Below are 69,628 nucleotides of genomic sequence, written 5' to 3' on the forward strand. Positions count from 1 at the left end.
TGTCTGCCCTCAGCTGAAGGGTCTCTAACCTAAACAGCTTCAGTGTTTTTCTGTCTTTCCTCCAAGGTCAGGTTTTCCATACCTTGGATCAGTCATACTGGCCTCCTCTTCACTCTCTCCAACTGACCTATACCTTTCCAGACATGCTGAAAACTGCCTGTGTTACTCCATTGAAGATATCGAGTAGAGCAATCTTTCTCTTTATTCATCCCTTGAAAATGTATTCCTTTTCTACAACAATACACCCTAGTTATCTCCCTTCCCTCTTTTTCTGCAACTGCTGTCTGACTACTGGTTCCCTGGTGTTTGTTACCACAGTCCAGGTGAAACACTTCACTTTTTGTCTCTCAAATTTCACCCTGTAAATTAATTTTGAATTTTGTTCTTCTCTTCAAATGCACATGCAGCCTCTCCTAGCTTTATGCCATCTATACATTTAATGAGCATATTCTCCCATTACCAATGCTATTAAGGAAAACACCAGCTATAGTAGACCCAGTACAGATCACAGTATGGTCTCGCTCCCTGGGTCCTTCCACGCTGCAGTGAACTGCTGTTTCTTGACTGTTGGCCTGCCCGGCTGCTAATGGTTTCATCAAACCAAGCTCTCCAGCTTGCATAAGAAAATATGACATTGGACAGTACCAGAAGCCTCACAAAACTTGAGCAACATGGTTATCTACAGCTTCTCTTTTATCTACAAGACCTATTACTCTGCTATGGAAGGAAACTGGATGGTTTGACACAAGTCATCCAAGGCTATCAAAAGTCGTGAGTGCTTATTTTCCAGCTGTCATTCACATGCCATTAAGGCAGATCCAGGTTTCCCCTGAGCTGGGAGAACACTTGTTTAATGGTGCTGCCTCACAAGGCCCTGGATTGGCAAAGGTAGCAGCTCTTCAATGGGATGTCTTCTGTAAAGAGGATACACATCACAACTACTTAGAGCAGTTACCCATCAGCAAGGGAGACCAGGTGGGATTTTGTTTGGGACAGCACATCAGAACCAAAGGTGAGTGAGATGGTTTTAGCTTTACTTTTAAAAAAAGGAACAAGGAAGAGGTTGATAAACAAATGTAGGGTGTCTGTGAAATGCCTTGGCTTGTGAAGATGAATGTTAAATATGAAAGAAGAGTCATCTGCAATGAAAGCTGAAGAAGGCAGAAATATATAGCTAAAAGGAAGGGGCTGGGAAGAAGGCACCTCGTTCCTACTGTTGTGCCCATCACTCTGTGGGATATGTATGTTTTCCTCCCCCTTTATTCCAGTTGAACTGGAAAGAACTGGGCAGGAACTATGCATTCTCACCTGTGTGTTATGCATAAGTAATACAGAGCTGTGATTGCAACTAGGACACCCAAGTAACTTCATCACAAAGATATCAAAGAAATTAGTATGTGATGGTAAAGTCAAGCATATGAAAAAGGAGAGAGAAAACACCATCCGGGTTTGCAAAACTCAAGACACACACTGATGTGGGCAGGTCATATTTAAGCATGGGTCAGATGCTATAAAAATAAGCAATTCAGATCTCAAAGGCCCTGTCTGTGCCAAGCCCTAGGTCGGGGAATTTAGGTGGTCATTTCCCCTTGAATCATTCAGCCTATGACTTCAAAACAAGTAGGCAGAACTTTTGTCTGGCAGACAAAAAGTTCCACAAGCATCCACACAGCCGCTTGCTCACTGTCCCTGTCCCCAGCAGGACAGGGGAAAGAACAGGAAACCAGACGCAAGATGACTCACGGGTCAACATAGAGACAGTTTAGTAAGTGATGCAAAGGCAGTCACTCACCACCACCCACAAGCAGACCAATGCCCTCACAGTCATAGACCAAGTCAGTTTGGAAAACAAAATCCCCAATGTTATTGCTAAGCATGATGTCATATGGTCTGGGATCCCCCTCTGGTCACTTAGGGTCAGCTGTCCCAGCTGTGTCCCCTCCCAGCCTACTCGCTAGGGGATGAAGAGTGACAAACGGGGAGACCCTCAACACTGTGCAAGCACTGCCAAGCAATCGTCAAAAGAGTGTGTAATCAACACTCTCTTAAACAGAAATCCAAAGCACAGCACTATAGGGGCTGCTCTGAAGAATGTTAACTCCATCACAGCCCAGTACATCTTGGTAACAGCAATTTTAGATTAAAAAACCTTTTGCATAAAACAATGATAAATTAGGTACTACCTAAGGATAGGTATACAAGGATTCCCTAACCAGCAAATGATGCATTGGCTAGGAAAGTAGGGTTATGGCATTAATTGTATTAGAGGCAGTGTATGAAAACATTGCTTGACAGAGATCTGTGGTGGAAAAGCAATCAATCATCAAAGCAACACAGTGGATGCGTATAGGCAAGCTGCCAAAAAGCAGTAGAGAAGGCAAAGGACAAGTAAAAGAGAGCAGCCTGCTTTAAACACACAGAACATGCAGTTACGCAGCTCTAGGTGCAAGGACCTAACACCAGAAAACAGTAATACATGGTTGAAAACTTTGGGTTTTGGTGTTATTGGTTATTTTGGGGATGAGAGGTTTGTCTTGTTTTCCTTTTTTAAAGGGTAGTATCAAGCTGTCAGGGAGACTGTCTGACAGAGCACTGTGCTTTACTGGCATTATTTTCCTTCCAAGAACACCAAGGACAGGAGCTGCTTTAAATCCATTTTCTTCGGAATTGTGCAATTTGGTGTTTCAAGGACCCTGTCTAATAGAGGGTCATGTCCACAATTGCTCTTAGAGGAAAGGAAATGGCAGGTGTCAGAGGTAATCATGTCTGATCACTGCAAACACCAGTCATGGGGCTGCTCCAAACTGCAACAGACCTCCCATGGCAATGAGAGGTTGAGGACATGCTGGGGAGACCAGGAGATTGAAGGGTACGTGTAGGGTCTGGGCTGCATTAGATGGAAGCTAATGCAGAAAGCATGCAGACAAGAAAGCTGATGGGAAAAGAATGTAGATAGAAACATACAAAGCCAAAGGAAAAGTCAGTGAAAAAGAATGCAGACAGGAAAGTACAGAAAGCAAAGACAAAGTTAGCAACAGATAGCAAAAAAAATTAACACCTGTGGTCAGCAAAAGGAGTAGCAGCTGTGGTCAGCTGAAGTGTACCAGTTTGTGCAGAACAAAGATATGAGATAAAGAAGTTTTGGCAAGGTTGGGGATTTATTTACGCAAATATAACTAACCAATGTAAATGCTTGTAGAAGCGCCTGAACAATGCATGCAGCCTATTAGAAACAGATAACCACATGTGTATGGAACTTAGAATACTATAAATGTAACCAGAATCTGAGAATAAACGAACGACCTGATCATCATATCGGTGTTGTGTTGTTCCTGTTCCCACATGAGGAGATAAATACCCCAGCAGGCACGTTAGTCTTGTGACAGCAATGCGAGCACCATCCAGTAACTCACAGCTGCAAGTTTCACTAGATTTAGCTTTTCTTCTTTTTTTGTCCCTTCTACTGTAAGGACAATACTGCAAGCTGTTTAAGATCATAAATAGAAACACTGTGGCTTGCTTACCTTTGGGATCATAAATTAAAAGTAAGGAAAACATTAGAAGCATACTTGCTATTCCCCTGAACAAGTCAGATGATTAGTTCAGAGAAAAGGGGAAAGCAGCTAGTGAAGACTGAAAGTTGCTGGATTGCTGGCCAGGAAGCAGTTTTGGGTCTTCCATTAGCCGCCAACTTTGCAAGGACCATGAATGCTATCCACCTGCTCAGCCACAGTGCATAGACCCAGCTGAGCCGTAAGATCAGCTCACTCACATCCAATACCTGGCATGGCTCTTTTTGGTGAAAAGATTTTACATTGCCTAGTGCAGGAAAGGTCAGAAGTATGGTAAAAAAGAAGAGGAAAGAGCTTTCTTCTGCAAGTTCATAGGACTGAGTCCCAGGTCCTGTTTTTGTCCCTCAGGTATGGTGCTATTTTTCAATGAACACAAATCATTCTCTCAGCAGCCTAAACTTCCCAAGTGCTGAGTGCACAGCTTGCTCCCAAAGCTACCGACAGCTCTAGCAACCCACACCTTTTGCAAGCTGCACTTAAAGGGATAACAAAGTTAGCAGTAGCAGAGAAATGCATAGTGCAACAACAGTACATCACCTCTCCCAGGCGATGCTCACAACAAGAGGCAATACTGGCTCTTTCCCCCAATGTATCTTTTCTGTTTAAAAGGGCCACGAATAATGAGAACACTCACCATTAATACAGTGTACTTTGTACCACAGTGAACTGATAAACACTGTGCCCAAATTCATATACATTAATATCACTTGCAATATATTTATACATACACATGCATAGACACGAATGCACACATATACACGAGCATATAAATACATATAAAACTACTGGCGTGCTCTCTCAGAATTGGGGTGAGGTATAAAAAACCCACAAATAGCAGTTCCATGTTATTTGCAATGAAGTCTTTTATTCAAGCTGTACCCATTCAGATGTCTCATTTCCCTCCACATGTTGCCCCTCGACATTTGCAGAAATCAGCCATCACTGAGAAGAAACAGACTGGTGAAGATTTCATGCAGCAGCAGAAGCTACAGCAGGAGACAGAAACTGTGGGAAACAGGAACACCAGTAGAGCCCCCTCACAGTGTTTTTTAACTTCAGTGTAGATGAAGACCAAACAAGATCATTTAGTCCAGAGCATACCAGTTCAGAAGAAAGGGGGGGGGGGGGGGGGGGACGGGACGGGACACGACACACAGACACGGGGATGACACAACACCCCACCCCCCCCCAAACAATTTGAATTTAATTACTGCCTGTGAAACCCTGTGGACACAAAAGACCACAACTCTATTGGGAATAAACTATCCCCACTGCTGTGTATCTATTGCTCACACATTGTTCCCTCTGTCTCTGTAGACATCTGTAGAGTTTCTTGCATTTTAACAGATGAAATTTGGAGTCAGGTAAAAGAAAAAAAACAACCCACACTTTGTTAAGAAATCAATTCTCAGTAAGGTCTGTCTTTCAGATTTTTTTGTGAGCAAAAACGTTTACTGGCCAATTACCATCCACCACACCTGAGTGACTTTACTCCTTTGTTCCCTGTTCTTCATGGGAAAACACACCTGACTGCCTCATCATTCCCTTCGTATGAGAGTATGTTGCCATTGGTTGTAAATGGGATAAGAAAAAAAAAACTCAAAGCAGTTGAACACCTGTGTGTACAGGCCCTTCATTAGGTTTCTTGCACTTTAACACACACTTGAAGAAAATCTTTCATTACATTTTAAGGATTGCTTAATTATGACATACCATCTTACAGAACTAATTATTTCAACTGACTAAAAAACCCCCATAGTTTAGTTTGCGGGGTATTTCAGTTATTCATCTCAAATGAAAATAAACGCACCTGATGTGCTAAAGCTCACCTGCAGGATAGGAATTCCAGAGCACAGCCACTGCCAGTTTTGAGTAGTTTTGCCTCAGTTGTTACTCAGAGGTAGACACAATACTCCAAAGCCCAAATTGCTGCTGACTGGGAGAGTATATTTGCTTACCCAGATCTAATACCTTTCCCAGGCATCTCCTAACTAGGTGAACATTTTACCTGACCCATGCAGTCAGTCCTTATCATGTAGAACAGCAGGTACTGAATTTCAGTGGTATTTACAAGTTCATATTTAAAGCTTTGCAGCAAGTACACACAAGGCTGCCGATATCTATCCAGGCTGGCCGGAATGGCAAGGCTTTAAATTAAATCTAGTAATAAACTCTTCTCCTCTTCCTCAGGTGCTTGGTACTTCAAACTGACTGACAGGTAACTTGCTGGGCAGAGACAGTTGATGTCTCCTCCTTTCCCTTGGTCCCAGTCTCCGCTCGCTACACTGCACTTTTTTCTCTTCCTGACCCCCCCCTCACAAGATGAAAACCTTAACACACATCTTTCACAAAACACTGGCCAGTACAGAAGTTTTCTTACACTGCAGCTTCCCATGATGGTGATACAGCAGATATTAAAGATACCACCTGCAGTGATAGTCTCTGTCAGGCAAAGAGGTTAATCAGGCAGACTGACATCATGATTCAGAAGCAAGCCTTGGTATGTTGAGGTAGGGGTTCCCCACTACAAAACAGTGGCAACTCACTACCTTCTGTCTACAGTCCCTGCACAGCTCAAAGGTGAGCTACTGCTTCAGGCACATCCTCCACTGACCTTTTGTTCATATCAGCTTGATAGCTGAATTTAAATATTTGTTTTAAAATAGTACTATTATCTTGCAACTAAGCCTCCATTAATCCTGGGTTACTCTTTCATCTGCACGAGGTACAAAGCTACCTACTTGAGCCTTCATGAAACAAGTTGTTCTCCTTGCTGCAGTGTTCTTCAGGGGGTTACTATACAGGCTTTCCCCACATTAAATGCATTAGACTTATTAGTAATTTGAAATACAGATTTATTCCCAGCTCCTTCAAAGCTTTTCTTTCAAACTGTCCAACATTGGAATTCTAGCACAAGAATTGTTTTAAACAAATCTTGAGTATGTCCACAACAGTATCTATATTAATACTATTTAGAATCCTATTGTATGTTTTTCATGAAGGACAATTATTTCACTGAAGTATCACAGTAGAAAGTGGTTAAATACATTAAATAGAAACTGGATCAGCAGATAACACATTAAAAAACCCTTAAACTTTTTGAATACTCATGGTATAATATTCACCCTTAACGTCTGCTAGAACTGTCTTCAAGCACATTGGTCACATCCCACAAGTCTTAACACTTGAGATAGCTGTGGAACATGAGAACAGCTAATATCAGAATTTCAAGGTTGGTAGTGCTTACACAATTCTTATAAAAAGGCATTTGCTTTTATGATATCTCAAAACAGTTACAAAAAACTGCACTGATAACAACCGAATCAAAAGGCAACAAGTCATCTAATACAAACTCCTTTTACTGTCATTAAAATTCCTGTTCCTTTGAAGCTCTCATCTGTAGAGAAGTTTACACACTTTTCAAGTTTTGTTGACTTTGTTAGAAATTTTGCTGTTGCCTGTACAGACTAATTTTAGTAATCTTTGATTATTAATATCACAATACAGTACAGGTAAGGAGGTTGTTTACAAGGTTTTAAGTAGATCCAGTTAGTTCCTACATGGGCCTTTAAATTATTTTTCAGTTAGTTCCTTTGGGCCTTTAAATTACAAACTACACACTAAATGGATTAACATTCCTTGATTGCAACATACTTTGATTTAGGCAAAACAGTCTGAAGAACGATTAAGGCATACATAATTAAAAGGTCATAGCATTCTAGTACCTTCTTAATTAAGGCAATCTTCATGTGCCTGCTTAGTTTCCAGATACTCAACACAAATCAGTCAATCACTGTTTTCTTCAAGTGAAATAACAAGAAACAACATTTCCAGCAGACCCCTATCTCTGGAAAGGGGCATGCCTGGCACCTATATACACCACTTATATATGCCATCCTGGTCACAGTCCTTCATATCACTGTTCACACTCCTCCCATGCCTCTCATGTCACTGTCTGAGACACTATATCCAACCCCTTACACACTGCTATTTCCAAAGGGAAATTCAACATTTTTCCAATTATCTGCATTACAATAAGCATTGCTGAAGTAACTTAAAGCAACTATCTTCCACTCTACAGATGGTTATTTTAGCATCAAGAGTGATTTGGTACACTCTGAACACCCTGGTCTGGAAATTATATGCAGCCACCTTCCTATGCCACACCTATTCCTCATCCTTTGTTAAAGGAATACTATGGATTTTAGGATTACCCTAATGGCAAAACACTGCTTTCTGCCATGTCTATTACTTGTGAATACGTTAACTGAGAATGTCCGTATTTTACATTCCTCTCAAAGATGGAAAACACTTTGTCTTGGCTCCCTCTCCCCTATTCAACTACATTTAACAGTTCAAATAGGGTATAGGGAAATTCTGGAGTAACAGCAGGATGTAGTTTTGCCTCCATTCTAATCCAGAATTTGTACTAAAAGACCATTTCCATCTGTCATTTTTGGCAACATCAAGTCACTTTTGTCTCATTGTTCCTTGCTCTGATTTAGAAAGAATTAGCCTGGTATGTTTAAAAAAAAAAATTCTTTATGAACCTGGAATATTATCATTCCACACAGATTTTTAAAAGTAAAAACATAAGGCTAGATGCAAACCCACATGCTAGAAATGAATTGTATTCTCGAAATTACTCAATGCTTAACAGATCTGTTCAAACTAGTTATCTCTGCAAATCCATTCAAGGCCCCTGAATAAAAGCAGTTCCAAGCATACCCAGAAGCCCAATTTTGCATGCTGGATCAACAGTGTGCAGTAGTCAGTTGTGAGACCAACTAGGATCAAAAATAATCCAGTTCAATTTCAGAGTGAGTTTAATTTCTGCTGATTTTCTTTAGTGCTGCCAAAAAACTATGAAATATGCCATGCTAGTTTAAATAGTTCCTGCATTTATCTTATCCACCTCAAAACCGCATATGATCGACTGCAAGTTTCCCCACATTTCACATAATCCTTTTAAGTCCTCAGTTCATGATTAAATGATTTTCCATTTTGAAATCCCACCACAGACAAGTCTCCATTACTTCATGATAAAAACTACACTATCATTAGCCAAGAAAACAGCATTTTAATCAAAAAAACCCTAAAAACTACAACAAAAAAAGAGTCATAGAAACTTAACATCATTTGGAAACTAAGTGGTAAATGGATCATCATCCAAGTTCCCAGTTCTATGTAATGCCAAAATCAACAGCATTGTAAGGTGTCAAAAATTAACAGTTAATACAAGATTTGTTAGTAGAAGCAACATTTTCCCGCATATTTGTTTGTGCAGAGGTCAGTTATGGCCACTTCAGTAAGCTGTTACATGCATGGTATCTGTCCAACCTTTTCAACACAGCATGAGTTCACGTGTTTTTAATCACACAATGCAATTCAAGGAGGAAGAAAATTAACATATGTGCTATTGTAGATACAATCCTAAAAAGCTTTTAGCTTGCTATCTTAAATTATGGTTTAATCCATATGGATTAATATGGATTTAATCCATATGGTTTAATATGCAATTTATCAGAATGGTGATATATAAAGAAAGACACAGTATAAGTTTTGGGAGACATTTTATTAATGTACAATTTTATTAGCAATGTACAATAGACATTTTAATTCTCTAGGCAGTCTGTCTCCTTGAAGTTTGGTAAATACTTGTTCATATATAAAACTACATGATGCTTTTTTTGCAAGGACCGGAAATTGTGAAAATCTAAGTGCTACAGTATATTTTGTAGTGATTAAACAAGTTGTCCAGAAGAGTTACCAGCCACTTCAGTGAAGCACTTCTAAAAATGTTTCTGATCAAGTTCAAATGCACCTATTCATAAATAACGATTGATTCGCTCATGTCCTTTATACTGCTAAGTACAACTGTCTCCAATATAAAATACCGTTTCAATACATTTCTCTACATGGACAACTAGATACTCTAGTCATATTTACTTTTAACAAAGGCTAATACAAATTTACAAGTAAAGTATAACTTCAGAATTCATTCAGAATAATTATTTTTCAACCAGAAGCTTTACTTTGGACAACGCAGAAGTATATTGCAAGTGACATTCTGCAGCAGAAGCTGGAGGCTTGAGAACAGCTAAGGACTAAATATCAGCAATACACGCTTTTACAAGAACTCTGACCATTCTGAATGTTAACATTAAAGACCAGGTACTTCAGTCTGTGCGCCTGTCAAACAATCAAAACCTCCACACAAAAAAATTAAAAATACCCCACAGAACACAGTATTTCAGAGAACATGTTAGACACCAGCATGACATTTCTCAAATTGGCAACTGAAATTTTACATCCACCTGAGCTTGTTTTGCTAAGCTTACTATTTCTGAGAGTTTCACCACCTGAAAAACAGAAAATAAAGACTTAATTTCAAAACAATCCTAATTTGAGTGAGCTAGACCAATTTTTTTAAAGTAATGCCAGAGAATCATCAGCAACATCTTAAGGGGGGGTAGGGGCAGGGTGGGATTAATTCTTAATCCAGTGCTTCTTAATCACTTTTAAATGAAAGATCAGCCAAGTCTTCTAGAAAACATCTCACATGGTTACATGATGTCTGGTTCTCATTACAAGTTATCTTGGTAACTTTATGTGGCACCTTGTTTTCTTGGGAGGTATTGGGGTACCCACTCACAGAGATTCTATATATCTAAAAGTTATTTCTCTCCTGAGCAGCCTCAACTTCTTGCATAATAGCTCAAAACCTCTATCAATTATTTCCTGCTTAGAATCAAATATTACAACTAAAAGGCTCTTTTGGAAAATAGAGATTCAGAACTGTAAGTTTCCCCATGATATAAAATCCACCAGATGCCTTCTAATTTTTTTCAGACACAAATTTTTATCTTTACCATTGCTACACAACTGTAGTATGTTTTTCTCATTCACATTATCTAACTTCAAAAGCAGCTAAAATACTAGTTAGCTAGAATAATTCACAGACACCTGCTGAATATTTAGGTAGAAAAAAAGTACTTTTAACATCACTGATTATAACCACTGCTTTGAATACTCAGCTTAGTACCCTGATCTACCCTCATCCATCTGTTTATACCATTCATGGCATCATTCTACAGAAACCTAACCTGTTTAAGGAATTACCTATGGGCAACATACAAAAAAACCTGTAACCCTTTCGAAAGTACTTCTACAGATGCAGATAATTTAAGATTACAAAACTAATTTTAACTCCATTTGCATGGCTCCATGATTCATCTGAGAACTTCAGATTCAACAGCAGCTTTAGAAGATACATTATGTAGATGCAGTATAGCTTAAAGACCCATATGTACTGCTAGGGAAGATTTCCATTGACCTTACCAAAGCTTGATCAGCCTAGCAGGACTGAATACTATTCCTTAAAACAGAGGGCCATACTTTCAAGATAAACAAGTTCTTCCTCCAAGTAATCTACAGCTGCTTCTAGAGCTTCAACCCCAGGAAACAAAGCAAAACATAATACACCGGGGGGCAGGGGGAGGCAGGGAAAAAAAAAAAAAGAAAAAAAATCACAAACAACCTGACTGAATATCCGAATATCCAATTACCTTATGAGCCAACAGGATGATCAACTATGTTCATTTTTAATCATGTACACTGAAATACAGTGCTTTATCAAATGAAGCATTACATTTCATTTTTCAGCTACCTCAATTTAAGTATTTTCTTCCAACTACTAAAGCTAAACTCTTAGTCATTCCTCTACCAAGGAGAGTGACTGATCTGGTCATTTACTTGGTTTATTTTTTTGTTTTAAACCTATTTTTTAATCTGCTTTTCAGAGAGAGGGAAAAAGGAAAAGTCTCAAATGCAGAAATTCCTGGGGCATAACAACTTCTGACTGTATAGTTCCTCTAAATATGTACTTACTAACTTGTAAAGCATCTGCTTCAGGCCCTGGTAACAACTGGCACTGTGGCTCATTCTAAGCTTCCTTTATTTGACTGAATGGAGTTTCAACTTTTCAATGTTCTGCAATGGCTATGTTCTGAAACGAATATTCGTAAAAAGCTATCTTACCATTTTTGCAGCTTCATCCAAGTCATCACACGCAAGGATTTTGAGGCCACTAGCTGTTATTAAAGCTTTGGCATCATCAACTCGTGTACCTTAAGAAACAGATAAAATGCTATTCTTATTTAACAGGAGACTACTACTACCAGAGTATTCTCATATTTTCTAGGAAGCCTGTTTCGAAAGTAAGTTAAGTGAATGAATCTAGAAGACAACAATTTTAGTAGTTATAAAAGAAGGAAATCTCTTTTTATTAACTTGTCAACACTCACTATCTGAATTCCAGGTTTGCCTTATTTTTCCACAGTCTTCAGCTTACAGCCAACTTGCTACACAACATATAAGGTCAAGAACATTTGTCACTATGGACAGCAATATATTTAACACATACTGAAGCACACTCACCTTGCAACCGTACCACAATAGGTATTTTTAGGTCCAAATCCTTTACTGCCATAACGATGCCTTGTGCTATCACATCACATCGCATAATGCCACCAAAAATATTTACCAGGATAGCCAGTACCTACAGAATCAATGACATTATTCATATTAGAAATAGCCAGAGCCACATCAAATAAACGCACTGCTCAGCCTTTCAGTCTAAGGAAAATGCAAGCTCTGTAAGTGTAGTAAGGGACTCTGCAGAGACACAGAATATTTCTGTTCTAGAGAACATCAGCAACAAAAGTGCAGTTCTGTGAAGTCACATACAGCAAAACAGTTACATCAGGAAAAGCCCACTGCAAAATGCCTGCCCTGGAAAACTTCACATTGTCCTTCAGTCCAGCATGAGTTGCAGACAATAGTCGTTTCTCTTATTCACAGTGTGCATTCTGTGTAGCTACTTAAAAAGACACACACTCATTTTCTGTACAAATTCAACATTGCACATTACTTCAGAATATTCTGAGCATGATTAATAGAGCTGTTTGATTTTCATCAAACAAATCAAACAGATAAAACTTCAGTAAAGTCATGTAACAATCTGTCAACTGTTTATGTTTGCATTTGAAACATGACTCCAGCAGAGGCACCTCCCACACTAGTATCTCCACATACTGAAGAATCCATGCTAAAGAACACAGAAAATTTACACAACTCATATAGAAGACACTGTTTACACAGTTCACTTCAAAGCTAGCAAGCTTAGATGTAAGCTATCTAAAATATGTTTTATTCAGGACTAAGCCTGAGGTTAAGGGAAAGTCTTCTACTCAAGTGGTGGAAAGGAGTAAAAAGATCATATTCAATGGTAGAGGATGAAATAAAGCAGGAGCAAAAATGGGTAGACAGCCTTGAAGGACAGAATAAACAATGTGCCACTGGTTAACAAACAGTAGCTTGGTTCTGATTGTCTTGCAATTAAACTAGCTCATCTGTGTGACATTGTTCTTGCTCCTTCTACTAATGGGTAGAAGCAACTTAGACTGGCACCCCAGAAGGCTATTCCAAACAACCCGTCAACTGAACCCGGAGCACCAGTCATGACATCAGTGGGCTGTACTGCTGCTTGACTTTCAGCACCAGGAAATCCAGCTCCAGTCATTGCTTTTTGATAAAACAGGGAACAGCTGAAGGCAGACAGAAAGGGAAATATATTTTTTCTTTTTGGACACCCTCTGTCCATCCAAGAGCAGAGAATTGGCACTGCAAGACTTGTCCCAAATCAACAGTCCCCAGATTCCTTGTTGCTTCTTCTCTCTGTATTTCAGGTGCTCTGTGCCTGCGCCCCTCACTTCTCCCTCAGTTTGCTGAAAGAGCAAGTCTCATGAGGTGAGGCTGAGGGAACTGGGATTGTTTAATCTGGAGGAAAGGCGGCTCACGGGAAACATTGCCACTCTCTGTGAGGTGAGTGTCAGCCTCTTTTCCCAAGTAACAAGTGATAGGACAAAAGGAAACGGCCTCAAGTTGCACCAGGGGAGGTTTAGACTAGATATTAGGAAAAATTTCTTCACCAAAATGGGTTACCAAGCATTGAAACAGGCTGCCCAGGGAAGTGGTTGAGTCACCTGAAGGTATTTAAAAAGATGTGTAGACATGGTTCAGTGGTGGACATGGCAGTGTTAGGTTTACGGTTGGATTCAATGATCTTAAAGGTCTTTTCTAACCTAAATGATTCTATGATACTGTAACACTCTTGGAGAGTGCGTCAGACTCTGCATTTGTTCACCAAAATCTTTCCAGTAGGGAAGAGACTAAGCTCCTCTGTAATGTCACTATTTGTTTCTGGCACTTCCAAAGATGAGCAAGTGGTGCATGAAATTCCAGTGCAAAACCAGCATACCATTACCAGGTATAGCAAGTCACTCCCACCTTTTCTTGGTTAACTCTTTAACATATTTTTGCTTCTTTTCAAAAAGTCCAAAACCACCATTGAGTTCCCACTGGGATAAGCACCTCTCTGTAGACCATCAATCCAGTCACAGAATCACAGAATCATCTAGACTGGAAAAGACCTTGAAGATCATCCAGTCCAAACGTTAACCTCACACTGACAGTTCCCAACTACACCATATCCCTCAGCGCTATGTCAACCCCACTCTTAAACACCTCCAGGGATGGGGACTCCACCACCTCCCTGAGCAGCCCATTCCAACGCCCAACAACCCGTTCTCTAAAGAAATGCTTCCTAATATCCTGTCTAAACCTTCCCTGGCACAACTTGAGGCCATTCCCTCTTGTCCTGTCGCTTATTACTTGGTTAAAGAGGCTCATCCCCAGCTCTCTGCAACCTCCTTTCAGGGAGCTGTAGAGGGCGATGAGGTCTCCCCTCAGCCTCCTCTTCTCCAGACTAAACACCCCCAGTTCCCTCAGTCGCTCCCCGTACGACCTGTGCTCCAGACCCTGCACCAGCTCCGTTGCCCTTCTCTGGACACGCTCGAGTCATTCAATGTCCTTTTTGTAGTGAGGGGCCCAAAACTGAACACAGGAATCGAGGGGCGGCCTCCCCAGTGCCGAGGACAGGGGTAAGATCCCTTCCCTGTCCCTGCTGGCCACGCTAGTGCTGACACAAGCCAGGATGCCATTGGCCTTCTTGGCCACCTGGGCACACTGCTGGCTCCTGTCCAGCCGGCTGTCAATCAACCCCCCCAGGTCCCTCTCTGACTGGCAGCTCTCCAGCCACTCCTCCCCAAGCCTGTAGCGCTGCTGGGGGTTGTTGTGGCCCAAGGGCAGCCCCCGGCATTTGGCCTTATTGAAACTCCTCCAGTTGGGCTCAGCCCATGGCTCCAGCCTGTCCAGGTCTCTCTGCAGAGCCTCCCTACCCTCGAGCACATCAACACTCCCACCCAACTTGGGGTCATCTGCAAACTGACTGAGGGTGCACTCGATCCCCTCGTCTAGATCATCAATAAAGATGTTAAACAGGAGTGGCCCCAACACCGAGCCCTGGGGGACACCACTTGTGACCGGCCGCCAACTGGATTTAACTCCGTTCACCACAACTCTCTGGGCCCAGGCATCCAGACAGATTTTTACCCAGCAAAGCGTGTGACCATCCAAGCCACGAGCAGCCAGTTTCACCAGGAGAATGCTGTGGGAAACGGTGTCAAAGGCCTTACTAAAGTCAAGGTAAGCAGCATCCACAGCCTTTCCCTCATCCAATAAGCAGGTTGCCTTGTCGTAGAAGGAGATCAGGTTTGTCAGGCAGGACCTGCCTTTCATTAACCCATGCTGACTGAGCCTGATCCTCTGGTTGTCCTGCATGTGTTGTCTGATGGTACTCAGGATGAGCTGCTCCATCAGCTTCCTGGGCACCAACATCAAGCTGACAGGCCTGTAATTTCGCAGATCATCCTTCTGACCCTTCTTATTGATGGGCATCACGTTGGCCAATTTCCATTCCATTCCTCTCATTGTTTTTCTGGGGTGCCAAAGCTCTTCCTCTGTTTTCAACCAATTTATTATTTTAATAATACTCAAACACTTCTTATAAACTTCCGATGGGATAAAACATTAATGCCCTTCCAAGTGCATTACAAAGTTATTTTATCTTACATTACATATAATTAGCAGCTTAGTAATTTGTTTGTACACAGTACAGTGAATATTTATCTCTACAGCTCTATGCACAACAGACCCAGATGTATAAATGGCCCCAAAACAAAGGAAAACTGGAAAAAAAAAGAAACCTATCTGAATACTAGTTTCTGTTTAAACAGCAGGCAGGGGGAGTTTCTGACTCAAAGATTTCTGTAAAGATTCAAATACAGCTGTAACTTCCACCAGAGGACAGAAAACTGCCTACTCAGTACACAGCCAAAGACCCTATTTTTAAAAAAGGAAAAAAAAATCAACAGGTTTTCAGACCTTCTTCATTTGCATCAAGATTAAGCTAACATCTCCATTTTCTTCCCTTTTTAAATTCTATGCTTATAAAAACATGTTTTCTGAAGAACATGCACTAAGCATTGTCTTTCAAATCATAGCCTGTTTTACCACTGTGTAGGACCTTGATATGACAACTCTTCCCTCACCTTTTTATCAGAGGTAATAAGCTTAAAGGCTTCTGTCACTTGCTGCACCGTAGCACCACCACCAACATCAAGGAAGTTTGCTGGAGTTCCGCCGTGAAGTTTAATTATATCCATTGTGGCCATAGCTAAACCAGCACCATTGACTATACGAGAATAAAGATAACATTTAGGAATTCAGTTTATAAATCCATTAGGTCATTTAAAATTCATTAAATAGAACACACCTAAGCAGCCTATGTTTCCATCCAATCCTATATAGTTGAGATCTGCTTTTGCAGCATCCCTGTCTCTTTGATCTTCCTGTGTCCAATCCTGCATATCAAAGATCTTCTTCTGACGATAGGCTGAATTACTATCAAAGTTTATCTTTGCATCCATACACATTACTGAATGGAGAAAAAAAACAAACCATCATTTAATACCAGAATAATACCTCAGCTGCTACATGAATATGTTAAAAGTATGTTAAGTCAAACTTGGCAGCTAGCTCATGCAGTCCAAACTTAAAAAATCAGCTGAAAAGACACACAGCACTGCATGTAAATACAAGAGTCTCTCCAATCAGTTAAGTCCCTTTAACTGCACAAATGACCCAATCAGTTAAGTCCCTTTAACTGCACAACTGACCCAATCAGTTAAGTCCCTTTAACTGTACAAAAAGGGAAAGTAACTGTATTTCTTGAGACACTCTAAAAACAAAGAATCTTACAATAAACTGCTTGAGAAATCTGGGCAAATTAACACTTCAGTAATGAGCAGGTAATTAATCTCTACAGAAGGTCTCTGGGTTTTTTTTACTCCCCCTTAGTTTTTTGCTTTTAGATGAAATATATAGTGTACGTGTGCATGCATGTAAGCACACAAACACAATGATAAAACATGTGAGTTGGAAAAAAAGGCATCAAAAGAATGCACACAAAGGTAAGTTTCACTTAGATATAGCAGGTGACATGGAAAACCTAGAGTACTCTTTACATCCGAATTAAGTTTCTGTCTGTACAAATGTAAGCCTTCATTTCTACATCTTCATCATACAGAGGATATAAAAATGACAAGGCATGAGATGGAAGAGACTGCTCCATACTGTTCATTTAAGCAGTATTATTTAAAAAAAAAAAACAAAACAATAACTGCAATTGTAAGCTTTGATGAAGTAGCTACACTAACATTTAAATTTAAAATAGTTGTACCGGAATTCAAGTATAAATATTCTCCACAGATCAATTTTTTGGTGGGAGGTGAATTGACTAATTGAGAAATTTCCTGCTTTTACTACTCAGGCATTAAAATGACTGATTGAGTTTGATGTATCAAAAGACTATAGGCATTTAAGAGATGCCTTGATGTTTTGAGCATATATAGCTGCAGAATGGTTAACTGTTAACTGTCAAAGGTGCTACTATTCTGGTTATCTTTTCAGTATCAGCTTTGAAAACACAAGATGGCTCAAGTTTCAATTCATGAATTTTGAGAAGACCCAATTTCCAGGAATGCCTTACACTTGTTGTTTGGCTTGGGTAGCCAAACACTCAAGTGCAGAAGATGTCTTCTTTTTAAATAAATAAAAAATTGCAAAAAGGAAGCTATTTAACTTAAGATCCTACTTGGCAAATAAAAGCAGGTATCTACTATGCTTAGATTCTCGAATCTAATGTTTTATTAAATTCATTTTTCAACATACCATGTTAATGCTGAGTCCTCTTGCTGTAAACAGCTGAAGTTTTAGCAATATGAAGAACTAAGGTTTATAAAAATGGCAAGCTGTTACATGAAGAATATGAAAAAGAAACATTACCAACTCCTGATGCATCTTCCACCATAGGATTTATTTCTATCATGGTAGCATCATATTTCAGAAAGAGATTATATAATTTGATCATATTTTCAGCTGCTTCATCCACTAGATTAGGAGGAAATCCCATTTTCTGGGCAAGCTGAAAGTAAAAGATCGGTTATCAGTTAACTGATATTCAGAGTTTGATTTAATTACAAATTAGGAACATCCCAGTTTAGCTATTATTTCCGTGTTGAATGAATTTGAAGATATAGAACCTCTCCTGCCCTTCTGAAAAAAAAAAAAAAAAAAGTAACTCTTGGGTTTGAAAAGATTGTTTTCAATACAAAAAACACTGCACTTATCCTAAAAAGGGCTACTAAAAAGGCATCATCACATGCCTTTACAAAGCTATGTAAAAGCTAGATAAAGCACTGCCATGCAGAATAGGATTTACACTGACTATCACCTGAAAATACTTAAATAGCTAGTTCAAATCTGTTTCAAAATATCAAAAGGGTTTAGGACAACTCAGCAGGTTGAATGCATGCACACTTTACAAAATTCAGAAGCAACCCTCCCATCCTCGCTAATGTGTACTTTTCCACATTAACAATTACCCTAACAGCTTGCTCCTTTTTTATGCCTTCTACTATATCAATGGGTTCCTTAATTATCGCATCAGGATTCTCTGCAGCAACGTCTTCAATATTAACACCACCCTGAGAACTGCCTATCAGCACAGGACCCTAGAAGAAAAAGGAAAAAAAAAAGTGTGAGTAATTTTATACCACACAATTGAAACTTAGTTCTTCCCATAAGATACCTCACAGAAATAAAACCTTGTTGTTAGCTGGAAATTCTTTTATTTGGGCATTTTACTTGTACGCTCTGAGCAGAACATTATTACCTATCTACATAAAACCTTTAATAATACCTTCCAAATGTTAAGGTCTATGTTGGGTCCAATTTCTTTTAACAAGGAAAGATTTCCTTCATATACACTGTAGCAACAGAACAATTAACACAGACATACTAGTTTTAAATTTTGATAGAAAGATTCAATTCAATCATATGCATTTTACCTTCTAGGTGTCACCAGAAAAAGAACAGCCTTCTCATCTCCCCCTTCTCTGCTCACCCCAGCAAACACACATCAAATGTCAGGCACTCATTTATTCATTCTGCCATGCTCCAACTCCAAGGACAAATCTACATCTGCAGAACTTAGTGACAATTACTGGAAACTGTTCTACTCCTGTTCAGTAGGATCACAAAACGCAATAACTATAGCCATCACTGCAAGTAAGTCATGGAGTTCCGACAAAACAGCACTCAATTATTCAATAATAAAGGAAACGAAAAAAGCAGAATTGATAACATTTGCAGCAGAGATTTTTTTTTAAAGCTATCTAAATCAACAAAAGCATCAAGGACTCACTACCACGGAACCTAAAAATCTCTCCCCATGGGCACAGTCCTCCAGTTTACAGTAAAGACATACTCACTTTATCATCTCAACCTAGCTTTCCTTATCACCACCTGCGCATGGATTATGACAGCTGGTGTACTACAGCAGCATCTCATATTGGCACTCATCTTAAATGTTAAACAGCCTTATAACTGTTAACAATTATTTACAGAAAGTGACACTGGTACAGAGGCTGTGCTTAACCTCACCACTCTCCTCCTACCACCATCCTTCCAAATGAAAACATATAGATGGTGAATTATCCTACATCTAATAGCAAGGTTCAACACAATGAACGTTTCTGGATTTTTATATCCTGAAGAGCCAGGAAAATACAAACACATTATAAAAATAACTCAATCCACAGAACTGACCAAAGTGAACAATTTTGTTTAAAATATTAGAAGTTTTGCCCCTACTGGTGAATAACACCCAAGATATCAAATTCCACTTTCAACTGACTATTTCACAGGCTTTTTTCCCTCTTTAAAGGAAGAGGTTTGCAACACTGTCAGAAATACAAACTGTGCTATTCAACCTTCACACTTCATTCTTTTGAAAGGCATATCCTCATCTTAAAGCATATTAGTCAAGTTACAGCAATTACAAGCACATCTAAAAACATGACTTAAAGTCAGCAGTAAAAATGAAGCACACACCTATCAAAAGACAATAATCCACAGTTATGCTCAATAACACTAATAAGATTTTTTTTATATATACGAGAGCAAGAACAAGTCAGGAAAATATGTTTCCCTTCTTCATCTAATTTGCTTAAATCAGTTACACTAAATTTTATTTCCATAAGGATGCTTGCTTATTGCTTACACAATTTTAAGATTATAAAATCCACCCATGTATTGTATTTTAATGCCACCTTGTGGTAAATCTGGGGTACATACTGTACATATGAATCTTCCCTGCTCTATTATAGAGTACAACAGAGTCTAAGTGCCCAAGTCACTTAACCATACTAAAACCTAACATAACTGATACTTTCCTATTGGAAAGAACACTACAGAGGAAGAGAAAGGAACAAATACAGTAATTAACTCCTAATTTTGCAACAGAAAATAGAAGATTAAGACTAGTTTCCTCATTCCTCCCAAGAAAATTATTTCATACTCCTGTCAGAGATGCTTCTCTACCAAGAGCAGTGTCTCTGCAAACCCTTAAGCATCTGGATAGACCAAACTCAGCTTTTTGTTGAGCTTCAGAAAATAAAGTTACAAAACCTGCTTTACCTCAGTTTTGTTGAAGTTATTTAGCAATTAATGGTCTCTGTTCCGTAATGGAACACTAGTCTGTCAGAAAATACACTGACACATTCTTATAACTGGGTTTGAATGGTAGCCTAGAAACTATATACCCACACAAGCAGAACATACCAGCAGGAGAGACTATATGGTTTTCATCTTCCTGAATGCTCTGAAGACAGATCTCTAGGCCCAAATCTTCTTATTAGTTCCTGAACAGTACTGGCATAACAAAGCTACCAGCATTCTCAAAATTGAGAGACACACCTGTGCATCTCTAGGAACCTCCACACATTGGAAAAAAAGGATGTTTGATTTATCCAGGACCACTGGCTCTTCAAAAAGACCTTGATTTGTCTTGTTCCTGACACTTTTAAATAGTGTGTTCACGTACATGCACATACAGCTGTATTTTTAAACTAAACTCGTAGTATAAGCATCTGGTAGATAAGTGCAAACTAAAACCAAAATGAAAATAAACCACTCTTTCCACCCATGACTCTGAACTTCAGTTTGGGGTACCAATACTTTAATTATTCTTTAAATTTCTATTGTAGCATTGCATTTTTAAAGCATTTAAACACTAAGGTAATCATATAGTCAGAGATACTAGGAAACAAAATTTAGCTCATATACATTTCTTATTTTCAAAAGCAAGTGATCAGTAAACAGTTTTGGTTTTAGTTTGTTGGGTTTTTTTGTTTTATATTCAGCTATAACAAGTTAAATAGTTTACTTCTATTTCTAACATTACTCACTTGAAAAGACCTTTCCATTGTTATTGCAAAATAGTATTCTCTCCTGGGATATCTGCGCTCACAGATAAATACTTGATTGCATATCCTGCCCTTTTCTCCTGTCTGCTTGGTAAACAACTTCTTTCCAATCATTTTGGAGGAGATATCTTTTGCTTCTTCTGGACTAGAATAAAAGAAGCTCAGAATGTGACAAAGAAACTGCTAGAAAAACAGAAGTAGCACCAAGAAAAAAAAAATCTGATTTTTGTTATTTTAAGGTTAATAATTAAAACACTGATTTTAAACTAAGCAATAGGTTCAATTCATAATATGAAACGTTTAAGTTTTTCCACTTGGTCGGATAATTTAGAAACAACTTACGAAAAAACTATTTTCACTCCTCCTTTGAGGCCACCTTCAAATGTTCCTTTTCCTCTACCACCAGCTAAAACCTGTGCTTTTACCACAAGATCCTTTGAACCTAGAATGAAAGAAAACCCAAAATTTGTCATCTGTGACTACTAAAACAAACTGCCCCAGGTAGAATAATAAAGGCTGTTTTCATTTTATTCCCCCTTCTCCACACCCACCCCCATCCCAATTCGAAACACAAATATATGAATCAAAGACTGTATTGTAACTCACATAGGTTATTCCAAAAGTCTCAAACCATCCACAAATTGCAGCTTTAGGCTGTTCTGTGAACAAACCTTGGTGAGTTAGTATCCAAAAGTGTTGATACTTTTGAGTGTCCCAATATATCTTTAACACGTGTTTGAATCACAAATGATTAAGTACCCAGTAAGAAATGGTTAGTATCTCACAGACTATTAACAAGATGAAACTATTTGACACACGATAATCCAAGATTTTGCTCAATCAAGTACAAATACCCTATACCTATAACCACTATCTTCTCAGCAATGATACATAACTATGGCACTTACTCAAGTGAACTCGCAGGTCCACTATGGCTTCCATTCAGCAGAGCACTGACACATAAGCTTGAGTCTTTGCAGAAGTCAGAGGCCTAAGCAAATCCACTATTTTTCCCAGAGTAAGCCCTTTAGTTGTCTTTAACCGTTTAAAAATCCTTTACAAAATACTCTTCTAGGTAGGGAAGACTCTGCATTTGGGTTTAAAAAGTAAAGTACGAAAATATAATCAAAATCAAATCGGATATTCCAAAGTGTCATTGAAAGACAAAAAGCAGAGAAAAAAAGCTCACAAGGTCATTTAAGGGGATACAGGAAGAAAAACAAAGCCCTGAGTTATTATTCAAGTTCAGTTACATTGAATACACTGCAGAGAGCAGCTAGACTGCAAGACTTTTAAGAGCTGCCCCATTCACACTGGTGTGGCACATCCCATTTTTTTCTCATGCCACCATTAGCTGAGAGACCTTGGTACTTCTGAAGAAAGAACTTGCTGTTCTCTTGGATGTGAAAAGACAATCATGGAAAAGCCTGAGAAAATTTAGAGTACTAGAGCAAAACTAGCCACTATGCATACTGAAAAAGATTACAGCAGACACAAAAAAGTTGCATTAATTCCTTTTTCCACCTGCATTTTGCCTGGTCAGATGTCATGGTTTAACCCCAGCTAGCAACTAAGCACCACACAGCCACTCATTCACTCACTCCCTGCAATGGGAAGGGGGAAAGAATCAGAATAATAAAGGGAAGAAAACTTGTGGGTTGAGATAAGGACAGTTTAATATGTAAAGCAAAAGCCATGTGAACAAGCAAAGCAAAACAAGGGATTGATTCACCACTTCCCACCGACAGGCAGGTGTTCAGCCATCTCCAGGAAAGCAGGGCTCCATCACACATAATAGTGACTTGGGAAGACAAGTGCCATCACTCAGAATGTCCTCCCCTCCCTCCTCCTTCCCCCAGCTTTATATGCTGAGCATGACGTCCTATGGTCTGGGATATCCCTTTGGTCAGTTGGTGTCAGCTGTCCCAGCTGTGTCCCGTCCCAAAGTCTTGTGCATCCCCAGCCTGCTCACTGGTGGGGTGGTGTGAGAAGCAGAAAAGGCCTTGATGATGTGTAAGCACTGCCTGGCAATAACTAAACCATCCCTGAATTATCAACACTGTTTCCAGCACAAATCTAAAACATAGTCCCATACTAGCTACTATGAAGAAAATTAACTCTACCACAGCCAAAACCAGCACACCAGCTACAATTAAGCTTGCATAATATCACAAGCTAGGGTGTCTATAAGCAAAAGGAATGCTCAGGTTACTATCCCTGGTAGCTAGTTGCAGATTTTACTTTTTTACTGTCTACCTAACAACAGATCTCTGAATCTGAACTGGTATGAAGTTCTTTGGCGCAAGAAGCATAACATTTATAAGCATACAAGTATATGTTGATTTACTGTAGTTTATTATCTAATATTTAACTCAGTACTAAGTACTGGCAATCAAGCAAGTTAACAAGCTTTATAGAAGCCACACAAAAGACTTAATTTTTACGCAATTACTTTAAGTACAAAGCTCGCTTTAGGAAACACTAAGCCTCATCTATGAGTAAGATTATAAACAGTAGCTCCATGGATAAATGAAGCTACATACTCAAATGTGTGAGCTTAAAAATAAAGTTCCATCCATTCAAAAACAATTTACCTTGTGCATACATACAAACACAAAATCTGGAGGAGCATAAATTCTTAGTGTTAGTATAAGAGAGAGGAAAATACTTTATTTTCTGTAAAGAGATTAAAAAGTAAAACAACACACACCAAACCCCACACTTACTCCCTTGCTCACAGAGGATTCACCTGGGCTCCTTCACAAGGATCTGAAGAGACTCAAATATTTAAGATCTAAAATATTCACAGCAGTATTTTACTATTTTGAGCTTTCTACAGAAGTTTTGTACCTGACAGATTCAGAACTGATATACTTACAAGACTAAGAGATTTAACTTACAGTCGACTAAGAAGTTCAGAAGAGAGGGTCCTATTTCTCCACCTTATTTTTCACCTCCTACACTAAGTCCACTAAGCTGCTTCTAAAGAGAATTTTTCACAAAAGCCATGAAGTTCACCCACAGGCACCTTCTTCATAGCAATTACTCCTCCTAGCAACAAAGGCCAGAATCTGAACAAGTCAGAGAACCAGATGCCAGCTAAGTTCTGGTCAGATCTCAGGTGGAACTTTACATTTAGTTCTGGGCATGACCATAAACGCAATTTTCAATAGGAAAGACTGGTTACTAGGATGATGACAGAAATTAAGAGCTTCCCTTACAAGAAGGGACTAAAAGAGCTTGTCACTTCCTTAAATCAAATGAGAACAAAGCAAGAACATGATTACAGTCTTTACCCAAAGCTGGTGAGGGACAGAGCAAGAACACACAACTACACATACATCATACATTCCACTTCCTTCTCTATACCAGCCAAAACCAAAAGCCACCTACAAAGTGAAGTCAGTTTTAAAAAGGTGTAAGAAAAAAGCACACTTCTTTACACAGAAGAGAGTGAAGACTGCCAGGAGACATGAAGGGACAATAAAAGATTCAAAGGGAACCGGGCAGAGATGTTCCCTCTGGTATTCCTAAGACAACAATTATGAATGCTGAAGGGAAATGAGGTGTACAGACTGCAGAAAACAGCCAGAATAACAAACTCACTAAACAGCATGTTCTTTTGCCACCATGAGAGGCAGAGTATTGGGCTGGATGCACCACTGCCCTGATCCCACAGGGTATTTCTTAAGAATGTAATTATTATGCATGATTACACCTTGATAACATATAAAGACATCCAGAAAAAAAGTGTGTGAGAAACAACTTTAAACTTTTCACAATCAGTTTGGGCTATAACAAAGTTGTGGACTGACTATCCCTTATGCAACAGAATGCAACAACTGTGGCATTAAATGAGCAGTATATAAATAATTTGTTTTCCTGAAGCATTGCTAACAAACTAGCTGCTTGATTGCATAAACACATAACACTTCAAGGATTGTTTGACCAGCTATGTTTACAAGCAATTAAGCTGCACCTGAAACAAAATTTAAGATAACATTCCCAAGACAACCTTAACCCATGCAGAAAGTTTATTCTTTAATAACATTTTTTCCTATAGTTCCCATTTAAAGTGATCCTAAAACTACAGGACAGAAGTGTTTAGTCACATCTGCAGTGTTACACCTGCAGCAGTGATACAGCAGAAAACTGCTGATACACAGTAACCCAAGAAAAAAATTCGGAAACCAGAAACTAACATAGTTTTCTACTCAGTATCAACAGTTGTGCCCTTCTGTTTTGCTTACGTTGCTCTGAAATACTGCCAGGCTTTTGTTTCAATGAAAAATAGCAGTTTCTGCCCTAAAGCAGGTATCCACTTATAAAGTTAGGGAAGTTTATGTCAGCCAACACTACACCACAGCAGCAGTCCTATCCTGCCTCCTGTCCTCAGTTTTTCACTCCAGCCTCCCTTCTTGTGCCAACATGAGCATTGGCACAATCACTCCTTAAAGCGTATCAGAAAAGTGACTCTGCTGAAGGCAAAAGCTAGTTCAGCGGAAAGTACTTCTGCAAGCCTGTCACCCTGTGACAAGCACACGCACAGGGACACCAGGGACACTGAAGTGAGCAGGACATCTGCTTTCAGCAGCAGTAACAAACTGTAAAGCATTAACACAAGGCACTATAGAACAAACCAACAAACTCTCAGCAAAGCTGATGTCTCAGGAAGCAAGCTACAGACCAATGCACAAAACCGGGAACAAGCAGTTGTTAGGAGCTGCAGTTAGCACGAAAAGCATATGTAAGGTAAAACAGCCTGAAAAGACCAGGAAATGTTTAGAAAATTAAGAGTAGATACCAATGAGAACAGGTGCCTGAAATCAGCAGAACACTGAGTTAGCATCTATCTGTTCAGGACAACAAAAATCTATACAGTGCTAACAGTACAAGGTTTCACCTTTAACAGTGGTTTATTAACTACACAGTGAACTAGTAATAGAGCCAGAAAACAGCACAATCTTCATTTCTAGCAATACAGATACTTATTTATTGGAAGGAATAATTTCTGATTCCATAATCTAAGCTTTTAATCTGGGAGAAAGGTCTCTTTCTCCCTGCATGCATGCATTGATCTACGTAAAATACAATCTTATGAGAAATTTAAGAGGCAAGATGGCTTGTTGTTCTGTTTTATCTCTGAAGTTTTCTGTGCAAGTAGAAAGTCTGATGATTAGGGCAGATAAACTTTATCAAAATGTTGCATTCTGAACTTTATTAAAAGTTTCCATTCTGACTTTTGTCAAACGACTAATTGCCACTTCTCTGTCCAATACTGACTGCAGCAGCAATACTGTTTTCCACGTTATAAACACCTTCAAGATAACTATGCAAGCCTAACGTGTCCTGACAAAACAAATAACAGTAAAAGGCAGTGATAGGTTAATAATTCAAGTGCCAATAAAGTTCTCAATTACCTTTCAATTGCAAACTGACCCTGGGAGAGACAGAGACCCATAACTTTTGCCTCAATTACTCTGTAATTAAAAGTTTTTCCAGGAAGAATATTTCTCCATTTAGAATACAAACCTTTTTTCTTTTGCTGTTGCACAGACATAATAAAAACTCTAAGTTTAAGCAATATAGTTGTATTTACTGGAATCGGGGAAGGAAAAGATGGGCTTGTAACTAACTCCATTATCAACAGAAGCCTCAACATAAGGAGTATGCTGACCCTAACTGTCAACACAGGCAGAGAATCTCTTCAGAGTATACTGTCTGCGTTTTGTTACTAAGTATAGTTATTTAGAATTTAACTTCAAAATGACATTTTTTTCAGCATTTGAAACTTTTGAGTGTTAGAAGAATCACTGCATGCAATTCAAAAGTATGACTACTGAAACCATTACATGCCAGGAATCTTCATACTTTCACTGAAAGGACCATACCAGTCAAGAGAGGAAACAAGATGTTTTGCTATTACAAAATACTATTTTCTACACAAACACTTCCTGACATTAATCAACTGCATCAAGTTTTCATCAACTCACAAGACAGGTTTGGTTTTGGCAATAGCTTAAGTTAAGCAATTAAAATACAGGGATCAAATTGGAATCTACTGATTAGGTGAGTTATTTGAATTAGTGAATTATTATAAACAGCATGCTTGGATATTAGAACTTCAAAGGAGGAAGTGCTACAGACGAAAACAAAGGTTGAAGCAAAATGTAAGCTTCAGATGCCAAGAAAGGAGTGTTTGACAGAATTAAAGTAGATGTCTGGTTTCTAGACTACTACTGCTGAGTATCTAGAAATTTTGATACTTAACCCTGACCACTACAACAGGGGTTTTTTTTAACACGTGTGGGATTTACGCACAAGATTGCTAGAATAAAGAAAAATAACTTAATCACAAACTGCCAGGGAAAGTGTGGTATACAGTAAGGAGAAAACCACCCCAGGTGGTTTTGTGCCACAGTGCCTGGAATACCTATTCTTTCAAAGAGCTAATAAAGAAAAAGCTAGTACCTTACCTAAGAAAATCATTGCATACAGTGTACTAAACTTCAGTTTCTGACTAAATCAAGACTGAAATGAACAAATCTACTTAAGAATCTACCCAAGTTTATGCTTTTTTTTTTTTTTTTTTTTTATTAACAGATACAGGTTGTATGTTTAAGCAATAGACAGGAAAAAACCCAACGACATTGGAAAGAACTTAAAATTTCTGAAAAGAAACATCTATTAATCATGAAACTGTATGCAGGAATACAGCCAAGCCAATTATTTGAATCATTCTGTAGAAAGCATACCAAAAAAGATCATACCTTATAAACCACACTGATAAGGGGACGGACTGATCTCTTAAACTGCAATAGCAAAAGTAGCAGCTTTCAGTCTCCTTTCAAGAACTCTAGTGTAGAAGGGTGAAATGTTATGCACTCAGTTTCTCAACACCTCCTATTCTGTACAGCTTTTTATTTTACTAAAATTTGACAGTCTGCCATGAGCATAAAGCCATGGGATTCACTATCTTAAAATCCTACAAAACTACCAGAATACAAAAGCTGCTTCAAGATATTAATCCCTTTAAAGTCTTACCTCTCAAATTGTCATGAATAGAAATACATGCTATAAGAGAAAAGTAGGCTTTTCTACAGGCGTACAGTATGTCACTGCCTTCCACACAACTGTTAGAAGGTGTCAAGAAGCATCAAATCTTAAGATCCATACACTTTCACAGGCGCTGTCTTAACAAACAGCAGTACTATATATCTCAAGGAGCATGTTCAGCTGATCTATCTGCTATCACACTGACGAAGCCTCTGTTCTTCAAGAAATAGTCTTCAGGTTCATTAGTCATGTTCTTGATAACAAATGCTTATCAGCTTCTAAATCAGCACTGGTTACGGTGCTAGCTGGAATGCATGCACAGGCTGAGTGTAAACCATAAACTCAGAGGCAATCATTAAGACATACTGCAGCCTCTTACCAACACTCCGGAACAGAATTTACTCAGCTCACTTTTTCAAAATTTGAAATACTCATGTAAGATATGAAAAGCCACATACCGCAAATGCCACGAATAACTACAAATACTTTTTTTTTTTTTAGATCAATAAAGTCTTCAACGACTTTATCAGATACAAGTCTTCTCAGCTCTGAGGAGAATGTATTCTTCTAGTGGCACAAATGAGATCCGGAGGTCTTGAATGGAGCCACTGAACTACTGAAGAAAAGGTGAGCAGTGACATATACAGGAGGTCCAAACCTACTTCCAGGGACTGAATTACTCAGGAGTAATTTTAAAAGAATAATAGTTTCATGAACCAGTATGTCATAACCATTTACTTGAAATGAGATGGAGGGCTTTTTATAGGGAAAAGCTGCTTGTGATAAGCAACAAATTCCAGTGATGACTCTAAACAGCCAAATAGGAAAAAGAAAAAGCTGTATGCAAAGCAATCTTGTAGTAATTACAATAGCCCAGCTTCCCATGGCAACAGAAAAAAAATTTTTTTAAAAAAGCAAAACAATAATAATTTGCAGAATCCAGCTAGAACAGAAATCAAAATTGAAAACAACAATTTAAGTAATCTGATAGCTGCAGCAGAAATAAAATTTTCAAAAAACAGCAAAAGTTAAGTTTTATTTCCTTAATATTCAAACCATAAGTGATCTGTCATCATTGCTCAAAAGTTCCTCACAGCATCTGATTTCATCACAGTTTCCTTTAAAAATATTAGAAAAATGGTTCAGGGAAGAAAACAATCCAAGCTCAAATACTGTATTTTACATACATTTCAAAATTACTTCACATATAAGTAAACAATTTGCTCTCTTTAGGACACTTTGGTCTTTAGCAAAAAAAAATATTTAGTACAAGAAAGACTGCAGGGGTTAAGAGGAAGCAATCTTTCTTGTTTCTGGACTGTTTCATCTAACTTCAGACCTCAAGCATAACTTCAAATGAAATTCCAACAAATGTCATTGGTTTTGTTATTTGAAGAATATTTAGTGCACTCTTCTAACTAGGCTCTAAGACAAACTGCAACATTTGTATGCCTCAGCTTGATTCTACCACACACTAGTTACCACACGGTGACAATAACCCTCAGTATGGTTAAGCTTTGGCATTGTTCATACAACAGGGTAACACCAATCTAGCTACAGCCACAGCTAAACTATGATAATCTCTGTTAATGAGAAGGTTGTGTTTGTTATACACTGGGATAAAAAGTTACCCATTTCTAACTGATGAGGTATTCGCAAAAGGAAAGAAATCCAATGCCAAACTCAAGTTTACAGAGAGGTTTCTGACTAAAGGTTATCAGGAATATGTGGATCAGCACTAGGGAGACAGAGCAAGCAGTATTACCAACTATCTATGTAATGGTTTAGACAAACATTTGAAATACCAGTTTAACACATAAAAACAAGCAAAAGATAATCTCGTATCTACCGGCAACAACTCTTACACAACAAAAACAAACAATGAGCAGGTGAACAAAAAAAAAGTGAGATTTCATTCTGCTAGAGATTTGGTTTCTTTGGTTTGGTTTAAGTACATACTAAATGAAACTAGTAAGGAAATGGCCACAGTAACAAAGAAATCCAAAACACTGGAGCAAACGATAATCTGTCACCATGCAGTGCCTAAAACACTCAAGCTCCTTCAGTGTGTGCTCCTTCTGGGAAGTCTTCCCTTCCCCATCTCAAGTACCAAAGAAAGCCACAGTGTCAAATACACACCAACTTAAACAATATGGCTGACAACCAGAAGCCCTGAGTTCCTTTATTCTAGTTTACTGAAGGATGCTAACTCATACACTTCACTACACTTTTCTGACCCCCAAGAAGTTGCACAGGGTCACATACTCCAGATAAAAGGCAGACCTATGGCATCACACAGATGAGACAGAGCTATAAACCAGCAGTCAGACATACCTACTTGGCTATAGTCCTCCTCTCTGAACAAGGAATAAACCAAAGGAATCCTGATCAGTGAGTTTCTCTGCTGTCCATTAAAGAGCCACAGGCAAAGGTTGTCTCATTTGCCAACAGCAGGAGTTCTGTGCAGATATTAACGTAAGCAAAGGGGTATGCCCAATTTGTGACATTTAGATCATGCTACAAGCTCACACTTAACAGAAGGGTCTGAATTTTAAACAATTCTCAGACCAGAAGTATTTTAACATCTCTCTTTCATACTAATGAAGTTATAATTTTTCATCATTTACTCTCTAATGGGAGCAAGACAAAGGAGGCAGGCAGATAACACCTGAATTTCTGGGGCATCAGATATGAAGGAAAAACAGCTTTTCAGTTCCTTTCTATGTTACAAAGCAGCATAACTTGCTCTAGAAAAAAAAGATTACCTTCTTTTTCAGATCTCATTTCTTGCAATAAATCTACACCTAAACTGAAATGAATCTAACAAAACCTGTAACCCAAGGAATCACTACAAATGTATCCACTTAGAGGTGAAAAGAGATTGAGGTATTTGCATATGGGCGTGGAACACAACAAGGAATGTCCTTCACTAAAACTGTGGGACAAGCCCATTACATTTTTTCCAGGGGGGAAGAAGTTTTAAACTACAAAAAAATGCTACAACAGCATTAACACCTCAAACAATAGAAGCTGACTTCTATATTACAACCAAATTAAAACAAAGAATTTTACTAAAACACCTATCAGGTAAAGTGACAATTTAATAGGCAGAGTCAAGTACAAAATTACAGTTCAACTCTAAAGTATTTAAGCACCAGGCAAAGGAGACAGGAAGCTTTTTCATCAATAAGCCAGGACTTAAGCGTATAACTACAAACCAGCAAAGTCCTCCCCTCCTGCATGAAGCAGCTGCATTCTGTCAGAATACCACATTCACAAAGGAATAGGATTTTACTCTTCTGCAGCCTAAAGGTATGTATGCTTTGCATCTTCTGTTCTATATGAGATCTTGGACTACAGAAGCCTTAACTGCCACCACCACTGAAGCTATTCACACAAGATTTCCTCTAACCTTGCTTGAGAGCAAAAAGAAATCCAGGATTTGCACAAAATAGAGTCTATTACTCAAAGAATTTTAGGTAGCTGTATTAGTCTAGGCTAATACAATTTATGCCTGCCCCATTCCTTCTAAACAAGACTCACAAGTTACAGGAAAAGCATCGGTTGCATTTGGGATAAGGAGTGATGGTGCTCAAAATACATGTTCCCAGCCCTTAGGTGAAATAGGATCAAATCCTTCCCCAGTGGAATTTCACGGACACATTTTAGCTTCATAAACAAGTCTCAACACATAACCAAGACTGTCTTTAAAACTAGGTCACTCAACTGATTTCACTGTGTGCTTGTGCACTGAGCAATTTTAAGCATTATAAAACTTCAAATTAAGAAAATGTCAGCTTCAAAGTAAATACTCAGATCTGCAAGAAAGTTGCTTCATAGGAAATGCTCTCTTAAAGAGAAGGTATATTCAGAACTCCAAGAAATGTCTTACCAGGAAAGACAGAAAAAGTAGTTACACCTTGTATCAATCCCATGCCTATATTGTTTATGTTCTCTTTAATATTATACCTATTTCTTTTGCTATTTTGTAAGCTTCATCTGGTGTCTTGGCAACTAGTCCGTGTGGAACAGAAATGCCAGCCTCCTGCAACAGTCCCATGCTCATGTATTCATGTAGCGACAGCCACCTCTGCTGCTGTTGTTGCACCTGAAATCCATGATTACTGAGTATTCCTGGACCTCCACCAAGTACCTGAAGGAAAAGAAGAAAAAAAAAAAAAGTAAAAGAAAACAAAAAGAACCAAGAAAATGACTGTATTGTGAAAAACTGCCCTCTTTCCTCAGGTTTAAAACAGTCTACCTATTGAACAAGAACTGTTTAGAGTACCAATGCAAACACTCAGACACTTAGTTCTATACTTACTGTACATCACCCTTCCACATTAGTCATTCATGTCAGGTCTGGTATTGGGTTTTGTGAGGTTTTACTGAGGCAGTGAGAAGAGATGGTGAAACTGCTAGCACTGACAAGGACTGGCAGGGTTAACACACCCTTCAGTATTTAGTTAGCATTTAAGTACTTCAAGGAATATTGTAGGGAAAAGAACCTTGAGGAATTTTGGAAGTGTAAGAGAACTGAAAAAAAGCACACAGAATAGCTTCATTCAGGTTTTGACAGATTTCTTCTGTCTGCCAAATGAAGAACTAAGCCCTGGAAAGAAGGGGCAGCAGAAACGAACTTACACCACCTTTAGTGGTTTTATGTAGTGAATTTAATTTGCTACAGAACAGACTATTCAGCCTTCATATGACTATCATGAAACAGAAAAAACTAGTTATGACCCATTTCAAACATCTACACTGAATCAGAGTGTTGTCAAAGGTGCAAAATAACTTTAACATTTCAAATGCCAAGTAAAATTTAACATGCCTAATACTCAATCCAGGAAGTTCCATTATGGAATGAGTCATAATTTCATTTTAAAAAGTGATGTACAAATCTCCACAAATTTCTGAGAGGTATTTAGTATAAAGTTTGTATAAACTGATTCTGACCATAACACATCAAAAGCGGTACATATAAGCAATGCCTTTTTAAATAGAACTCATGGACTTTAAGACCACATGGATCTCCAAAGAGTACCTTGCAAAGTAACGGTACTTCATAACAAGAAAATTATCAACAACAAAAGTAGAAAAACGTTTGATGCATTTTTGTATATTTCACCATATAGAAACAGGACCTTAATTTTACATTCACACAAAACAAACCTACTGAGTTCAGCTGATCCATGAATAGATTAGCACTGAAAGATTCATGCTAAAAAGACTACAAAACAGATAAAAGCAAAATTTTGGGGTTGGTTTTTTTTTTTTTTTGTACTATTGGCACAAGTGCCACAAAAATCAGTCTGTATTAGGAAGTTTTAACAGACTGGATTTTAAAGGTTTCAAAATAAGGTAAGCATGCAGACAACACAGGAGCTTTGCCACAGCATTTCAAGCCAGTGAATCGACAGGGCCTATTTAACCACCAAAGGATTCCTTCTGCAAACAGGAGGCCCTTTCCTTGGCATGAAAACCAAGTGAGAGGTGCTGACTGCCGTAGCTGCCGTTTCTGGCACTGACTGCCCAGCCGGGCCCTGGGAGGCTGGTGCGTAACACGAGAGGGGGAACTCAAAGCGACCTTCCTCCTTATGTGGAAGGAGAAGAAACGCGCAGGGAGGGTTACACACTTCAGACTCCCTAGCTCTTTTGTTTGCACTACTTTCCAGGGGCTCTGCAGACAAAAACAAGACCGTACCCCGAAAAAGCATTCCCAGGAAACAAGAGAAGAGACTGGGGAGATGCGAGCTGGAAGAAGAGTGTACTGGCACAGCCCGACCCCTCGTATGAGTAAGGTGACGGCGAAGATGGAAACACTGGGATTTCCAAGCAAGTTAAGGGGGGGAGGGGGGGGGATAAAGGAAAAGGGAACCGTGCCGGGAAGGCAGGACGATGGCAGGAGTGGGATGAGACGGCCGCTCCTCCCGCCGTCGCTTCCCAGGGAGCGACCCCGACCCCCTCAGGCCCGGGCCGGGCCCAGCCGTGCCCTGCCCTGCCCTCTCCGTCCCACCCCCGCTCCCGAGCGGCCGCTACCTTCGCCGTGGCGGTGCCCAGCGCGGCGCGGAGGCCGCTGCCCCTCAGCCCGGCCGACGCCCGGCCGCAGATCATGGAGGCCGCCATGGCTGAGCCCCTTCGCCCTCGGGTGCCCCTCCCAGCGCGCATGCGCCACCACCGAGGCGAGGCGGAGGGGCAGAGGGAGCGGGGGGGCAGGAAGCGCCGGCGCCACTCCCTCCCGCGATGACAGCCCCCCGCGGCGCGGGGGAGGGAAGACTCTATGGTCTCCCAGGGCCCCGCCCATGCCCGATTCGGCCGTGCTGCCCCCTGCCGGGGAGGACTGAGGGGGGCGGGCAGCCAGCCGCTTTCCCAGCCTCTCGTTTTCCTGCGGTTTTGTTTTTAAAAAAGGTTATTTTCCAGCAGGGATCCTAAAAAGGGCTGTAATCCACCCAAACCGTTCCATCCACGTGTGTGTCAGAGAGGAGGAAGGCCCCAACACCCTTCTGCCATTCCTGCCCTGGTTCTGCTTCAGAATGGAAAATTTGTCAATATTTTTACTCCAAGGATTTTTTTTTTTTTCATATTTCAGGGTGTCTTCATGCAACAACTCAAACACATCCATTATTGAACTCAACTGAAGACCCAATATTTCTGGGTACTTGCTTTGCAGCCCATCTTCACTCCCCCTGTAGCAGGCCTCTCCGCCCATGACAAAAACCGTTTCTGCCTCGCACAGCTCAAAGCTGCATTTCTGCCTTTCCAATTTAGTATGTGTACATTTACCATGGTGGCCTTGAGTCACATCACTAGCAAATCTAAGTGGGGGACAGGCATCTCTAAAGAAACCCGTTAACAGACCCTGTGACTCACAAGGAGGTGAAGCTTTTTCCTTTAAAAGAAAACAGTAATTAGAAAAGCTTGGGAAACCAGAATGGGAAATGTCCTCTACCATTATTATGGGAAAATGCAGTTATTTCCATACATCAGGAATGTCAAAGCTAGATCTGATTTGAAGGAAAGCCATGCCAGAGCTGTGATTCTGAGTTTTGTAACTGGAATTATCTAATCATCAGGCAAATTGCATGTTTTTTTTCTGAAACCAAAAGTGCACTATCATAGCTTCTCCTTGGACGAGTATTGCAAAAGACAGAGTAACCATGGTTCAGATGATTTGCTTCTGGTCTTCTGCTGTCCTAGTGTTCTTGTCACTGGTTAGCACTCCAGTAAGCTCAGCAAAGCGCTTAGCTCTACACCTCTTATATTCAGACATGCAAGGTGCGAACATGTCGACTTGTAAGCAGCTGCAAAATTTTCCACCAGAGCTGATGAAAGACTTCCTTCTGCCAAAGGGGGATGGGGAAAAAGGCACTTAAACTTTGTGCTCTTTCTCTCCTCTGTACACACAGTGGCTCTTCGCTAATCACCAGGCCTGCCTGCCTCTGGCTCCATCATGGGTATGTCACTTCCACATGCAGACTTCAGGAACTCTCGTAACACTGGGAGACTCTCCGAAATTACCTCACCCCTGGAAAGGGGAAGAAAGGGTATGCAACAAAGTTTACAAAGGCAATATAATGAAGCTTGGCAAAACCTTAATCTTGAAAGCCCAAAGCTACTGTTCACAGACAAGTACTGGCTGCAGGTCAGGAAAGCAGACTTAAATCCTGACTCAGTTGCTTGCTACTGCAAGAAAGTTGGACAAATCTCTCTGGGCCTTAGCAAAGAGATGTAAGATATTCAGAGTACAACTACTATTGTATCATCTTCTCAGTACAGGTGACTCCTCCCAGTTTTAAGATGAAGAAGTTTTTTACCTTATACATCGAAAGAAGAAATGTTGCATGGTCTTGCAATAATGAAGGACTTCTAGAAAGATTGTGGCAGCTGCTGCAGAGCTGTAGAGAGCTTTAATTATTTGGATGTTGCATTGTCCAACTGTCAGATGTGAGAATGGGTCTAACTGGAATGCACTGTAAAAACGCATCAGTTCCTGTCTGCTTTCTGCCTGATCGCCAGTGCCACCATCCGGCAGTACAAGCTGGTCCGGAGTTAACGCAATTCAGACCTTAAAAAACATCAGTTCTTGGAAATTACACATTCACCTTTTCTTCACTTTCATAGAGAAACAGGAAAAGATAACAATCTTGGCTACATCCAGGCAAATTCCTAGTGAGTCCAGTTAGACTAACTCATGTTTGCATAGGCTCAGCCTAGTTCAATACCTGACCTACGCTCACAGACATTGTGCAAAGAAAGGGGAAGGCACTGTGGGATTCTGATAGATACAGATGTTTTCTCAATCTCCAGAAAATTCTAGATATAGGTTCCTTCCTATTCGAATTTTAAAATTGTGAGATTTCTTGCTAAAGTCAAAATAAGCTTTTTAACACATGATTGAGACCATCCCAAGCTTTAAATACAGCTATAGAGAAGGGGGGAAAAGCTACATTGCAAATGAGGTAGAAGGAGCAAAGATGTTTTAACAGACCGCTGTTTGAGGCCAAATAAAGCATCCCAGAAGGCTCTGGCATTATGAAATAGATATGAATGTGCTTTATTATGGATTTACCACATCTACCTAGTGACAATGGTACAATCTGATTGGTTTCCCAGACCTTGTAAGCTCCATTGGTTGCTATTTAAGTTGAAAAACATTAGGACAGAGAATCTTGCCAAGGATATCTGAATGAGAAAGCCAAAGCCTCTGCTAAGGCCATGAGCATAAGTTTAAAGGGTAGAAAATTTTCAAGAACAAAAGAAGAGATTTAGCATGGGCTTAAAAAGCATCCCAGTACCTGTGGAGAAAACCCCACTGAGCTTTCCAGAACACTTTTAGTTGAAGACAGGAGGGAGGAGCCCACTTTTTCAGTACGGTAGGTGAGTAAACTGGTTTCACTGCTGGACTAGCCGAGGTCAGAGCAAAAAATCTGACTCGAAGCAAAGTGAGAATAATACTTCAGTGGTGTCTACATTGCTTTACCTAGCACATCTTGCAGCCAATGAATTCTCTCTGCATTGCTTGTCTGCAGGAGCACCATCATGGCTGACTCTGGATAAACTGCAGGTTGCTAAGGGGACCCTCAGGAGATGGAAATATTCACTGCACCCATTTGCAATATGAGCAGGTTATTCCAATGACTGTCATGCAGAAAAGACAATCCTGGGTCCTTCCCTGAAGGTGCTCCAGTGTATTTCCTGCAAGGATTCTGACAACTTCACTTGTCCTTGGAACAGGCATTGAATGGGCACAGTCTCAGGTCTGGATGGGTGCAGTTGTCTACAGGGTACAATAAGAACATTAAGCACCAGCTCACCATCTCTCCAAATAAAAGAACTGGGAAACACCACGGAAGGCTGGTAGGTGAAAGGTTCAATGTAAGCAAAGGGATTTTGTTTGCAAAAGCGAGTCTTCCCATTAGCTAAGCTGTGGAGAACCTTGCCATGGATGCTGCAAATGATAGAAGTTTACATGGACTCAGGTGGATTCTTGGTAGGTTTAAAGAAGAGAAACAAGAAGAAGGTTAGTAAATACACAGAAGCCACCTCTGCCTTGAGAAGTCACTGAGCCACAGATGGCTGTAGAAGAGTAGTCAAAGCCCTGTCATGCTTTCTTGCCTACTATATTCCAGACATCCTCTCTAGACCACCAGATACTGTCCTAGATGGATTTTTGTCCTGAGCTAATGGACACTTTCATATTCTTCTGTCTCAGTCTACCCTGGGATTGAATACATCCAGAAGTTTCATAGAAGCTGAAGCACAATCCACTTTGACAGCCTATGGGTTGCCCAGGGTCATTTAAAACATTAATGGCAGAGCTACAAGTAAAACATAATTGTCTCGCCGCTTACACTCATTCTGATGACTCAGTCTTGTCTGTACACAGCAGAGCAAAGAAATAATTAACAGGCAATGAAGACAGTAAAAATTTCTCACCACAATGCAGCTCTAATTTATCCTATTGCTCTCACATATGCACCATTATCATCTATGAATTTTTGTGAAAACACCACTTTTGGGCTGACAGCATATCTTGATGACAAACAGTATGCTTCATTGAACCAGATATGAATGATAATTCCATCACTGATATAAAAAAGAATATTTTGGTATTGAAAAAGCACAGGAGTTCATGACAGCCAGTGAAGGTTATAGGAGTCAAACTTTTTTTTTTTGCTCAGCTAGGCCCTTTCTGAAGTACAATATTAAAAGCAAGGATTTTCTGCTCTATGATAAGGAACTATGTTATGTAGAAAATCTCATGGTTTTTATAAATTCTGATACAAAAAGGAAATGAAAAAACATTACTTGGAGTTTGATGTGAAGCCAGGATTGCAGAGAATGATGCAGACCATAAATTTATTATAAAGGTAGGGTCAGGGCATACATGTGGGAGGCATTGGCCTGTCAGCCTTACACAGCCTCTGAGAAACTGCTAGGCTTTGATGGAAAACAGGCCTTGGAAGATAGATAAGAAACTGCTGACTTGTGCCAAGTTTGCCGGGAAAAACAACGGGCAGCTGCAACACTGAACTGTGGAAAAGTACTAAACTGTGAGAAGTTACTGCCGCGTGAACAGCTCGTGAACAAGAAGGTGATTGGTCTGCACAGCGCGTGTTAGAGTGGTCTTATGCTGATAGGAGAAGAGGTTGATAGCTGTCTAATTGGTGATTTGCTAATTATAAAGTAAGAGCTTTGGCGAGACCATAAGTATGTACTATTGGAATAATAAAGGGTCTTTCCTTTTGCACTTCAGTGGAGAGTCCGTGCCTCAGTTGCCACACCCACACAAAGGTAAAGGAGGCTAACTTCTTCAAAATTTCCCTTCTGTTATTTGGAAACTCTTAAACAGAAGGATCACTCCTGGAAATTCCAGTATTTCATCTGCAGGTGAGCAATCTTTATTTCTTTTCTTTACTCAGTATTCTCCATAGCTTCATTGTTGGTCACTCCATCAAATCATTAATTACCCTGACAGAGAAGCCAGTGGCACACTGGGAGATACTATGAACTCTTGTCTGCTTTTTATCCACAGATTTCCTGAAAAAGTTCTCTAGCAGTATACTATTGGACAGCCATGGCAAAGCCTGGAAAGGAAGTCAGGCCACATGGGACCAACCACTGACCCTGCCATGTCAACCCATCTTTTTCCTGCACTTCCAAGTAAGTTCGGGCAGGCAGATCGAGTTCATTTCTTCTCCTGCAGTGAAATTTGGATAAATATTGCTTGTCTATGTCATCGTAATGCACTACCATCTTTAGTTCTGAATCCTAACTAAGCTTAGGAAATCAGATCAGAGGTACATATGTCAGAGTCAATGTTCAACACATTATGTATTCAACAGTTTATTGTTCATGCCAAAGTAAACTGTCTACTTGCAAGTGAAAATCCGTGCAAGACATTATCACAGGGGACCCATGCAAGTACTAAAATTGGAAGGTATTATTCTTAGTGGTTTAGGGTTTTTTTAAAAGAGTTGGAGCAAAAACTGTTTTCTCACCCATATTCTTTCATTTTTCTTTATTACTATTAAAATGCATTTTGTGGACTTCAGGAAATTCTAGATGGAGACATACAAAATTTCAAATAGGTTATAAACTGAAAAATTATTTTACAAGCAATTCATATTAATTATCAGTATGAAAGCATATTTTCAATTGAAAAGAACAAATATCAAGGAAATTTAAGTGAAAAAATCTCAAGTTATAAGAAGGCAAACTAAAACAGAATAATGTACTGTCAAAAATCTAAAAATCACAAGAGCTATTTGACACATGTAAAAGGGAGGGAAAAAAGCATAGATTCAGGATCAAAAGACAACACATTTTTACACAGGTTAGTGTATCTCGGCTTCTCAATCTGCATGACAAGCTATTGAATAGGAAATAATTGTCAGTTACCCTGTGATGTTTTACACAAGTAATGATAGAAATATATAAAATGTTCAGACCTATCTTGCAAGTACCTGAGTTCTCTTAAGTTACGAGAGAGCAAAGAGCAAAGTCTGTTTTACTGTTGTAGAATCAGATTCTACTAGAGAATCCTGTTATATCTAAAATCTCCAAAGCACTTATTGTGCAATATCCTAGTAGAAGATACAGGTACCAACCTCATGCAAGACTCTACTTATAAGCATGACAGCATTTATTCCTGTTGAATAAGGATAATTTAGCGACTGAATCTAAATGGAAAAGGTAACCTCAAAAAAGCCCATTTGTTCTCTCCCCTTGTTTTGTCTAAGGCAGCTACTCTTTACATTTGGACTGCTGTGTAAAAAAAAATAAACCAACAAATTAAATGTGTAGGTAAAATCGGCATTTTCATTTTCAAGTATAAAGCTTTGTGCCCTTATTAGTATAGTGTGTCTCTTTAGTGCGATTTCATATGCTTTTAAGATAGCAAGCTTGTAGATAATCAATCTCTGCTAATTACCACCTTTTCTAGTGTTAAAAGTGACATAATTAGAGTGGTGCTGTAGCTATATTTACCTGGTCAGCGTAGAACCACAGCTGCGTAAAGCAGACTGGCCATCCTCATGGAAAAGACTTTGGCACATGACTAAACTAAAGCTGAGCATCAATGAAACAGCCCAGTAGTGAAAGGGGACAAGAGCTCCTGTTTTAGAGAAGAGCGTGCAGCATCCAACTGTGGCAAAAATGCCAGGATTTTCACTCAGAAACGTGGAGACTAGATGCTCTCTTGCCACCACTGCATCTGAGGGGCAGCAGATGACAGCTTATTAGATCACGTCTCAGCTTTATAAACAATGTGAGCAGTTTTTGCTTGAAAACTCACTTCTGGTGACTTTAATCACTTGCTGATACTGAACATGACAAGGGCAGATAGTCCTGATTTCTCAGCTGTCAGGCGAAACTGCCTGTTCTAACTGACAGCATCTCAAGGAAAAGTAACTGGGTAAATTGAAGATGAAGGCACTGGAATATGCCATGTGAGATTAAATACTCAGGTAGTAACAGCGAGCCTTTAAAAAGCTCTGTGCACAGATGGGATGTGGATTTACTCACACTAACTTTAATAGATTTTCATCCTTTGACCACTAAGCATCTTTTTCCTCCCAAACGGCTTTTTTTCTCCCAAACCCAAATTACATTTCTCCAGTGTATCTCCTAGAAATAATGGGATTAATATTTATGGTTTAGATTAGTAAAGTTGCAAAAACTAAACCCAAGGAATTAGAAACTGCTGAGCAACTTCAACTATACTTGGGATCTCCACAAGGAATAAAAATCATTCATGCAGGTTCATATTCCTGTAGCACTGTACGTCCCAGGAGATCCCAAAGGATTTAAGAGATCCAGGCCTCTCTAATCTTATAAGCTTTGTCATCCCTTCATGGCTTTAAGGAGATGGTCTTCAAATTAGTGTAGCTGCTCATGTCAGAGTTAGGAGCTACTTGCTTCCATGAAATGAAAAAGTAAAATCATTATTTAAATCAAAAGGTGCAAACCTTTTAACAAGTATCTGTATTTTTGCAAATACCGAGTACATGAGTTTGTAAGCAGAAATCTTAACGCTGCCAGAACAGAATCATAGAACAGTTTAGGTTGGAAGGGATCTCTGAAGGCCATCTGCGCAAACCCCTCCTCTTCCCCTCATGCCAGCCCTTGCTCAGAGCAGGACCAGCTTCCGGCAGGTCACTCCAGGCTGCGTCTGGCCGGATTTTCAGTCTCTCCGAGGACAGAGGTTCCACAGCCTCTCCAAGCAACCTCCTCTAGTGCTCTGTCACTCTCACTTTAACACTGCTCTAGCAGACACAGCCCATCTCCAGGAGACACACTTCAGCTCCCAGATCAGAAGAGTTCTGGCACTGCTTGTTTAGGTGAAGCTCAGCTCTCTGCACAGTAATACATAATGGTAGAAATGCGCTTTCCATCCAACTAAAACTGCAATAGAATATTATTGATTCACTTTAAAAAAAAAAAAAAAAAAAAAAAGCATTGCAGGATTTTATTATGTACATATGACCAGATCTTATTTACATTTCAACATAAAACCAACATATCATACATGGCCTAATTTCTGGTACTGATTTCTATGAAGCGGTAACATTAGAGCAAGGGGTGATTTATAGTAAGAGACTTGGTGATTTAATGGAAGCATGAGGTGTTACAGAAATATTTCTGCTAAAACACAAGTGAGGAAACAGTTAACAATGTTAAATTTTCAGTATTAGAGTTCAGGATAACAACCAGCTGCTTGAATGCAAGTGAGGGAAAATCCATACATCTTCCAAGCTGACATTTCAGTCAGCCTGCTGGCAGGATTTAGATGCCACGCACTGCTGTCACATTCCACCTAGCTTCTGAATGCCAGCTTTGCAATGCAAAATATTTAAACATAATCCTTACATCTTCCAGTTCATGCTTCTGCTAAGCGAACGTGAGTGTGTTGTAAATTCCACAGCCAGGGAACCACGTGCATGAGATTCTCAGAAAGACGGTGTTTTCTGGTTGTGTAGCGGCTTTTCAAGCAGCTTTTGTACACTGTGTGCATTTCTGACCTGTTTCTTCTCTGTGTTCTTCCTAAGGAACAGCTATGTAGTCATTTTAATCTGACATAAATCTGGCCCGTCACTAGCATGGTCAATCCCATCATTCTTGTTCCCAGCTGCTCACACTCGCTGTCTCCCTTGTGCCAATTCTCTCATGTACCTGAGCAATATTAGAGAACCCATTCTGCTGAAAAAGCAGGTTTTCCCAGTTTGCTGAGTTAGGTTTGGCTTCGTGCTACATTTAATCTGATCTAACTCTTTCCATCCCCTCCCTGTACTGTCCACAGCATGCTAGAAAAAAAAGTCATGAAAAAAAAAATGGTTTTTGGAGTCGGATCAGTTCACTCATCCAGCTCACTGCACAGCCCTTTCAATAACAGCACGAGCATGAAGAACAAGTGCTTGGGACTGAAAAGTAGGTGCCTCTCCTTTAATAGCAGCCTGGATGCATGCTGGTTTAAATACACAGGTTTAGCTGTTTATCTCACAGAAGTACTTTGTCAGATGAAATATTAATAAACAAGTTTACAAGAGCATATAAATCATAACCTTGCAAGCTTTTCAATATACTACTATAGCAGAAGATGCATATTTACTTTCTCATTCTTGGCTTATTCTCATCTTTTCTTCAGTGTATGTCTGTTCACTATCAAACTCAGAAATACTGGCCAGTATTTACCTCATAATCTATGCAAAACCGGAGTGCATGCCCATGTCCTAAATAAATCCTAAAGCAAAACCAATTGGAACAGGATGAGTCAACAAAATGTGTTTTATTTTCATGCAGTATTCTTTAATGACCACAAACATTAGATGAAAAAATTGAAACAATTGAATACAAATATCTGTATAAAAGCAGATTTCAAAACCTTACCCAAAAAATAGCTATTTGGAACTCATTTAAAAGAGTAACACTTCACATCCTTGTGGTGATCAACAGCATGGTAGAGAGAAATGCTTAGCCTACTGACAAATATTACAGTTGTAAGAAATATGAATGTCTTGATACTCTATATAATCTTTGTACGAAATTGTACCTTGCTACCATTCTAACCAGCATAATGACTGTATGAATACTATTTCTATTTAAAAAGATACAATGACAGTGGGCCACCCTCAGACTCGTCTGCAACTGCTGTTTGGTATACGGTATAGGAAAATGGCCTACACAAAGTAGAACGTTTTCACTGTTCAGACACACAGCCTTGTGGTGTTTTAATATGCTGGACCAGAACGAGCTTAGTTGGTGAGGAGTCGTCTTTGTTAAGACTTTTGTAAGATCACAATCATCTTAAAATGTAAATACAGAAGTGACAGGCTGAGTGATGTTTAATCTAGAGATTAAGATACTTCAACTGTACTGGAGGACAGATACAAATTAATCAGCTTGGCTTACATAAAGTCAGTTAGTTTGGTAATTTGCCCAAGATTATTATTTTTTTATTTACTAATGACAGTAATTCAGGGTGTGCACTGACATTACAGCTAAACAGCATAGACAACTACTGTCAAAGGACAGCCCTGCTTCTGGCACACCCAGCCAAATGCTCCTGACATTTCCTTCATGCAAACACTGGGACTCATCTGATACCATACAGAGACAGTTCAGACAATTAAACTTCACAAAACTAATCAAAAAGCAACTATCAATCTTCAATAAATTTGGCCCTGTAACCTTCATAACTAAATATAAACATCTGTACACAAGTATTTTAAAACTTTACAAAAAACAATTTGAAAGCCCTGTGAAGGAGCAATACTTCATGTCTCTCTTGTGAGACATAGGCCGGGGAAAGGAAAAATCTGACCAACTCTACAGTTGTTTGTAGGGAATATGAAAGTTTTTATCTTATTTTCTGTAATTTTTAAAATGTGAAAATGAAGGTAAACGCTAGCAGAAATTTTTATTTATCAGTCAGAAACTGTTATTCCGCCTCTGGAGCTCTGCTTAGCTAATGTGTAGCTTTTTTATAAATAATTTCAAAGTGACTCTGCAGTCAGACTCTTCACCCACCAGAAACTGTGGGCTAACCTAAAAAGGGCCACTTTTTAAGTTCTGAACAACTGACCTCCATGAAACTGAAGTTGTATCTTCGTTTTTAGGTGCCCCTCCCTTGCACAAATGGTTTTCCAATTGTCAGTGTCCTCCCAAGTCCCTTTGTACCCAGCAGCCAAGAGTCCCTCAAACAGGAGTAAGGAACGGCAGGTCATGTCGCCGTGCAGGCGGTCTCTGCCCGGGAAGCTCACTGCTCCCTCCCAAGTAACAGCTGCTGCACTCGTGCCGCTGACAGCCACGCCGAGCACTCGCCAAACACCGGGGCCGGCGTTCCCCAGCGCTCCGCCGGCGGCCGCCTAGCCGGCGGTTCGGCTCCGCGGAGGGAGAGGCGGGCAGGGGAACAGGCCGCCGCGCCCCGGCCCAGCCGCTCTAGTCCCTCAGCCACAAGCACCCGCGTCGCGCATGCGCACCCCGCGCACCCCCCCGGATCGGCGCCCCGCCCGCCGCAGCGCGCGGGGCCGGGGGGCGGAGCCTCGCCGAGCGCCCACGGCTGCCGTCATGGGGGAGACGGCGCGGCCGCCGCGGCCCGGGATCGGCGTGGGGGTGGTGGTCACCAGCCCCGCGCACCCCAGCTGCGTCCTCCTGGGCAAGAGGAAAGGGCCGCTGGGGGCCGGCACCTACCAGCTCCCCGGAGGCCACCTGGAGTTCGGGTAAGAGGCGCGAACACCCCCCGCTCCCCGCCCTGACACGCCGCTGCCCGGGCCGGGCCGTGCCGGGCCTGTCCTGAGGCGGCCGTGCCTTCCCCCGCCCGCAGGGAGAGCCTGGCGGAGTGCGCCGCGCGGGAGACGCTGGAGGAGGCGGCGCTGCGGCTGCGCAACGTGCGCTTCGCCTCCGCCGTCAACTCGGTGTGCGCCGCCGCGCGCTACCACTACGTCACCGTCCTCATGAAGGGCGAGGCCGAGCCGGGGGCGGAGCCGCGCAACCGCGAGCCCGACAAGAACGAGGGTGAGCTGGAGGCGGCGGCGGCGCCGCCCTCCCACGCCGCGGTGCCAGAGTACGCCTGTGAGCACGTTCTGGCTTCATCTGCTTTGTGCTTCCCTGTATCCCACACGCTCCGACACACTGAGGTCGGGCAGCGGCTGCAGGCCCGTGAGTTCTGCAGATGTGAGAGGACACGCGTTCCCGGGAGGGTCAGAACTTCACGGGAGCCGCTTTAAAGTAACTGCATGCAGCAGAGAACTCGAATTTGTGGGGGTAATTTCTGCGCAGTCCATCCGGACTTGAAGAGGCAGAATTGCTACACGATTAATTTTACACTCTGGCTTTTTTTTTTTTCCTACAGGTTGGGAATGGGTTAAATGGGATGAATTTCCTCCAGCGGATCAACTGTTCTGGGCATTACGCTGTTTAAGAGAGCAAGGTTACAATCCCTTTACAGAAGAGCTCGATCATCTAAAGGGGTACACGGGAAGCCACCAACTAGTGTAAAAAACCCCCAATTGCACATTATGTAACAAACTAAAGGGACAGACCTGCTTTTTTGGTGTAAAAAAAATTATCATGCTCACAGTGCTCATGCAAAAATATTACCCTTCCCAAAGCCAAAAAGATGCCAAATGCCTCAGTGGTTTCACCATATTTCATACAACAGTTGTCTCTCATTCCAGAGCTATTTCTGGCTCTAGTGGTTAACAGTTACTGTTTTCTTTTCTAGAAGACTCACAGTGTTTGATCTGGTTAATCTTTATATAGATGAATAGCCCTTTGGAGGTCACAACTAGTCAAGGAAGCTTACTCACTTGGAAACAGTTGCAGCATCAGGCCCAAGAGAAACTGTTTTGTTTAAACCACTTTCTATGTAGAACTGCTTCATATATTATGCTGCTTTCCTGTAATTATAAATCTTGGACCAATTTATAAACTTAGTCTTATCTTATACCTTCAGTTAAGACACTGTCATGAACAAAAGACATTTTACAGACAATGCCTCATTCTCCTGCAGACAGTAGTATATACTCGAAAATCCGGGTATTATAAACATGAAAGGGTTGCAGTGGCTTGTTGCAGGGAATGAATATTCCTTGACCATTCTTGCCACCCCCTTTCATTAGAGTTCTGTTTGTAGCCGCAGTTACATTAGAGTTTATCTACAGAAGCGTGTATCTGTAGTTGATCTTAATTCCTGATCATGTTACTAAATTCTTAATAGTTTAACGGAGAGGTGCCGACAGTTTTCTACTAGGCTGACACAAATAACATTGTACAAACTAATATCACTTACAGGTGTATTTCTACAGCAGACAGTCAAAACATTTTGGCTAGAGGGTTGTCAGTATTAAACAGCACCAATGGATGTCATTCTGTATGGCTACTGGGGTTTGATAGAATTGTTAGTTTTCAGTTTGATGTGACTGAATGAAATCACAATACACATAAGGCATACAGAAAACCAATTAGTTTATATTTTTCATTTTTCTAGAATCTGTAACCAGATTTGAATCTTTTCCAGCTGTGGTCATTAGGACATCAGCAATTAATTTTACAACGCGACTTAAAAAATAACTGGCGCTTTTTTTTCCACTTCAGGGTTCTTTAAAAACACAGGTTTTGTCTGTTTCCTTTAGATATACCCCTTGTACAAAATGTTCTGAGGTACCTTTAATTTCTTTTAAATAAAACAGAAGCACAATACTGAAGGATTAAAATTTTCTGGAAGGACTAATTTTTCAGTTCTTAAAAGAAATGAGCTTGAAGGGTTTAAAGCTCTTCTCTGCATATATGTTTTCTTAAATGGAGGTGGCTCTTTTTGCTTGAGAATCGGTGATAGGAGCTATAAGGATGCCACTGACAACGGCAAGCCTCCTGCTTAGAATTGGCAGTATTAACTATGCACAACTTCCCTTAGGACAGATATTCTATGAAGTGAAGAAAGAAGGTAATGTTACAAAGCAGTTTTGAAATTAAAAGTATCACTGAAAATGCCTTTACTACTGTCTTTGTAGAAAGCCTGTTTTTTCTATTCAAAAGCAGAGATTTTCTTCCTGAAAGCAACTTTATGTACACTGAATATTATTCTGTTCAGCTGTCAACAAAGAGGCTGTACAAAGATTTGACAGATGTCTGCCCATCTGTCCCAAAGAATAATGAAAAAAAAGAAAAATATTTAGCACAATTTTAAATTTTAGAAGGCATCTAGCTCCTGATGGGAAAAACAAGGTCACTGTAAAATGGTTTGTCATGCAATAAATATTTTGTTACCATTAATGGTTATATTTATTCTATCTGTTGTAAATACACAAGTAGTTACTGAAATGAGGACACAGACAGTACCTCTGTATGTCAGAGTTTCTGTATCCTAAGTGGACTGATTAAATTACTACAGTGCATTGCTGCTGTCAGCAATCCTAATTTAAATAACTTGGGTTTTGTGTATCATGCATTCATATCTTCCCCCACCCCCCTCCAAAAAAATATTTTGATTCTCAGTAGTTAAGCTGCTAAGACTCAGTCCTTTCACTTTAATTTTTAGTACTTTTGCTAATTAGGAAATTCTATTACATAAGTTAACAGTGGGCAAAGCTGTCTTCTTATCTATTACATATAACATATTGGTTGCATTTAATCCTTTAAAAGACTAGCACACAACTCAGAAAAAGAAGTGGTCGTTGCCTCTGTTAATTCTTATTTGTGTCTGGAAACAATCATGCACCTCCGCAATATTTGTTAAATCATACGATACAGCCATGTAGACTGCTTTAGGCAGACTGTATATTACGCTTTCCATGACTCTAAATGACCTCTGTTTGCATTTCATTCCAAGAAAGTGATGTCCTTATGAGAAAACAAAAGAGACTAGTGAGCTGTGGCTATATCATAAAATGAGTTAAGGGCATGGCATTTAGGGAAGAAAATACTAATTCCATGGTACAAAGTATTAAGAAACTGCACTTTGCAATACTGTGTATGATTCTAATCAGACATGCTGAAGAAAAAAAAGGTGTGAACTAGAAGAGGCATAGGCAAGGTTAACTAGGATGATTGAGAGAGGCCAGGTGTACTGGGATTACCATGAATTAAAGAAGAAATACAGTTCTCTGTAAAGACATGAGGGGTAAACACCAAAGAAGAAAAGCTGATAACTGAATAAAAGGTTAAAATATATATGTATATGAGTTAACTTTAGACTGCCAAATAGAAGTGAAATTTTAATAACTGAAAATACTTCCAAAAGGAACAGCTAAGACAATACCAAATACCCCATTTCTATTTTAAAACAAAAACCACTGCCCTGTATTATGTGTCCTTTTCATTTCTACATCCTTATGGGACTTGTACTTCTGTTGGTCATATGTGGCAGTGTTACTGACAGCAATACTTGAAAGATTATCTGACCAAATGAGGAAGAACCTGATTTATCCAAAGCTTCCTGCTTGGAATCTACAAAATGGAAAACTGGAGAGAATTGTGATCTGTGCTCAGGAAGCCTTGTTGCAGTGCAGAAACCTGTAATTGCCATGAGCAACAGTTCACATAAGTAACTCTCTGATCAAATTAGAAAACTAAAGAGAAACATAACTGTCATAAAATGACTCCTTAAGCAAAACGTAACAAAAGGAAAGCCAAGGGAAGTGCCTTGGGAAGATGAAAACATGGTAGCTGAGACAGGAAATGCAACTGCTGAAGTAAGCAAATTAGTGGGTTCGAAGAACAGAAAAAATTATAGGTGACAAGAATAAAGAATCTGTGAACACTTTGAACTGAAAGGAGCTGAACCCGCAGCATGCGCCAAAGCATGTTGTCTCCAGCATCCCAGCATGCTTAACCAAAGTATTGGTGAAATCTTGCGAATGGGCACTCCACATCACTACCTCAGGGTCTGCCAGTTATGTGTGTACCTGATAAAGCTGAGCTGAAAAGGACAGACTTTCAGTTCTTGACTCCTCAGCTGCTTCTAATACTGACTTGGCATTTTGCAAAGGGGAAAAAGGAGTACAAACTTCTGAAACTCAATCAGAATTCAACCACATACTGAAATAAAATACGCTGAGTATTGAAGATACATAACAATACACATAGGATTTCAGTTTGCAGAGTGAAACAAAGTTACATCAAAGCTGAGTTTATTTATGACAAATCATTCATTATATATTACAATAATTACAACCTTTTTACACCTTATTGCCATATTTTTGTTCTTGGCACACACAAAGATGATCAAGAACATGGACTTAGGCAGTAACAAAAAAAATATTAAGATTACAAATTTCATGTCTCATTTCTGTGCCATAGAAAAGGCTGTCACCAAAAGAGTAAAGTTACTAACAATACAAGGGGATTCCCCTTACACCTTTTTTCCCAGGAACTTTTGTCATCTAATGTATAGTAAATACAGATATACAGGTGGTGTCTTGCAAACATACACATTCACACATTTACATAATCACAGGAAATCTGACACCTCTCCTCCAGCAACAAGCTCCCAGCCATTTTACTTGAACATCTAATGGAAAAAAGAATTCTGAAGTCCATGGTTTTAAATATCACCCTATTTCTGAGCCAGCTATGATCTTCTCCCTACACAGGGCTGCCAGCATAACAAAAGGGTATTGCATTTCACAATGAACAGCATCCAACCTACCTTCACCACAGGAAAGGTCTACTAGGGATACTGTCCCTCCTGTACCTAGTCTGAGTCACTGCTGCTGCTTGAAGAGTCTGTTGACATAACTTCTACATCATCTTCATTCTCTTTATTGTGTCCTGGAGGCTCCAACATGAAGTCATTACTATGATTAGGAGGTAACATGTTCATTGACATATCACTTGACTGCCAAGGGTACTGAGGAGCAAGCACATCTGGAAAAAGAGAGGCATAATCAAACTACCAGCTTTGTATATCAACAAATTCAACAAGACAGCTCAACTGGAACTCCAATTTAAAATTAAATTAAATCTTAAATCTTCCTGAATTTTGGACAGATGAAACCCTTTAGTAACAGCTGGAAAGTATTTCATGATGGAGCCATTCTATCACTGTAAAAGCCTACTCTGCCAAAGAGACCCATTTATGTAGGTGACTCTTGATCTCTCATCAGTCCACTTTAAAACAGTATCTATTCATTCAGAGCTTTTCACCTTTAAAGCACAGTTTGAACTGACTTAACATTCCCAACTACAGGCAGTAATGAAAATGGTCACACTCTGTCAGTATGCAAAAATAGATGAAAACATTAGATCAAAAAAAAATACTGAAGGTAGACCACAGAAATTCAGAGTAAATGGTTTTACCCAAATTTGGCTGAAACACCTTGGTGGTGATTTTTCCAACGGCAGATACGTTGCATCAAGTGCAAAGGAGAACACCCTACTACAAAACCAGGGCCACAAAGATACTTAACAGGTGAGAATGCCCCACTGTGCCCCAGCCAAGCCAGCCTTCAGTTGCCTCTGACTTCTCCCAGCTCTCACTGTTCTTCTACTTCCAAAGCCATCCCATACTGTACTCCCTACCAACCTACCCTCCGCCCCCAACATTTCCTTGTCTCTCCCTTCCTTGCCCCCAAAATGGCTCCCATTTCAAAGCTGCAGTACACATCTATATGCCATTTATGTTCCCTTCCTTTTCATTTATGCCCTTAATGCTGTGCTTCAGTTCTCCACTTATTACCAGGTGCTGTAGCTAAGTTGATCCTATAGAAGAAACCATCTATCTCCCACTTAAAGCAAGAATTAAAATACTTAGGCAGAGTCAGGAGTGAACAAAAGCCCACCCACACAGGACTTCGAGTACAGAAGACAGGGCACTAAGCAGGGGGCCATATATGGTAGACTTAACTCTCACTCAGGCACTGCCTCAGAAGCACGCAGATGCCACGCACATAGTAGCTTCTGATCTTTAAGTCTTCAGAGACCTCAGATTGCACACAGGAACTTCAGCAAGAGTCCCCTAACACCAGATGCATTACCTAGCTGCAACAAATCCAATCCACCAGCAGATGCAAGGACAGAATGCAGCCTCTACATCAGTTCGATGCTTGCTTTAGGAAGACCAACAGCACCAGGTGGTCTCATCCCATCTGTGGTGAAGTTAACCAACTTTATTTGAACCAGCTGAGAATGTAAGCCAGTGTTTCACATCCTGTGGTCATGCTTCATTGCCAGAACCAGTCCACCATCAAACCAGGTGGAATGTGTGTGCTAAGCAGCCCCAGGGTTTTAAGGCTATGAAGCAGCCCAGTGGCTGGCCTGCAGACTCAGTAAGGACTCAATGGGACCATTCTCTGCAGAAGTCTCTAAAAGGACTAGATCCCATAATTAGCATTTTCAGGACATGCCTCCACACACCCAACAGATTCAGGATCCCTACACAAAATGACAGGGCAGCCTCTATTTTCTTTTAAATGAAGTTCTGATGTTTCCCTCTTACTTGACAGTCTAGTAATTGGAGGATTTCCCCTGACATAGGAGACCCAGATTAAATTAACAGCTTTACTTAAGGAGTTTAAATCCCAAATTTTCCAGCTTCTCAAGGAAAAGTCCTGAAGAATGGGCTTTCACCTCTTGCAGACACCGCACTCAAAAGTAAAAGCAGCAAGTCTGCATCCCTAAGGCAGAGGAGCCAGCCAGAACAGGCTCCACCAAAACTTACACAAATAAATGCTCAGACTCCATGAGGAAGATCCAACCTTAGTATCTCCCCTGACCATATTTCAAAAGAACAGAAAAGATACATGGACCCATCCTCAGCATTTTCCTGGTGGGTTGCTATGGACAGGGTACCACTCCTATTCAGCTCACTGACCCATTTTATCTAAGGCCAAAGGTCTAGAAAGCAACATGATGCAGATCTTCAAGTCACTTCCTAAGAGGTGACAACAGGACAAAATCCAAGCTTACTATTTCTCCAATGGAGTCATGATACAGGGCTTTAACATATTCAGTATAATTTTTGAAAACAACCTTTCCATAACACCTACAAGTGGCTTAACAGGTAAGAACTGTTACAGATCTATGAATCCAAACTAAGAATTTTTTCACATTTTAGTCTAACTGTAGTAGATTAATGCTGCACAGGTACAAAACCACTGAATTCTTGATTCAGTTACTGTAATTTATTGCTAAATTCTATTTTAGCATGGAAGTGGCCATTTCACTAAGCATTTAAGCTCAGTTTCTACACTCAAGGTACTACCTCATCAGTTGTCCTTCACAATGTCTTTTCAATCCAGAATGTCTAAGCAAACAGTCTTGCCATATATAGTGTAGTCTTCAAGTAGGGGATGACAATAAACCTCTTTTCTTCCAAGTACAGCTTTCATAATTCTATATTTTGCCATCACAGCTATGAGAAGGTTGCTTTGAAAATGCTTCTAATATGATTTGGTATCACTTAATTTACAGCAATTTAAAGTAAGTGAATTGAAGGGTAACTAGGAGTTTTGTTTATGTTGACTTAGTTGTGGTGGCTGCAGTACGATTTAGCATGAACAATTAGAAATTGCATAATTTTACTTAACTATATTTACTAGACCTTCACTGCTAGGGAACAACACTAGCCATAACTTTCATTATTTTAACTCTGATTTGCCCTTGTGAAGGGAAATGTATAATTCCTCTGACTGTACAAGGAATAAAGCAAATCAAAAATTAGTTTCTCTTACCTGGCAGTCTGCCTGCTGCAAGTGCATCCCCTGGTAAGTGTCCATTAACTCCATTGGTGGATGGGTTGTTCATCTGACCCAAGAGACCGCTCCTCATTTCCAGATCTGTAGGATATGGCCTGCGTGGGTCCCCTTTTAAGAAAGAAAGCAAAGGAATGTTTTTAAATATTTAACAATTGTCTTCCAGACATTAACTTTTTCTCCAGTGCCTAGTTTCATAGAATGGGTTGGGTTGGAAGATCATCCAGCTCCAACCCCCTGCCATGGATCCTTGAATATTAACCAGCTTTCTTGGGCCCCTCTTCCTTCTGGGGCTTTAACCCATGCTACCCTGCCAAGCAGATCCCTGAAGTCTGCTCTCTTTAAGTCCAGGGTAGCAAGCTTGCTATGCACCCTCCTCACTGCCCTAAGGATCTTTAACTCCACCTTTAACTTCATGCTCACTGCAGCCAAGGCTGCCCTTGAGCTTCACACTCTCCACCAGCCCCTCCTTGTTGTTGAGAACAAGGTCCAACCCAGCACCAATCCTTGTTGGCTCCTCTGTCACTTGGAGAAGCTGTTATATCAATGCACTCCAGCAACCTCCTAGGTTGCTTATGCCCTGCTGTGTTGTCTCTCCAACAGATATCGGGGCGGTTGAAGTCCCCCACGAGGACCAGTGCTTCTGACCTTGAGGCTGCTCCTATCTGTATACTCATCTGCTCGGTCTTCCTGGTTGGGTGGCCTGTAGCAGACCCCCATTATAATGTCATCAGTCCCTGCTATGCCTTTAATCCTGACCCATAAACTCTCAGTTGGCTCCTCATCCATCCCCAGGCAGAGCTCCTTGCACTCCAGCAGGTCACTGACCTAGAGGGTGACACCCCATCCTTGTCTCTCCTGCCTGTCCTTCCTAAAGAGTCAGTATCCTTCCATTCCAGCACTCCCATCACAGGAGTCATCTCATCATGTCTCTGTGATGACAGTAAAACCACAGCCCTGCAAGTGTGCACATTTCCTGACCAAACCCCCCCCTGTACTCTCATTGCTTGGATCAGCAATGACCATCACACCTCTTTGGTTAAAATCTAAGCCTGTGTCTTTCACTTAAGACTTTGTTCATTCAAACTTGGTAGAAAACCACATTAAAAAACCAACAAAACAAAAAAAATGTTTAGAAGGTATTTTTGCTCTCCATGCTACTGCACAGCTACGCAGCAAAAGCAGAATTGGAAAAAACACATTCTCCTTTTGGACAAGGAGGATAGTTCCCAAAATTGAGATGTGACAATGAAAGCCCTGCTTCTGACTCTACTGTTTACTAACATGCTCTGAAAAGAATATTATAAGGGGCAAGAGAGAAGACAACCAAGCACACTGAAAAGCCTTTAACATACTTGGTTCTAACTTGTAACTGGGGCCAACATTCAGGGAAAGGAAGCAAACAAAGGAGAGCAGAGGAGGCCATAATGGAAGCATGCAGTTTCATAGCTTTTTGAAGACATATGTAAAGTCTACAGGGCTTTGGATATCCATTTTTGTTGAAAACATTAGCTATAACAGTGGAAAACATGTTACTCTAATAAACCTCAGTGATTTTCACTGCAGAAAAGCGTAAGACCAGATTCTGACCATGCTTTATTAAAAAAAAAAATCTATTGTCATAAACATGATAGTTACCTGGTACCCATGTCAGAGGGGCACAAACAGCATTGCTAGCACTGATCCTATGGGCATATTTAATTATTTCTTCAGAGGAAATGGCACCTGGAAGAATGAAAGAGAAGCTACTATCTTCTCAAGAGATTGCATCATTCACTCAATTATTTCAGAACAATAGACACCAATATCTAAAAGATTGGGAATGTAATTTTGTCAAACATTAAGAGCATGCTTCAAATGCAATGACTACTTATAGGATTCTTAGATTATGTAAGGATGAGCTTCACAGTGAGCTGATGTTACAGCCACGAGTTCAGTACACCTTCAATGTCAACAGTTCTTCAACCTTGTGAAAAACACAAAACAATCTCTTCAGCAGTGTACTTGACAAGCACAATTTGTAAAAGAAATTCAGCACTTGCTTTTTTATGGAATTTTCAGCAGTAAAGAATTTTTTTTGTTTGTTTAGTAATTGCATACACATAAATGCTTTCTAAATATGTACCTCTTACATATTTTATGTATTTATGAATTTATGAAAATCCTTGATTTTATACATGAAAAAGGTATAACAGAATGATAAAAGACTGTAAAAAAAAACCGAGAAAGTGCCTCCCACAAAAAAAAAGTCAGTTTAGCATAGTAAATGCCACAGAATAGCAAGAATTGCTACAAACACAAACCAGTATCACCAGCTAATCAGTTTTTCCAACACAATGCACATGTACAGGAACATTCTTTCCTCAGCAGACCTACTGAGACAGTTTAGTGAGATACTTCGGTAATCATATAGACCAGTGGTTCTCAACCTGTGTTCCACAGACCCTGGGGGACTGCGATGACATCACAGGGGGTCCACGAAGGCTTAAAGCAGGAGTGGGGAACATCCAGCCTGGAAACATTTGGTCTGGCCCACAGCAAGGACTGCATCTCCTTTTCCCACAGCCCCCTCCCCTCAATACTCCTTTCACACTCAAGACCCACCCTCCAGCCCTGACACACTAGTATATTTGGTGCTAGTACAGTTGGTGAGACCCCACTTTAAACAGGTGGTTTTTCTCTTGAAAGACTTTTTCTTAACCCAACCGCCCTCTTTAGGGCCACAACAGGGCTGGAAGGCTGTTCCTCCAAGTGGTGACCCTGGACCCATAAACAAAAATATATGATGACTGAACACAGACAAACAAGGGAGGGGTGAGAAGAACTGTAAAAACTTTTAATCAGATTTTAATGTAAAAATTGGCATCAAATTCGGAATTAGCAGATTAAAATACCATAAAATGGGCCTTCTGAGCAAGAAGACTGTTGATGCTATTATTTAAATTCATACGGAATCACTGCAATAAAGATATTGTAATAGGACTGTATGCATTAACAGATTAATTTATTTCCCCTTCTCTCCAAATCTGAAGACCCTTCATGAGAAAACTGAAATAAGTATTTAATGCCACCTAGTGCTTTAAATCTTGAATTAAGTCTTGGTGGTTTGCGTCCACAAAAGGTATTTAAGGGGGTCCGAGGTGAAGAAAAGGTTGACAACCCCTGAGATAGACTATTATCAGTCCAAGAAAAGTGTTGAGACACTTGAATTTAAGTTTAATATTAAGGTGTTTGCCACAAAAAATAATTCATTCCTGCCTTCATTCTGAGGAAATGCGTATTATAGGTTCATAATGAAATGGAAGTTTGTTTACGCATGAAGCATTCAAAAATCTGTGATGGTAGAATTCAAAACAAAACACCTTAACTTGAGCTCACTAGCAACTTCCTTTACAGCTGCATTTACGTAGCATGTACAATCATGGCTACTCACCCTTTCTTGCCTTTTCAATTGACTTCAGCTTTTCCTTTGCTTGATAAACAGCTGTTGCCTAGTTTTAAAAAAACAGACTAAATCAAATCTTCAATGCATCTTTAACTTGTAAGCTTCTACATAAAGTCTGCTCTATGAATAAACCCTTGCATTTAATTGCGTTTTAAGAGAGAAAGTATTCAGCAAACACTTTCAAAATACACAGAAATAAAGTAGGTTTGGAAGAAAATTAGCATTATAAACCAAAACTGAATACCACGATAACTAAACAGTATTTGACTAATGGAAAAAAAAAAAAGACACCAAACCACTAAGCTCTTACAAAGTTTTAAATATTTAAATCTTCTCAAACTAACACAACTTTCACCAGAACCACCTTTTTCCCAAGTAAATGCTCAAAAACAAACACATCATTATGAACTTACCAGTATGTGCTCTGCTTCTTTTAGCTGTTTCTGCAGCTGCTGAATATCATTATCCCTCTTTTCTACTACCTTTTCTAAAAGCTGCATTTCATGATGGATTTTCCCCTGATCAACTGCCAACTTCATTAGCTCTTGAAACTCTGCATCTCTCTGGATCAGTAGTTCCAGTATCTATTGAACAAGAGTTTTGTAGAACTTTTAGTTTAGCTAGATTAACAACACACCCTCAATCGTGCTGCAAAGAGCAACTGACATCCATAGCAGTATTTCTGTTTGCATGAAAAATGAAACAAAATTCCTTTCTGTTTGCAAAAATAGCCTATGAAGCATATAACAAACGAACAAACAAACGAAGAATGCCTTTGTAGTGGGGCCAAAACCTCATCACCACCACTAGACTGAGTATAAGCAAGGACAAAGGGAGAAAAAAGAAAGTAAAGAAGAAAACAATAGAAGTAAAGACTTGTGCTTACCCAAAGAAATACAGTTTAGAAGGTCAGCTTACCTGGCTCTCCTCTCCTGCTTGTGGGAGCTTCTGGTTTCTCGAAATTGCCAAAATTTCAATCAATTCCCTGAAAGGTAAACTGTGTTTGCACGATTTTCTAGGGCATTATTTGTAACTCACATCAAGTCATCCCGAAATTGTCGGCGCACTGATACCATTACAAAAGTATTCATGGACCTGAGTATTTTATAGTTTTATAGTACCGTGTTGGCATGGACTTCTCGGCTAAGAATAATTCTGTGAGTAGTTTCATGAATGAAGCACATTTTCTTCTTTGTTCTTTGAGCTCATGAAGCACTCCTGAAACGTGCTAAATTCCTGTCAAACTACTTAGGACAGAAACAGAAGCTGAGAGAAGAAACAGCACAATGAAAGACATTCACACCCTACTTCCACTGGCTTTTGTTTGTTGCAAGGGGGCATGAAAGTTGTCGTTCTCTATTTTACTTTTCTACTTTTCCTCCATTTTTTCCTAATAGAGCAAGTTTCACACTTCGGTTTAGAGCAATTAAGTCTAAGATTCCAAACACCTGAAGAGTTTGTTGTGAAACTACTTTTACAACAGGTATTTCCACAATGGTGTATTAGTTGTATATATCAAGCACACAAAAAAATACCAAAAACCGAGTAATATTCTGGTGCTAGAAGTGCTTCTCAAACAAAGATCTTGATCACGCTTCCAGGTACCCATTTACTTTAACACCATTCTGAAAAGAACCTAAGAGGGTACTCGCTAAGCAGCAAGACCACGACGCAGAAAAGCATTTTCTGTCAATTCAACAAACTTGTTTGGCTTCTAAGACTGGATGGCAGTCCAACGCTATGCATGAGTAATTGTCTATCTGACGGCACTGCTCTTGGAACAGCACCCATTCACTGCTTGGTCCAGTGCCCGCTGCTCAGCGGGGTGTATGACTAATAGAGCAGTGAGGCCAGAACCTTAAAATGAAAACAGGTGCTTTTCAAAAATGTCTGAAGAACTCCCTCACCAGTAAAGCTCTCAATAGCATCTTGGTATACGTCTCTTGGTCACTTCCTGAACACTGAAATGATTTAAAACAATTAGAGAATAAAAAACCTTGACATTATCAACTAAAGCTGTGTTCTACCTGACCAACACTGAGCAGTAGCAAACAAAACCAGTTGTAAGTAGGTCAACTACCGCCATCAAAGCTGATGTCATGGAAGGCTGTAATTCTGTCCTGAGTTAGCCAGATAACACACAGAAGGCAGATACAAGACTACACAAAGGCTACAGATTAGACATGTTGCTTAATTTTTGTCCCTACCACCAAACAGTATCATGACTGTGAAAGGCCTGGCTCCACGGTGCTGCAACACTTCACTGATCAACAGGAAGGTTCACTAAATGCTGCTGAGGGTTGCTTGGGATTCATTATGGTAAAATATTAGTTCCAAGATTTAAAAACAAACAAACAAAAAGTTTAGCTAAAGGTGTAGGGTTCTTTTTTCCCCAAAAACACATGCTCTCCAGAAACCTGTATGTCACAATAAAATCCAAAACTGAAAATAAAACCTAACCAAAAACAAGAGCAACTGACCAATGTATTTTCCTTGTCCTATCAGTGATAATCATACAGTGTGAGCTAGACACACAGACAGTATGGGTTACTCCCTCTGAAAAAGTTTCCCTAAGCTTCTGTCCTCAATAGGAGAAAAATAATTAGGCAACAGTTTAACTGTGCTGCGAGCTGTGCCTCCACAACATGGTGGACAACTTGGACGAGGGCTACAGCCTCAAGAGCATGGACTAAGTGAGCGTTTATATTAATCCAAAGACGAGCTCTGGAGCCTACTTTGAGCGAGTTTAACATTAATACAGGCAATGACCAGAACAACTCATGTCATGCAACACCATCTACAAATTTGTAAGTTGGACATGATTTTTAGGGCATGATAAAGAGCCTAAATTCGGGGCGTGCGTGCACTTCACAGGAAATGAAGGTGTCAACCAAGAAAGGCAGGCAACTGGAGGAATAAGGAAGCCTTCTGCTCTGAAAATGGGAAACAGTGCGCCGCCGATGCTTGCCGACGCTTTCCGACGCGGGTGAGAGCCGTGAGGCAGTGCAGGGCCGGACCAAGCCCCCCGGCGGAGCTCCAACCCCTCTCCCGCAGGAGCCGGCCCGGGGACGGCGGGAGAGCCGGCACACGTGCGTCCCCGGGCCGGGCCCTCCTCCCGCCCCGCAGCCCAGCGAGGGGCCGGGTCGGGCCGATCCCTTCCCAGCCCAATCCCCGGGACACCCGCTCCTCCCGCCGCCACCGTCGGAGCCTCGTCGCACGTACAGCGCCGAGCGGCCTCACCCCACCCCCGGCGCTCCGCCGCCGCCGCCTGAGGCCCTCCCATCCGGTCACCGGACGCAGAGCGCGGTACCTGGCCAAGAGCTCGAGATCCTCCAGCGCCGCCAGGAGCCGGTCCCGGGTGCTGCTCCGCTCCCCACCTCCCGCCGCCGCCGCCATCACGATCCCGAGCGCGGCCCCGCGCGAGACCCACCTCCCGCCGGCAGCGCCGGGCGCGCGCGGGGTTAAGGGGGGGCGGCAGCGCCCCCGGCGGCGGAGGGCGCATGCGCAGGGCGGCCCGGCGGGCCCCGCCCCTCCCGGCGGGCCCCGCCCCTCCCGGCGGGCCCCGCCCCTCCCGGCGGGCCCCGCCCCTCCCGGCGGGCCCCGCCCCTCCCGGCGGGCCCCGCCCCTCCCGGCGGGCCCCGCCCCTCCCGGCGGGCCGAGCTGAGGGGTGAGGCGCGGTGAGGCGTGGTGGGCGCGCGGTGCGGGCAGGGCCGCGGCAGGAAGCGCTGGGCGGCCGGGGCAGGTGGATGCGCTCGTCGCGGGGAGCCGTGGGGTGAGAGGAGAGGAGAGGAGGGCACACCTGCCTCGGCCAGGCCAGATGCGTGTTCGTAAAGGCCCTCACCTGGAGCTGGGTCGTTACACAGGGATCTGCCCTTGTAGCTGGTTTGAATGCGTTTCCAGTCCCTGGATTTCCACAGAAGAGCCTCTAAATGGAATTCAGATGTATGCTAAAGACATAGAAAACAAACTGCAGAGAAAGGGCTTGTGACTGAACTACATCTTTTTAACTCAATTTTTGAGAGTCCTGGTGTCTAAAAATCCCTTGGGTGCTTTAAATCAGGTGGAGGATGAAATAGTGCTTTACTAATGGCTAAGGAAAGTTAAGTGTCTGTTACTGCAAATGTAAAACCCGGGCTTTAAATCAGAGCCAAGAGCTTTTACCTGGGCTGATTGTCCCATAAGTGACAGGAGCTAGCAGTGACCTGCCTGGCATGCATGTGCAGACCTATCTATCCGTGGAGGCTAAAGGCAGCTCTGCATCCCTTACAGAGGTCTGCACACGATGATCGGGACAGGTAACATGCAAATCCTGCCCCTGATCCTGCCAGCAGTTGAGCTATAAAAAAAATAGGGTTTGTTTTTTTTTTTATGTTGCTGTATATGTGTTAGTGCTGTAAACAGGCCTCTAGCTCTGGGTGGGGTCACAGTGAAGCCAATGGCATTTTTTATATTCACAGAAGTTCCAGTAATGTGAAGAGACAGAGAGAAGCCGGAGTGCAGGGCAGATGAGGGAGCACAGAGTGAAAGCTAATTCAGGGCCAGGGTTTATATGTAGGCGAACACTTCCACAGAAGAGCAGGGGAGTCCCCAGACCCCGTGTCCTGCTGTCAGCAAGCAGCCTCAAACCTGCCAGCAAACAGCGATTCTCTCCTCTCCTGATTATAGAGAATGCACTAGATTAATATCATACCTTACTCTTCTGGTATTTACTCTCATTACCTTTTTACCTTCTGCACTAAGTATGATCCGGAGAAATTTACACTTACAAAAACAAAAAGGCAAGAAACGCATTAGTCAGTGATTCTTTTAATTGTGGCTTAAATAAGCAATTCAGCATTATGAGATTTGTGATAAAGCAATGAGATTTGGCAACCCTGAGAAAAAGATAACTCTGCCAACAGGAGTTACTTAAAATTCATTTACAATATGCAACAACCCTCAATGTTCTGATTATAGATAGTTTGGGAATTCTCTTTAAACTACATAGCAGATAAAATCCCATCAAATACTTCTGCTTGTTTTGTCAAATAACTTTTGCTTGTTTTCTTTTTTTCTCCCTATATCTCCCTGATTTTTTTCAAGGAAAGATGTAGTCAGTGATGCAGTCTGGTTGTGCATCCAGTTCACTGATTTGTTAGAGTGTCTGTATGGGTGCATAAACAGAAAGAAATAGCAACTTTGAAAACAAAGCAATCCTTCCGCTAAATCATTTTCTCCCTCATATTCATTTTGACACCTGAATTATTTAGACCTGAAGTACTTCTGATATATTTCAGGGCCATAATACTAGTTTCCCTAGAGCTAAAAGCTTGTGGCGTTAAGAGTCAAGGAGTGAATATCGGTTCTAGGGGTTCCTGTAGGCTGATCTTTCCCTCCCTTTGTGCCCAGGAGCCTGTTCCCTCCCTTCCTTTTGACAGCAGTACTTCTCCCACCCAACCCAGCCAATACAACTAGTCTTTTCCAGGAGCAGCCACATGTCTCTCCCCACTTCTCAGACTGCTGCCCCTCTTCCAGGAAACATGGACATCTGTCTGCTTTGTGCTGCCCAGCCCTTCCCCTCTCCTTGTCCTGGGGATGCAGCGGTGGCGGGGAAGTGTGGGTTCATAGGCAGAGACTGACTTGTGCTCTGCCTCTATGTGGGAGTACAGGGTGAGGCCAGAGGCATCACGGAATGCCTGCCTCTGCCAAGACACAGAAAGTCATTCAGGCTGTGTCAGAGGGGTCATCTCCTTCAGGACGAAGGGAAAGGCTGGGTGAAATGGGCTCACGCCCCAACTTGCCCCATGGGCCCATTGCTTTAAGACCAAATGGATAATTTGCTGAATAGACTTCTGAAACACTTGCCCATACAAAACAACAGAGCTTCTGTTTCCCCAGTGTTGGTTCCTCTGTTTCCTCAGTTCTTCAGTGCTTTTGGCCTTCTTTCCCCTGAGTAAACTTTTTTCATAGTTGTATTGGTTTTGAGCCAGATCTGCTTCTTTAAAGCTCACGCCCCTCCTGAATAACTAAGCATTGTTCCCAATTTTTTTCAGTAGTCTGAGAACATTTCAAGTTGTGTGGCCATGAACGTATCCTTCCATCCACAGTGAGACTATGAGACATTTCAGAACTCTTTCAGATTGTCTTTTCAATAGCATACTGAATGTATTATTAAGAAACTGTTAGCACAAGCAAAAACAGATTATTTTATCCTGTTCAGTTGAGTATTGTCTCTTCCAGAATGGGCCTTTAAGTGATCATCTGCAGAGCAAACTGATTCCTGTAGACAGATCCATGAGCAGCTGAGCTGATCTAATAGTTTACCAATACTGAGAGGCAGAGGGGGAGGGACAATCTCTCAGGGAGTGTAGTGGTAGGATGAGGGGTAACTACATTTTAAACTTAAAGAGGGAAGATTTAGGTTAGATATTAGGACGAAGTTCTTCACTGTGAGGGTGGTGAGGCACTGGAATGGGTTGCCCAGAGAAGCTGTGGCTGCCCCCTCCCTGGAAGTGCTCAAGGCCAGGTTGGACGGGGCTTTGAGCAACCTGGTCTAGTGGAAGGTGTCCCTGCCCATGGCGGGCCAGGTGGAACTTTATGATCTTCCCTCCCAACCCAAACTGTTATGATTCTATGATTATGATTCTATGTTGCTGACTCCTCATCTCCAACTGCAGATTTTTGCCCTCTCTTAGCTCCTCCTTGGTGTTTTCCATGTGCTTCCATGAGCCACTTCAACCCAATTAACAATACTGAAGAATATTTGATTTGAGAGGGTTAATTTCCTTCTGGGTCAGTGAGTAAAACTTAACCTCATCGTACGGAACCAGGCCTTCGGAGTACAGTTTTATGTTACAATTAATTTAGTATGACTGTGGGCTAAAAAAAGTGCTGAAAAGTGCAGTCTTCTCCATCTCTCTCCAGCCATGTATTCTGTCTTGCTCCCCTTTACATGATCCAGTGACTGTGAGACTGCAGAATGAACCAGGTGAGCAAACGAGTTCAATGGAAAACCAGCATTTTTCTGGTGGATTTGTTTTCTGTCAGATGAGCTCATTGAAGCAATTGACTTTAGGGCTAGCCATTGCTAGGTCACTAGACACAAGCGAGTATGTGGCCAGGGGAGAGAACGAGGGATGCTACTCTTACTCCTAGTTAGGTGAAATTCAGGCCTAGGATTCCTCTGGTGCAAAGACTTTTCTTCCAACATACTATTGTGATTTCTTAACTCCTGGTGTGCCTACCTTACTTTTCATGAACTGGAGGATCACTTTGGAACTTGGAAGTTGAGCTGTAGAGAGCCTCATGTCAGAAGCCCAAGGCTGATATGTGTTTCAGTTTCAGCCTCTATCTTTTCCAGGCTACAGTGCTCTGAAGCTGTCTTCTTATTTATACATTCTAGACACTAAACATCAAGTGTTCAGTCAGTCAGTGTTCAGTATACCACACCTTAAAATAATACTGGAAAATACTGACTGCAGAAGATACACCCAAAGGCTCTCAGGTGTCTGACCATGTGTAATAAAACACTGCAAACAGTACTAATAAAAAGGCAGGAGGATAAGCAAGGAGAGCAAGTAGGAAAAAGGACAGAACAAATACTCATTTCCACTTCCCCTAGATAATGCAGAAATAAAATCTTTTCTGTCAAATATCAACTAAAATAGAAATCAAACATCTTGAGCGCTGCTTGGAAGGATGCCACAGCTGTACTTTGGCCTGTGGAGATGAGAATAATCATCCCTTATTTGTCAAGCTGTCTTTACACCATTAACATTTTTAAATGCCTCTGATAAATCATTCATTTCTTATTGCTATTTAAAAAGAAATCTTTATTTCCCTGCTCACTTATGTTGAATAGCGATCTTAGATGGATGAGATGAGAATATAAAAAAAGGTGGTTTCACTTAGCCGGTGTAATTCTAGAATAGGTTAAAGATGAGGTAAAAATAGATAATACTATGAGCCAGAGCTTATTTTTTTTGTGGAAGGAGTGTGAAACACCAGTACATATGGCCAAAACCAGAGTTTGGTACGCCATTCCAGACTGTTCCAGCACAAAATTAGCTCTGCTTTGAGCTATATTAAACCTGAGTTACACTGATTTCTGCTGGTGTAAATTTGGGCACAGAGCCCTCAAGACAGGAAGTCACCCAGGCAGAAAGCAGTCGTGGCTTTCAGTCTGCTGGAGGGCTTGTTGGGACCAGTGCTGCCTATGAAGTAGGAGGTGTTGAGTGGGAGAGAGAATCAAAACTGGCCCTGAATAGTGAGGGGAGAAAAAAGAAAAAAACCAAAACCAAAACCACAAAACAAAAGAGAAAAAGAAAAGAAAATAAAAGAAAAAGAATGTCCTTTGAAAAGAGGAAGCTTGTTTGACAGCTTGGCCACTAGAGATATTCACAGTCCTGCCAAGTGTTCCCAGGAATAAAGGACAATTTGGGGGGCAATTAAATATGAGATCTTTTCCCTCACCAAGCTAAAAGTTAGTGCTAACTACTTCATGAAATAAAACATCCAATTAGGGATAATGAGACTCCTGAGGTTAACCCCCCAACACATTAATTTTGAGTCTTCATTAAGTTAAACTTGTTTATTTGGAAAAAAAATCTTATTTTCCTTGTGACTCCTGCTGTAACCTGTTTACCAAACACTACTGGGACACCCACACAAGCTTTTATAGAAGCCAGGCTGAAATTTAGAGTTGTTTACTTGTCCTCACAAAAAAATCCAAGGGCAGCAATGACAGTAGAAGTCCCTGCTCTCCCACATGCTGAATTCCAGCTAGGCGGATAGGAGTTGTAATTTACTTAGGATGAATATCCTCCCACACCTCCTGCATCCATTTATTGTGCCCCATTGCCTGCTAAAGATAAAGCTGTCATCTCTTCCCGTTTAGACTAGGTCACCTGTCTTTTAACTGGGTGAGTTCATCTTCTGATCACCAAGATGCTACTCAGATTTTCACCTGCTTTACAGTAATGCAACTTCCAGACAGGTTTTCAGACACCTACAACTTGACATCAGCTTCTGCCCATGAGATTCGGAAAGAGCAGAACACCAGCCAGAAATAGAGGTAGCTGGCTTAAATTAGCTGCAAGGACTGAGTTTTAGGGTGAAGATAGTGGAGATGAAAAAGATTTATTTGGAAACCTACAAAAGCAAAAATGAAAAAAGAAAAAAAAAAAAGTGGTTTCTCTCCTCGCAGTTGGAGATGGGTAGAGGTAAAGTTCCTTGTGAAAGATGAGTCTTGGGAGAAGTGAGGCAAGCTTTTATTGGCAGCTGAGAAAAGAGTATGATAAACCATTCCAAAAGCCATTAGAGAATGACTTGTACTCAGCAGCCAAGTAGGATCCCATGGGAGATTCTGAAATCTAACAAACTACTAACAATGCTGGTTCTATGGGAAATGAGGGGAGAGTTCACAGCTATTAAGTCTGGGAAAGACTATTACGATCAGTAGTCTCTCCTGTGCAAAGCAGGCCTTACAATTACACGCATGGATCTCTACTTCAGGACCGTGCCATTTATTTGAACATTAACGTACCACGCAGAAAGGAACTCCTGCTCTTCATTTAAGTGCTGACAGATTTATTATGTCTCTAGATGAGTTGTTGTAGAGTTAGTGATAGGGCCAGGTGAGGAGTTATTTCCGTAGTTTTGATCATCTACAAACACAGCTACTGAAAGCACACTGAATAGTCACTCCTCATTAGTGACTTACATGGATGTTTTCAGGTGGCCAAGAGAGGCCTTTAGAGAGTCACCTCATCTGCTTCCAAAATGGATGAAGCTATTCAGCAGCATTCTCAATGCAGAATCAGAGACCACCATTCAAATTCACACCAAACCTCCCTCCAGTAGACAAATCCTAACTGCAGTTCATGTTTACTTGTGTCGTGTCTCCTTTTTAGCTCAAACTGCAACACAGTATTGACATGAGGTCATTAAAAGCCATGTGCTAGATAGATGGCAGTCAATGAAAATAACCTGCCAAGAGTTTATACATAATTAAAATAAATGTATCACTGATATCCAGGGCATTTTGAAACAATCCTGGGTGTTTTGACTGTTTAATCTAAGCTTCTTGTGCCAGGAATTCTCCCTTGTGCATTGTAAGGACACAAAATTTTGCTCAGATCCCAGGCAATGCCACCACTGGAAAGTACTCCGCTAAGAGCCACTGTGTAGGCATAACTTGGGCATGTAAAGCATACGCGCAAAATGCACTGTGGAATACACAACATGAAGAGCAACCAGCACAATCTGTCACGTTTTTACAGACCCTGAAAAGTGTCATGGCAGGAGAATAATTTATATGCTGTTGTTTCTCTTTAACTTCACCAAATTCCTTTCATAATCCCTCACCTGCCCTGGCCCCATCCCCATAAAAGATAGTCATTACAACAGGAGGGAAGGTGGCCAGGCTGGGATCACATGTAATTCTTGTCCCCGGGTGCTTCATAAATTGCACTTACATTATCTGGTAATAAAGTTGGCAATGAAGAGGATGCTGTATCATGAGTTACAGGCATTTGCAGGTAATGTGGCAAGGAGTTCACCCCAGGGAACCCTCTTACTCAGTCATCTGCTTCTTTCCCTACAGCATCCCTTGTGCTTAGTCTCCCTTGTCTCTGATCTTGTTCTAGTTACTCAGGGCCTGAGTCATACACCTTGAAATAACAGTCACCCTCATTTCCAAATTCAAGCCTCAAAGACACATGAACAATTATGGTACTTCAAGAAATTAAGGTTCAATTTTGCCAAAGGTTGACCTTACGAAGTGCTGAGCTTTTTTGCCCTCAGTTCAATAGCATGCCTCTCCTTGTGTTTAGTTTTAAGCTTTGGACTCGTTGCTTGCAATTAAGCACACGTTTAAGCTGTTTGATAGATTGTGGCCTGAGTATACAGTCCCTGGCAGATTCCAGTCTTGAAGGACAGAGTACTTGGGGACATGTTTGTGCTAGGGCTGCACAAGTACAGCAGATAGATGTTATTCTAGATGTTGATAACTCTGCCAAGTGCTTCTATATACCTTGTCTTCCAAGCCATGAGGTTTTGCCATGTAAAATACAGTATAGTTATGCTGTTTCTGCAGCATTTCCACAAGCATGGAACTGCATCCAGCATGGGTGCAGGCAGGGTGCTTATAGAATTATGGACAGTCAAATGGACTAACTAGGTTGCTTCTGATACAACCACTCCACTGTCACAGGAGAGTATCCTTCCACATTCACCCAACAGCTCAAACTCCCTACACGACCAGTATAGTTTAGATGTTAGTGCTGGAGATGGCACTGTACTGTACTCTCCCTGCCAGCACTGACTATACCTTTCTGTTACGTGCAGCTGCAAGCAGCATCAAAGAATTTCATGGGGTATGTCTAAACTCCAGAACCCAGGAGTGCCTCCACAGTAGTCCCAAGTCCAGACACATGTCTCTGGTATGTCAGGGTGAGCCTTGGGCGTGTGCCAACCTATCCTTTTGCCTCACCCACTTCTTCACACCTTTGTCTCATGGGAAATAAACTCAGGCCAAAAGACAACCATGACACGTTCTTCCAGACCCCCAAGCAAAGAACATACTGTCAGGTATTCTGACCTTCATTCTACATGTATCCACATGCCCTGAGTTGTTTTAGGGACTTAAGACCTTCTCTGTTAACTCACACCAGCTGTCTTGGAATACAGTTTTTAAAATTTATTTTTCATGAAACACAGGTATTTCATCAACAACCTTGCTTTTGTCTATGTGAAAAGTCTATCCTATCCCTCTGGCATAATCACAGGGTGGGATTTCTACTTCTCTCAGGCTATCAGATGCCTTGCAGATGTGTCCCTTGCTCCTCAGAGACCCACATAAAACTCTGTCTTGTGAATTCTGACATGTCTTTAGTTCTGTATCTTCTTAGACAAGTAGTTGCCTCTCTCGCCAAAATGCACAATCCAGGTACCAAGGTGCAGCCTCACAAGAGAGGACCACACCAGACTCTGCAGAGATAAAATCCTAAATCTGTAACGCTCCTTCTCACCCAGCTCCTCTTCTTAGCCTGAAAACAGGTGCCAAGGAAACAAGAAATGCAGAATTTGAAGGAGGGAATAGTGCTTTTATTAGTAGTGGCCTAATGCTAGAGACTTGAAAACAAGGGAGGACTCAATAGAGGTTTTAAAGATTATTTACACAAGAAAATAATACAGAAATTCTATTCTGACATAAGCAGTTAGAAAAAGGTTTCAGCCTTTGATAAATTCTGCCCTTAAAACTTAAAACTCTTTAAACCTTAGAACTTTTGCAGAGAGACTTTAGTTTTGCTTTTTTTACATTATTTTAGTGTCTGTTGCAGTTCTCATACAAGTATTTGCTATTAATGCCATGTGCCAGATTACCTCAAGACTTGTTTTTATCAAAACAAAATGCTGTGGTTTGTTTCAACATCTGAACATCAGAGGTAGGTTACCTGGAGTAGTCCTGCAATGTCCCTAGTTTCAGACTGACCTCTGGCAATCCTACCTCCTGGCAGAATACCAACATCATGGGTTCACTTCCAAACACCTAAAATGCACTGACTTTCCAGAAGTAACAGTATGTAGGAAGGGAAT

The 69,628-nt window shown here is 40.8% G+C and overlaps 3 protein-coding genes across 6 annotated transcripts; 1 reads left to right on the forward strand and 2 right to left on the reverse strand.

The window, feature by feature from the left end:
• Positions 1 to 9,128: 9,128 nt before the first annotated feature.
• Positions 9,129 to 34,608, reverse strand: SUCLA2 (succinate-CoA ligase ADP-forming subunit beta). 2 transcript variants are annotated; one of them, XM_074912946.1, is made up of 11 exons: positions 34,457 to 34,608; positions 32,387 to 32,570; positions 21,704 to 21,803; positions 21,344 to 21,506; positions 18,479 to 18,607; positions 17,880 to 18,018; positions 16,309 to 16,470; positions 16,085 to 16,227; positions 12,012 to 12,132; positions 11,613 to 11,701; positions 9,129 to 9,934 (listed from the first exon to the last, which is right to left on the reverse strand). In XM_074912946.1, exons 1-11 carry the CDS (start codon positions 34,583 to 34,585, stop codon positions 9,860 to 9,862), a joined length of 1,434 nt encoding a protein of 477 aa, XP_074769047.1. In that variant the 5' UTR covers positions 34,586 to 34,608; the 3' UTR covers positions 9,129 to 9,859. The 2 variants fall into 2 exon arrangements, with proteins under 2 accessions (XP_074769047.1, XP_074769056.1); XM_074912955.1 differs by having other exon boundaries at positions 34,484 to 34,558.
• A 4,877-nt stretch (positions 34,609 to 39,485) lies between these two features.
• On the forward strand, positions 39,486 to 48,312 carry NUDT15 (nudix hydrolase 15). 3 transcript variants are annotated; one of them, XM_074912968.1, is made up of 3 exons: positions 39,486 to 39,580; positions 43,218 to 45,636; positions 45,741 to 46,253. In XM_074912968.1, the coding sequence occupies exons 2-3, from the start codon at positions 45,389 to 45,391 to the stop codon at positions 46,141 to 46,143; spliced, it is 651 nt and encodes a 216-aa protein (XP_074769069.1). In that variant the 5' UTR covers positions 39,486 to 39,580; positions 43,218 to 45,388; the 3' UTR covers positions 46,144 to 46,253. The 3 variants fall into 3 exon arrangements, with proteins under 3 accessions (XP_074769069.1, XP_074769078.1, XP_074769086.1); XM_074912977.1 differs by lacking the exon at positions 39,486 to 39,580 and adding an exon at positions 46,269 to 48,312 and having other exon boundaries at positions 39,879 to 45,636; positions 45,741 to 45,988; XM_074912985.1 differs by lacking the exon at positions 39,486 to 39,580 and adding an exon at positions 46,269 to 48,312 and having other exon boundaries at positions 39,887 to 45,636; positions 45,741 to 45,931.
• Positions 48,313 to 49,987: 1,675 nt separating this feature from the next.
• On the reverse strand, positions 49,988 to 60,531 carry MED4 (mediator complex subunit 4). The gene is made up of 7 exons (XM_074931615.1): positions 60,363 to 60,531; positions 57,971 to 58,037; positions 57,466 to 57,636; positions 57,041 to 57,098; positions 55,246 to 55,332; positions 53,587 to 53,718; positions 49,988 to 50,782 (listed from the first exon to the last, which is right to left on the reverse strand). The coding sequence occupies exons 1-7, from the start codon at positions 60,446 to 60,448 to the stop codon at positions 50,610 to 50,612; spliced, it is 774 nt and encodes a 257-aa protein (XP_074787716.1). The 5' UTR covers positions 60,449 to 60,531; the 3' UTR covers positions 49,988 to 50,609.
• Between the last annotated feature and the right edge of the window lie 9,097 nt (positions 60,532 to 69,628).

The sequence above is a fragment of the Athene noctua genome, chromosome 1 (genome assembly GCF_965140245.1).
Source record: "Athene noctua chromosome 1, bAthNoc1.hap1.1, whole genome shotgun sequence".
In the NCBI taxonomy this organism is placed as follows: Eukaryota; Metazoa; Chordata; class Aves; order Strigiformes; family Strigidae; genus Athene; species Athene noctua.

Coding starts and splice junctions, on each gene's coding strand:
- SUCLA2 (XM_074912946.1), bottom strand. CDS start 34,585: ATGCGCGCTGGGAGGGGCACCCGAGGGCGAAGGGGCTCAGCCATGGCG. Junction 21,507..21,703: donor GGAGTGAAAATAGTTTTTTC/GTAAGTTGTTTC, acceptor CTTTTATTCTAG/TCCAGAAGAAGCAAAAGATA. Junction 16,471..17,879: donor GGAAGATGCATCAGGAGTTG/GTAATGTTTCTT, acceptor TTCTCCATTCAG/TAATGTGTATGGATGCAAAG.
- NUDT15 (XM_074912968.1), top strand. CDS start 45,389: ATGCGCACCCCGCGCACCCCCCCGGATCGGCGCCCCGCCCGCCGCAGC. Junction 45,637..45,740: donor GGAGGCCACCTGGAGTTCGG/GTAAGAGGCGCG, acceptor CCCCGCCCGCAG/GGAGAGCCTGGCGGAGTGCG.
- MED4 (XM_074931615.1), bottom strand. CDS start 60,448: ATGGCGGCGGCGGCGGGAGGTGGGGAGCGGAGCAGCACCCGGGACCGG. Junction 57,637..57,970: donor AAGCAGGAGAGGAGAGCCAG/GTAAGCTGACCT, acceptor CTTGTTCAATAG/ATACTGGAACTACTGATCCA. Junction 55,333..57,040: donor AATTGAAAAGGCAAGAAAGG/GTGAGTAGCCAT, acceptor TCATTCTTCCAG/GTGCCATTTCCTCTGAAGAA.